The 72,089-nt window shown below is 36.3% G+C and overlaps 4 protein-coding genes, 2 long non-coding RNA genes and 1 other non-coding gene across 7 annotated transcripts; 3 read left to right on the top strand and 4 right to left on the bottom strand.

The window, feature by feature from the left end:
• Window positions 1-6,395: 6,395 nt before the first annotated feature.
• On the bottom strand, window positions 6,396-6,502 carry LOC125582667. Its single transcript, XR_007320123.1, has one exon. It is a non-coding gene; the product is annotated as a small nucleolar RNA R71 (small nucleolar RNA).
• A 6,662-nt stretch (window positions 6,503-13,164) lies between these two features.
• LOC111202687 lies at window positions 13,165-17,776 on the top strand. Its single transcript, XR_002655583.2, has 4 exons — window positions 13,165-14,248; window positions 14,366-14,464; window positions 14,548-14,630; window positions 16,142-17,776. It is a non-coding gene; the product is annotated as an uncharacterized LOC111202687 (long non-coding RNA).
• Window positions 17,777-22,950: 5,174 nt separating this feature from the next.
• On the bottom strand, window positions 22,951-24,126 carry BNAC02G47610D. Its single transcript, XM_013878976.3, has 2 exons — window positions 23,873-24,126; window positions 22,951-23,376 (listed from the first exon to the last, which is right to left on the bottom strand). The coding sequence occupies exons 1-2, from the start codon at window positions 23,990-23,992 to the stop codon at window positions 23,047-23,049; spliced, it is 450 nt and encodes a 149-aa protein (XP_013734430.1). The 5' UTR covers window positions 23,993-24,126; the 3' UTR covers window positions 22,951-23,046.
• A 14,223-nt stretch (window positions 24,127-38,349) lies between these two features.
• Window positions 38,350-41,464, top strand: LOC111202686. Its single transcript, XR_002655582.2, has 2 exons — window positions 38,350-39,191; window positions 39,380-41,464. It is a non-coding gene; the product is annotated as an uncharacterized LOC111202686 (long non-coding RNA).
• A 2,251-nt stretch (window positions 41,465-43,715) lies between these two features.
• On the bottom strand, window positions 43,716-45,079 carry LOC111202685. The gene has a single exon (XM_022695539.2). It carries the CDS (start codon window positions 44,200-44,202, stop codon window positions 43,957-43,959), a length of 246 nt encoding a protein of 81 aa, XP_022551260.1. The 5' UTR covers window positions 44,203-45,079; the 3' UTR covers window positions 43,716-43,956.
• Window positions 45,080-55,898: 10,819 nt separating this feature from the next.
• Window positions 55,899-58,010, top strand: LOC106437949 (nicotinate-nucleotide pyrophosphorylase [carboxylating], chloroplastic). The gene is made up of 8 exons (XM_048748285.1): window positions 55,899-56,039; window positions 56,115-56,260; window positions 56,358-56,491; window positions 56,556-56,702; window positions 56,904-56,987; window positions 57,070-57,222; window positions 57,307-57,483; window positions 57,547-58,010. The coding sequence occupies exons 1-8, from the start codon at window positions 55,987-55,989 to the stop codon at window positions 57,709-57,711; spliced, it is 1,059 nt and encodes a 352-aa protein (XP_048604242.1). The 5' UTR covers window positions 55,899-55,986; the 3' UTR covers window positions 57,712-58,010.
• Window positions 57,720-59,594, bottom strand: LOC125581967 (uncharacterized protein At1g66480-like). Its single transcript, XM_048748286.1, has 3 exons — window positions 59,286-59,594; window positions 58,760-59,194; window positions 57,720-58,070 (listed from the first exon to the last, which is right to left on the bottom strand). Exons 1-3 carry the CDS (start codon window positions 59,457-59,459, stop codon window positions 58,017-58,019), a joined length of 663 nt encoding a protein of 220 aa, XP_048604243.1. The 5' UTR covers window positions 59,460-59,594; the 3' UTR covers window positions 57,720-58,016.
• Between the last annotated feature and the right edge of the window lie 12,495 nt (window positions 59,595-72,089).

Raw genomic sequence — 72,089 nt, 5'->3', positions numbered from 1 at the left:
TATTGCGAGGGATTTCCGACGGACCATTAAAAAAAAAAAAAAAAAAACTAATCAGAATCTTCTGAATCTTCATCAAACTCCCCAACCTCGGCTTCCGGCTCTGAATGTACGACAGCATCATGTCCAAACACAGTCAAATTCTCAACGAGTTGAACATTTTCCAAATCTTCAACTGCCTGGGCGTTGCTGGTAGACTCTGGTTGCAATGGTTCATCATCATCAGAAGTTCCATCCACTCGTCCTCTTGGGTTGATTTGCGTTACAGTAACCCATGGATCGTCTCTGTACGTCACCCGAGGGTAACTGATGTAGCACACCTATACATATCAATTATACAAAGTATTAGTTCAATATATAACATTAATTAATTATATTGGTAAAAAATTATGAATATATTGACATACCTGATCAGCTTGCGAACCAAGAATGAAGGGATCATAATATTGAAGTTTCCGCCGCGAATGAACTGATGTAACACCAAACGCATCAATCTTCACTCCTCTATCTGGGGTGGTGTCATACCAATCACAATAGAATACTACACAACGCAATCCAACCATTCCAGGAAATTGGATTTCCAATATTTCTTTTATGTTGCCGTAGTAGACATCGTCACCAGAAGAAGATGAAACACCAGCATCATATGTTGTCTTAGAATGACCTTTCCTTGTGAATGCATATCCTCGCGTACAAAATTTAGGATATGATTTGACCACATAGTTTGGTCCCTGCACAAATTCGCGTATCCAATCATCGAACACAAGACCTCTGGCCAAACCATCATTCACCTATAAAAAAAAACATATATGATTGCAAAATTAATTAGTTTATATATATTAAATTTAAACTAATCATTTGCATAGGGTAATAGGATATATGACTCACATAACTACGAAGCCACGCAGCAAATCCGTTATCTCTAAGTTGTCGAAGCTCATCTTCTGTTGCATGCCTGTGAGTCATACGCAACTCCGCCATATATACACTATATACAAAAATATTATCAATATGAAATAAATTTATTGAATATTAATCTAACAATAAATGAATAAATATTTTTACCTCTCATATTGTAGAACATCTTCACAGTTGGTGAGCAAATATGTTTGCAAATGAGCGTTCTCAGTGTCCGTAAGTCTCCGCTTCGTGAATTTTCCACTAAGTCGTCCTATTTCCTTGAACATGCTTGGGACAGTAACATGATATGTTGCTCTCTCCCCTCTATCATCATGCCGAGCAGGTCTTCGGTGTTTTGTTTGCACTTCTGGTGGAAAATAATTTTCAGCAAAGATTGCAGTTTCTTCATTGATCACCTGTGCCACTATAGATCCTTCCACCCTGCTTTGATTTTTGACCATCTTCTTCAGATGATGCATATAACGCTCAAAAATATACATCCATCTGTACTGCACAGGACCACCAAGTTCCAATTCTCTTGCGAGATGAATAGCAAGATGTTCCATTACATCAAAGAATGATGGAGGAAATATCTTCTCAAGGTTGCACATGCTGACTGGTGCGTTTGTCTTCAAATTATTAATACCCTCTTCAGTCAATACTCTGCTGCATAAGTCACGGAAAAAAACACTAATCCCTGCAATTGCTTCATGAACATTACGTGGCAATAATGCTGAAAAGGCAAACGGAAGGAGGCGCTGCATAATTACATGACAATCATGACTCTTCAAGCCAGTAAACTTTCCTTCGCTTCTATCAACGCAGTTCCCCAAATTTGATGCATATCCGTCAGGAAATTTCACTTTCTCTGTAATCCAATCAAAGAACTCTTCTTTTCTAGCACCATCTAGCCGATAAATGGGAAAAGGGGCCGTACCGTTCTCATCAACGTGAAGTTCAGAACGATCACAAATATCGACTAAATCCAACCTTGACTTCAAATTATCCTTCGTTTTACCTTGGATGTTAAGGACTGTGTTCATCAGATTATCGAAGAAGTTCTTCTCAATATGCATGACATCTAAATTATGCCGCAATAGATGACTCTCCCAATATGGTAGATCCCAGAAAATACTCTTTTTGTGCCAGTTATGTAGCTCTCCAACCGCATTGACTCGAATGTTTTCATGTCCACCTACATCTGGCGTCCTTTCTGCATCAAAATACCTAAACTGCTTCAACAAATCTTTCCCACTAACTTCCTCAGGTGGACCATCAAACACCTGCTTGTTCTTCGTAAACGAAGTCTTACTCCTGCGGTATGGATGATCAGGTGGTAGAAATCGTCTGTGACAGTCAAACCAACACGTTTTCCTTCCGTTCTTTAGTTGGAAAGCATCTGTGTCATCTTGACAATATGGACATGATAGCTTCCCATGTGTTGTCCATCCAGATAACATACCATATGCTGGAAAGTCACTTATTGTCCACATAAGTACTGCCCGCATCTGAAAGTTTTCTTTGCGCGAAACATCGTATGTCTCAAAACCATGCGCCCATAGTTGTTGCAACTCATATATTAGTGGTTGAAGAAACACATCTAGTGATCTTTTAGGATGATCTGGCCCGGGGACTAGAATTGAGAGAAACAAAAACTCTCGTCGCATGCACAAGCTCGGCCGTAAGTTGTACGGTGTCACAATAACTGGCCATAGAGAATACTGCCTTCCATGCTTTCCAAATGGGCTGAAACCATCAGTAGATAATCCAAGATAAACATTTCTTCTCTCTTCCGCAAATTCTGGATATGTTGACTGGAAATGTTTCCAAGCCTTTGCATCTGAAGGATGTCTAATCTCACCATTTGTGGAATGCTCTGCATGCCATCTCATTGCTTTTGCTGTGCGCTCACACTGATACAACCTCTTCAATCTTTCCGTCAAAGGCAAATACCACATTCTTTTGAATGGGATCGGAACTCTTCCCCTCGTCTCCTGATAACGAGGTTTCCCACAAAATTTGCATACATTCCGTGTCTCATCCGCTCTCCAGTAGATCATGCAGTTGTCAATACATACATCTATCACTTCATACGGTAGTTGAAGACCTGCAACAAGTTTCTGAACCTCGTAGTATGAACCCGGTGCAAGGTTATCCTCAGGTAGAATACCTTTGACAAAATCAGTAATCGCATCCATACATTCTTCAGCCAAATTATAGTCTGTCTTAATACCCATTAATCTAGTTGCAGATGATAAGACTGAATGACCATCTCTACAATTTTGATACAAAGGTTGTTTTCCTGCATCCAACATGTCAAAAAATCTCCTAGACTCGGGGTTTGGTTCTTCCCCTCTATAATGATCATGTACCATCTGCTCAGTACCTACACCATAATCTATATCCGTTCTAGATTCTTCTAACCTAATATCAGGCTGAGGTTCACTAACAGGCTGAGGTTCGCTAGTACTACCATATTCATAACCAGTTTCCCCATGAAGGTACCAAACTTTATAATTACGTGAAAACCCTTTCATATACAAATGAGTCCAAACATCAAATTCTTTTATAACCTTATTATTATTGCAAGAAGAGCAGGGACATCTTAACATACCACTTTTTGCATCCGGTTGCTGTTGAACAAGCCTCATGAATTCTCCAATCCCTTGAACGTATTCTTCCGTAAGCAAATTGGTGTTCGGATCCAAATGAGGTTTATCCATCCACGAACGATAATAAACTTCTGAAGACATGATTTTCACGGAATTGTTATGACTAAAGAGAATGAAGAGAGAATGAAGTGTGAATGAGTTGAATGAGGAGGGGTTGTATTTATAGGAAATTGCTTACGGACCTCCGACGACTTTCCGACGAAATTCCGACGGATATAAAGAAGTCCGTCGGAATTCCGTCGGAATTGTCCAATCCCAAACGGCTATACAACGGTCATATGTATTTGTCGGCAACGGTCACATGGTTCGTCGAAATTCCGTCGGAAAATACCGATGGAATTCCGACGACTTTGCTGTTAATCGGAATGTCGTCGGAATTCCGTCGGAATATACCGACGAACTTCCGACGACTACAACGGTTACATTTTTTATCGGAATGTCGTCGAAAAGTCGTCGGAAAATTCCGACGAACCGTATGTCGTCGGAATTCCGTCGGAAATGGCCGACGGAATTCCGACGACTTCATTTTTTTGGATTTGGTCGGAAATTTGTCAGTATTCCGTCGCAAATGTCCGACGACCTTGGTGTCCGTCGGAAGCTCCGTCGGAATTCGGAGTGTTTTCTTGTGGTGTTTATTCATGTGCATTTTCATCATATAGATTAGGATTTAGCCATGTCTAGGTTGCATTTTGCATACATATGTCTCTATTAGGTATTGGAGTACCACATGGAGTTCCTGGAGACATTTGGGTGCATTCGGAGCTCAAAGGAGGTGATTAAAGTGATACTTGGACGAGCACTGCCTGGAGCGACCTCTCAGAGCGACCTACCAGAGCGACCAGCTTAGAGCGACTATCTCAAGTCGCTCCAGACAGAGCGACCTACTGGAGCGACGCTATGAACTCGCTCGCCATATACGCTCCGGAGCGACCTCCTAGAGCGACAAGGCAAAGTCGCTCCAGCTCCTAGAGCGACCTCACCACAGCGACACCCAGAAGTCGTTCGGATTGTGTCGATTTGAGAGCGACGAACAAGCCGGGAGCGACCTCCTAGAGCGACACCCTAAGGTCGCTCGCGTTTATGGTTTCTAAGCAAGCTGGGAGCGACGTCTTCAGAGCGACACAGCCAGGTCTCACGAGGAGACAACCCGGGAGCGATGTCTTCGGAGCGACAAAGCCAGGTCGCTCTAGGAGAAATGACCCGGGAGCGACCTCTCGCAGCGACGTGCCGAGGTCGCTCCGCGTCTATTTGTTTGGCCGAATTCATGTTTTCTGAAGGGCCTTTTGGTCATTTCATTATGCACGTTTTTACTTTTCAAAACTTATGTTTTAAGTACCTTTGGTAGCCACCGGAGACCAGATCTCTTTTTGGAGAAGAACAACTAGTAAAACTTCTTTTGATTCAGATTTCATTGCTTTGATCTTGTGTTCTTATTGATTTCTTGTCTATTTTTCTACATGATTAATCTGAAATCCAATATGGGTTTAAGAGGAATCATGGAGATTAGTGAGTAATCACTTTTTGAATTCATGGGTTAGGGAGATTAAGGGTGATTAGGTTAGTTCTAGGATGTTTTAGTGTAGATCATTCTTGTTCCTTGCTAGTAGAGTATTCATAATGCATCTTCTGAGTTGGCCACTCAAAAGTTGATCAATAGGCATTTTCCACCCAAAATGTGTTTGATGAAATGCCTGAGACAACTCTCCTAGGCTTTTAATATACTTTGCCAAAGACATTTGTTGTTAAAGGTGCTAAGATAGCTAATAGACTTGTTAGTAATGATTGCCTTCATATTATTCAACCAAAGACATTTGATGTTTGAGATATGTTAGCAAATGAGCATTCATCTAGACATAGAGCTTGCTTAGAATTGTGTCTAGGCTTTAAGGTTGATAGTTTGATTGATCATTTGTCATCCTTAGTTTGATACTTGATCACCCAAGGTCTAATCTCCATGCCCATGTGTTCTCTTTTTCCTTAGTAAGAAAGTCATTTCATTTATCATTAATCATTAGTTTAGAAACCTCTTAATTTATCGGTTGCACTTAGATTAAGTGAGTACTTGCATTCTCATTGCTTTGAAATCCCTTAGAATTGGTTCGACAATCATTTATACTACAACATTTGTCTTAGGAGCCTTGAAAACTCCTAACATCAAATTGGCGCCGTTGCCAAATTCTGAGTAGATTTGAACATTGAAATTTAGTCACTTACTTGAGACTAAGTCATTTTTATTTTCTTTTGTTACTGATTCTTCTTCTTCACCTACCTTTAACTTTCAGGTGTATGAACTTGAGGAGCAGGGGTCCATCAAACCTAGTTCCAATAGTAGCAGACATCAGAGCTTTAGAGAGGGAGTGTGTTAGAGCTAGAAGAGAAGAAGAACAACAAGCCCACTTGCAGCGATTGGATATTGATGTGGCAGATCCACCGCAAGGGGCAGAACACCAACCGCGGGCAGCTCGACCCATTGGTACTTATGACCGGCCCAACATTCATGGTCATAGACTGGGAATCCGAGCACCGGCTGTGGCAGCCAACAACTTTGAGGTCAAGTCAGGACTCCTCAACGTGATCGAGAACAACAAATATCATGGTTTGGCTTTAGAGGACCCATTCGATCACTTGGACAGGTTCGACAGCTACTGTGGGTTGTCAAAAATCAATGGTGTGTCAGAGGGTGCCTTAAAGCTGAAGTTATTCCCTTTCTCTTTGGGGGATAAGGCGCGTCGGTGGGAGAAGTCTCTACCCAGCGACTCTATCACCACTTAGGATGACTGCAAGAAAGCATTCTTGGAGAAGTTCTTCTCTACTTCAAGAACTGCTAAGCTGAGAAATGAGATTTCCATCTTTCAAAAGAAGAACTTGGAAGGCTTCAGTGAAGCCTGGGAGAGATTCAAGGGCTACCAAGCTTAATGCCCACACCATGGTTTCTCTAAGGAGAGCTTGCTGAGCACATTCTACCGTGGTGCTCTTCCTAAGTACAGGGCAGACTGGATACAACTAGCAATGGGTTCTTCTTGGGGAGAACTGAGGAAGATGCAGAGGAGCTGGTTGACAACATGGTCAAGAGTGATGCAGTCTACAGTGGAGACCACGACAGAGGCAGTCGAACAGATGATAAGCAGACGAGGAAGGAGTTGAAAGCTCTACAGGAAAAGATAGACATCCTCATTGCTGATAAAGCCACCCAAGAGCAGCTGCACTTTGTTGGTAACCCAAGCCAAGAGACACCACCTGTTGTCCATGAGGTTGAGGGTTTGGAAGGTCAGGAAGAGATGTGTTTCATCAACAACAATGGTAGCTGTTATAAAAAAGAGCCCAACTTTCAGTACAACAACTACCAACAGAAATCCTATCCCAACAACCAACAGAGTGGTTATCCGCCTCGAAACAACCAGCAAGGCAGCTATCAGCCTCAGCAAAACCCCTCGTCTGGTTCCTCTGCTCCTCAAGAGAGCAACACTGATACCTTACTAAAACAAATCTTGGAGTCTCAGACTAGAAGTGAGAAGCATGTTGGTTATGAGTTGAAGAACCTTCACTCTAAGATTGATGGGAGCTACAATGAGCTCAACAACAAATTCTCACATCTTGCTTCTACAGTCAAGAATTTAGAGAATCAGTTTGCTTCCATGAACACTAACCAGAATCGCCAGCAAGGATCTCTACCTGGAAAATCTGACCAAAACCCCAAGGAGGCCAAAGCTATCACCCTTAGGAGTGGTAAGCAGTTACCTCCTACAACCCTCACCAGGGATGCTGAAAAACTAGGTGAGGAGGTGGCCATCAACTTAGATGATGAAGTGGTGATTGTTGATGAGAAAATTAATGATGAAATCTTGGAGAAGATTGTGGAAGCCAAAGGTAAAGGAAAGGTTGGGGAAGAGAAGAAAACAATGAAAGATGGTGAAGTTGTTGCTCCAGCAAGTGAAAATTCTTTTCTTCCTCCTCCCTATGAATCCAAACTTCCATTCTCTGGTAGATTCAAGAGGCAGCTGCTAGAGAAGTACAAAGCTCTGTTTGAGAAGCAAATGAGTGAAGCTCAGGTTGCAATGCCCATCATCGATGCTTTCATGTTGATTCCTCAATACAATAGGTTCCTGAAAGATGTTGTAGCTGCAAAGAAGAAGGAGATGGAAGGCATGATGATTCTTACCCATGAGTGCAGTGCCATAATTCAGAGGCTTGATGTTCCGGAGAAGTTAGAGGATCCATGATGCTTCACACTACCTTGTGCTCTTGGACCTATGGTATTTGAGAAATGTCTCTGCGATTTGGGAGCTAGTGTCAGCTTGATGCCTTTGCCTGTTGCAAAGAAGCTTGGATTCACTCAGTACAAGAAGTGTAGACTCTCTCTGGTGTTAGCTGATCGTTCGGTGAAGTACCCTGTGGGCATCTTAGAGGACCTCCCTGTGAAGATTGGAGGGTATGAGATACCTACAGATTTTGTGGTGCTTGAGATGGGTGAGGAACCTCAAGACCCATTGATTCTAGGAAGGCCATTCTTAGCTACATCAAGAGCTATTGTTAATGTGAAGGAAGACACGATTGATCTCCATTTGGGTAAAGAGAACATCCTCCACTTTGACATCAAGGGGAAAATGAAGAAACCAACTGTGTTCGGGCAAGCCTTATACATTGAAGAGATGGGCACTCCTGCTGATGAGCACCTTGAAGAGTTACCACCTGAGGACGACGAGGAGGGAGCATCTCCCTCTACTCATTCCCCATAGAAGGTAACCCACTACTTTCCCTTGTATATACCATTTCGTTTTTGCATATTAGTTTTCTCTTTTTGGGTATCTCTCTCTCCTTGACAACACAGAGACTGTATCATTTAAGTTTGGGGGAGGTACCAAGTATTTGATCATGTTTGCTTTGATATTGTTTCATTGAGTCATGCATTGCATACCTATTTGCATAAAAAAAATCATTTAGTTTGCATCATTTGCATTTCTAGGAGAGTCTAGAGCATATAGGTTGCATTTACTTGCATTGGGAGCAATGATTTGAATGCCTTGTAAAGAACATTACCTTGCACCTGAGTAGCTTATGCACCTCTCAAAAAGACTTGTATGCTTCGAGCCTTGAAAACCCTTCCTGAAACTTGTTGATTGCTGAAACTCAACATTTGAAGCCAACTACAACCTTGTTTGAACTGAACAAACTTAATGCTTCTTACTTATGATCCCTTGTGTACTGAGTCATGGATATACACACTTGAGTTGTCACATCTTTTATGCCAATCTTTTTGACAAACTCGAGTGGTACACCATTCCCAAAGCCCTTCCCTCCTTTTAAGCCTTCATTGATTGATGAGTGAGGCGTTTTTCGGAAAGTCTTACATGCACATATTGTTGAAAGTATCGGAAACGACAATGCTTGATCTTCATTCTTGCTAGATTAGGCACATTATTGTCTAGCCATAGGATGGGGGGTGAGTGTTGTAAAGTTTGATTTGGGAGTATGAGAAAGTTGAAGGAAAAGGGTGAACTCTTGTGTTTAATTGACTAGTCTTTATGGGATAAGTAGAGAAACTTCTAGCTCAATTTGTGAAAAGTCTTGGCCAAAAAAAAAAAAAATATATATATATATATATTTAAAAAAAGAATAAAGTAAAGGGGGCTAACAAAATTAGTATGAGCTAAGAGGTGTTCAAAAAGTGTAAAAAATCCCTTGTAAAAAGAAAGTGAGTTTTATGTTGGGAAATGCTTTTGGAGTCCTTGGGTGAGAGATGTGAGTTGGGTTTGGAATGGGGAAATGAATGTATATCATATATGTTTGGGAAAATGGTAGAACAATGGGGATTGAGCATTGTATGCATGAGTTGATCTATTTCTTAGATATATTATGTGCAATGTCAAGGCTACTTGTCTTGAGAGTATACCACCTTAAATATCATATATCTTGAATCCCTTGACTCACTTGATTAAAAAGTCTCCCCTTACCCAAATGATTTGGACCAATTGACCATTTGCAAGAATTCATTTGATGCTATGCTTAATGAACTTGAGAGTTGGCTGATTTGCATGTGTGAATGCATGATGATGAGTGTAGGGATGAAAAGAGTTGAGATAGGCCTAGAGAAGCTAGAGTATAATAAGAGAGGGTGTACTAATGCTGAATTTAGATGTTGATTTGAGTGCTTGTGTGTTTCTTTTGGCTATGAGCTCCCACTTTCAAACCTATCTCCCTATGAGTTCTAGAAAGTTCACTTGAGGACAAGTAAAAGAAAAATTTTGGGGGAGTTGATATCTTGCATATTTACATTATTTTATCCATTTATTCATGTGCATTTTCATCATATAGATTAGGATTTAGCCATGTCTAGGTTGCATTTTGCATACATATGTCTCTATTAGGTATTGGAGTACCACATGGAGTCCCTGGAGACATTTGGGTGCATTTGGAGCTCAAAAGAGGTGATTATAGTGATCTTTGGACGAGTACTGCCTGGAGTGACCTCTCAGAGCGACCTACCAAGGTCACTTCCAACCAGAGCGACCAGCCCAGAGCGACTATCTCAAGTCGCTCCAGACAGAGCGACCTACTGGAGCGTCTGGAGCGACGCCATGAACTCGCTCGCCATATACGCTCCGGAGCGACCTCCTAGAGCGACAAGGCAAAGTCGCTCCAGCTCCTAGAGCGACCTCACCACAGAGACACCCAGAGGTCGCTCTAGTTGTGTCGATTTGAGAGCGACGAACAAGCCGGGAGCAACCTCCTAGAGCGACACCCTAAGGTCGCTCGCGTTTATGGTTTCTGAGCAAGCCGGGAGCAACGTCTTCAGAGCGACACAGCCAGGTCGCTCGCGAGGGGACGACCCGGGAGCGACGTCTTCGGAGCGACACAACCAGGTCGCTCTAGGAGAAACGACCCGGGAGCGACCTCTCGCAGCGACGTGCCGAGGTCGCTTCGCGTCTATTTGTTTGGCCGAATTCATGTTTTCTTAAGGGACTTTTGGTCATTTCATTATGCACGTTTTTACTTTTCAAAACCTATGTTTTAAGTACCTTTGGTAGCCACCGGAGACCAGATCTCTTTTTGGAGAAGAAAAACTAGTAAAACTTCTTTTGATTCAGATTTCATTGCTTTGATCTTGTGTTCTTGTTGATTTCTTGTCTATTTCTCTACATGATTAATCTGAAATCCAATATGAGTTTAAGAGGAATCATGGAGATTAGTGAGTAATCACTTTTTGAATTCATGGGTTAAGGAGATTAAGGGTGATTAGGTTAGTTCTAGGATGTTTTAGTGTAGATCATTCTTGTTCCTTGCTAGTAGAGTATTCATAATGCATCTTCTGAGTTGGCCACTCAAAAGTTGATCAATAGGCATTTCCCACCTAAAAGGTGTTTGATGAAATGTCTGAGACAACTCTCCTAGGCTTTTAGTATACTTTGCCAAAGACATTTGTTGTTAAAGGTGCTAATATAGCTAATAGACTTGTTAGTAATGATTGCCAAAGACATTTGATGTTTGAGATATGTTAGCAAATGAGCATTCATGTAGACATAGAGCTTGTTTAGAATTGTGTCTAGGTTTAAGGTCGATAGTTTGATTGATCATTTGCCATCCTTAGTTCGATACTTGATCACCCAAGGTCTAATCCCTATGCCCATGAGTTCTCTTTTCCCTTAGTAAGAAAGTCATTTCATTTATCATTAATCATTAGTTTAGAAACCTCTTAAATTATCGGTTGCACTTAGATTAAATGAGTACTTGCATTCTCATTGCTTTGAAATCCTTTAGAATTGGTTCGACAATCATTTATACTACAACATTTGTCTTATGAGCCTTAAAAACTCTTAACATCAAAAACCAACAAATGGTCTATCTAACGGCCTTACGATGGATCCAAATATCAAATATCAAATATCCGAACCCAAAAGAATTAAACTACAAATATCACTCTAAAATCTAAACTATATATATAATAGATATCTAGAAATGAACATCTAAACTTTTAAAAGTTGGCGTAGTATCATATACTATTGTTTAAATAACAATGCATCAGAATATTATTTGGAAAAGGAAGCAAATATTCCGAAACTAAATCAAAACTAAATAATGGAGAGTGGATATGAAGGAAATTCAATGAATGCATATCTAAGATCGACCAACATGCATTCTTCTTCCGAAAGCGACGAAGCAATTCACTTAACGACAAAAATATCCCTTTTTATTTCTTGCGACTAAACCTTTTTGGAAATGTTAAAATAATTTATTAATATGAAGCCTTTTTGCAATTAAAGCTTTTTATTTTTCTCGTTTACGTCACATACCTCGATCGATATCTTTCTTTATCTAAAAGTTCTGAACTCTTTAAACGTATATTTCAAATTTTGATGAGAAAGAACGTGTGTGAATTCTCACATCAAGATCCGAGCATCAAAATATACCAATGCTGGACCACAGTTTTACTCGCATACCGATTGTATCACTAACTAAGATCAACATTTTCGTGGAACTAATCAACAGTCAAAATGTTGAGTTTCTCATATTCCCACACATATTATCGGTAGTATCACGAAAAAGATTTTTAATCCGTTCAAAGCTAAATAAACTAAACAACTTCAGTTACGCATCCACTTGAAATTAGCATTTTTTTTGTATCTTTATCTTTGTGTTAATTCTAGAAATTACATAAATATAATTGCACTAGTAAAAAACACATTTGTTGAACCGGACATCGTAGATGAATATGATCATCATAGGTGAATGTGACCATCGTAGACGCAATGAAAATTGACTCGTTATCGAGATTTGACATTGTTGATACGGTTTGAGACTGTATAACATGGATGATTTATGAATGCAGTTACAAAAAAAAAAAAAAAAAAAAAAAAATATGGATGATAAAACTTGTAAATTGTACACACATTATCAATATACAAATTGTAGAATGAGTATTTGCTTCAGTCACAATTTTCTCTGTGTTCTTACTTTCTTCTTTGTACTTATTCACAACATTTTATCATTAATCTATTATCTATTTATAATCTCCTTTCATCTACTAATTAGTTTATAACTTTATATGTAAGAATATGTTACTAATAGATAGAAACTACTAGAGTCTCGACAAATTTATGCAAACTACAATATGGCCCTCGTAAAATCCAGTAAATGGATTTCTTGTAAAAAGACTGTATACAAGTGGTTGTTTGGTTTTAATAAAATGTACGTTTGCTTGTTTTGGAAAGGCATTTTTGTTATATGCTGTGCTCAAGTGGCCTTCAATCTAAAAGATTATTTAAATTCATGTGAAGTTTTGTTCTTGCCCTTTTCTCAAATCTTCTAGACATGATTTCTCAATTATTTTCTCTTTTATTAGACTAGCACGATGCAAAATATTGTAATTTGTTTTTATCGTGCATATAAAAAGACTAAGAGCCATATATATTGATACTGGACGATTTTCATAAACCGATGTGATCCGAATATTAAATGGATATAAAATTAATACGTGTGTGAATGTTTGAGTAAATTATGAAAGTTCAAACCTCAATAACATAATTTAGTACCTACTCCCTCTGTTCCTAAAATTAGGATTTTCTAGAGTTATTTTTTTGTTCCAAAATAATATTTTTTTCAGAATTTTAAGATATTTTTAGTAGTTAATATTGATAAATTGTATATTTTTAAGAAAAATTAATTGAAAATATTTGAATTAATTAAATACTATTGGTTGATAGTTATTGAAAAATGTATAGTGAAATAAACAATTAGTTTAATTGTAAACATTTATTATATTATTAATATACGTGCCTACTCTATAAAATCTTTTTTTTCAGGAATACTTTGTAATTCGTGGATTTTTAATTAATCTTTTTTTTTTATTTTTTAATTCATTCACTTTTATGTAATACTTAGAGCAGGTCTACCACGGGTTTTAATGATGATTCTAACCCAATAAAGGAAAAAATAAATGAAAAATGGAAAAAAGAGACAGAACTGATCCTTTATGTGAAGGCTGTAGAAGCGGTAAAAACCCCATACATGGCGGGTTCAGATTGGCTTGAGGAAAGGTGTGCTCTTCTCTTCTCTTTCGTATTCGGTTTCTTTCTCTCTTCTTCGATATCGCCGATATATCTTCTCATTTCTCTCTTCGTCGATGTCTCATCGCCGCTCGATCTTCGCCACCGGCTCGTCGCCGGTCGATCTTCGCCGCTCTCTCTGCGCCGCTCTCTCTGCGCCGCTCTCTCTTTGTCGATCTCTCTTCCTCGATCTCTCTTCGTCGATCTCTCTTCGTCGATCTCTCTTCGTCGCTTTCTCTCTTCGTCATCGTCTTCGTCCATGATTCCATCTCTCTCTGGTTCGATTCGGTCGCAATCCAATAGTCGGTTGGTGACTCTCTTCGTCTCCGTCCCTGTCGAAATCTCCAAGGGAGATGATGATTGATCCGTTTCTCTCTTCGTCGGTCTTCTCCTCCAAAGGCGTCCATCCAATCACCGTGAAGGTTATGTTTCTTCAAATTATTTGTTCCCGTGAATTTAATTCCTTCATTTAGAATCAAATATTTTGTTTCGATTATGAGTTTTGACTCTGTTTTTCTTCTCTATTTGTCTCTCTTATTACATGGAGAGAGGAAGAACAAAGGAGATATGTCCCTGATAAAAACTTCCTAATAGACGTTCTATCTACAATCAACTCAACAGACTACAACGTGAAGAAAGGTTCGTGCTTCTGTAAACACTGAAAAATGACTTTCATATATTTCATTGTTATTAAATTGTTTGGTTTTGTTACTGTGGGGTAATGCTCATGAAAGGTTTATGCGTATGTGATTGCAGATGTAAAAGCATATGGCAAAGTTGAGAAAGAAGATGGATTTTGCTCAGTCCCGGCTTGAAAAATTCACAAGATTCATTGAATACCATCAGGCGTTAAAGGTATCTCTGCCTCTTCCCCACAACCTACATTATATTAGTTTTCACTCTACTTATTATAGTGATGATCTACTTGATAATTGCAGAGAGTAGATATACTGAAGAAGCAGTAGAAAAGGTATCAAACAGCATCAAAGCGGATCAAACATCTACAAAGCTTTTAATGCGTGTAAGTATACAATCCTTTTTATGCTTGTTAGACATAGATTAGGTTGGAATTAAATGGACATAGATTAGGTTGGTTGGTTTAGTTTTAGGTAGAAACAATAACTTTATTGGTTGGTTTAGTTTTACTTACCTACATTGATTGCCATTAACATGAGTTGCTTTTAAAGCCGAGCAACTCTCCCTCTGTTATTTAATTTCTTAAAACCGAACAAGCTTTCATGTCTCCTTCTCCTCTGCAATTTCATTTCTCCTCCTTCTTCTCCTCTGTGATTTCATTTCAGTTCTCCTCCTTCTCCTTTCATATCTCCTACGCTATGGATCCATTTTCGAATGGTTGTAGCTTTCAAAACCTCTTAAATAGTCAACAACCAAACAACTCCTTCTCCTTTGTCACTCGTGAACCTAGTGTAGAGATATCTTCGTCTGATGCATTTGTCTTCGGTACACCATGGTCCGAAGACTTAAACGACGATGAACGCACCGTCTCTGACTGTAAAGCAAGACGAAAGTGGTCACCAACTGAAGACACTGTGCTCATCTCGGCTTGGTTGAACACCTCCAAAGATCCTGTGGTGGGTAATGAGCAGAAAGCAATTTCGTTTTGGAAACGCATTGCTGCCTATGTTGCATCCAGTTCGAAGCTTGTGGGAATGCAAAAGAGGGAGGCTAGTCACTGTAAACAAAGGTGGGGGAAGATCAACGAGGGTGTCTGTAAGTTTGTAGGGTGTTACGAAGCTGCAACGAAACAGAAGTTCAGTGGGCTGTCTGAGAATGATGTGTTAAAAATGGCTCATGCTATATTCTTCAACGATAACAATGACAGATTTGCACTCGAGCATGCCTGGTTGGAGCGTCGCCATGATCAGAAATGGTGTGGAGCTTCTGCTACTAAAGACAAGGTTAGCTCCAAAAGAAGAAAGTTGAATGACCAGTGTGCACAGTCGTCGACCTATGTGGCAGGAGAGGATGAAGCAAGGCCTGTTGGTGTCAAAGCTGCAAAGGCCAAAGGTGAAAGCAAGGCAACGAATTCAGAAGAGGCAGCGGAGATGCAGAGCATGTGGGAGATAAGGGAAAAAGACTTTGTGCTTAAGGAGAAGCTTAACAAGCAAAAATTGATTGATAGCCTCATTGCCAAGACATAGCCTCTCACTGACTTAGAAATCGCTTTGAAAAACAAACTAATAATTGACATGTTGTCAAGTTAGAATGGCAAGTTAGTTTGGTTTCTGTTTTATGATTAATCTCGTGTCTTTATGCTAAATGTTGGGTCTGTAGTTTGGTTATTGCTTGATGCTTGTGTCTTTATGCTTATGTATAATATTTCTTATGGTTTCTACTTAATGTCGGGTCTGTAGTTTCTGCTTAATGATCTCGTGTCTTTATCTCGTGTAGTAATAAAGCTTGATGTTTTGTCTGTTGGTGTAGTAATAAAGCTTGATGTTTTGTCACTTTGCTCGCTTTGTGTATCTCGTGTCTAATAGCCTCTTTGCTCTCTTTGTTTTTTTATTGCAGGTGGAAGACATGGGACAGAAGAGTAATGTTGTGTTTTGTACTCGTGACAGAAGAAGACAATATGTCTGATGTAATAAAAGTTGTTGTGTTTTGTATCCCGTGAACTAACAACTTGTGTGATATGTTTCACGTCTGTTTTTAAGTTGTACCGAACCTTGTTGTACCGAACCGTGAAGAGTAGTGTTGTGTTGCAACTTGTCTTTATAAACTTATGAGAAACAAATCAAACTTGTGAGAAACAACTTGTCTTTACAACTTCAGATTTTCTAGTTCATGTTTCATCTCCTTTATTATCTTTCTACTTCTAAACGACCAAAGAGAAAACAACCACAAAACAAAACAAAACAATTTGTTCTTCACATTGTTTCTTCTCCTTATTGTTTCTTATCTTTATTGTTTCTTCACATTTCTTCACATGTGAGCAAAACAAAATAATTGTCTTTAAGAAACAATTTGGTCTTCACATTTCTTCACTTATCTTTTTTAAATGGCATCTTCTTCTTCTAATAATTTCGACGAAATGGATGAAAGATTTGATCAAATTTTCGATCAGCAATTCGAAAATCTCCTCATTCATCATGAAAATCGCCAAGAAGCACCAAGGTCAAAAAAGAAACGAGCCTACATTGAAAGACAACGAGAACAAGGACACATGCAGTTATGGAACGATTATTTTAGTGAAGATGCAACATATCCTTCTCACATGTTTTGACGCCGTTTTCGAATGAACAAACCCTTGTTCATTCGTATTGTTGATCGACTCTCCGCTGAAATCTCATACTTTCAACAAAGAAGAGATGCTACGGGAAGGTTCGGTCACTCCGCGTTACAAAAGGCAACAACAACAATTTGTATGATGGCATATGGTTGCCCAGCTGACGCGGTCGACGAATACCTCCGACTTGGTGAGACCACCGCGCTGTTATGCTTGGAACATTTTGTTCAAGGAATCATAAATTTATTTGGAGATGCGTATCTAAGAAGACCCACGCCCGAAGATCTTCAACGACTACTCGATATTGGAGATATACGCGGATTTCCCGGGATGATAGGAAGCATTGATTGTATGCATTGGAAGTGGAAGAATTGTCAGACCGCATGGAAAGGTCAATATACACGTGGATCAGGAAAGCCAACAATCGTTTTAGAGGTTGTAGCTTCACAAGACCTCTGGATATGTCACGCATTTTTCGGACCTCCAGGTACATTAAACGATATCAATGTTCTTGATCGATCACCGGTTTTTGATGGTATATTACAAGGTCGAGCTCCAAAAGTTAATTACATTGTCAATGGACACGAGTACCATTTGGCTTACTATCTCACAGATGGTATTTATCCAAAATGGGCTACTTTTGTCCAATCTATTCCACTTCCGCAAGGTCCGAAAGCATCCTTATTCGCTACACATCAAGAAGTTGTACGTAAAGATGTCGAGCGTGCTTTTGGGGTCTTGCAAGCTCGATTTGCCATAGTCAAAAATTCCGCTCTTTTGTGAGATAAAATAAAAATTGGAAAGATAATGAGAGAATGTATCATTTTACATAATATGATCGTAGAAGACGAACGAGATGGATACACTCAGTTTGATGTATCAGTTTTCGCACAACCGGACTCAAACCGAAGTTCACAAGTGGATTTCACGTATTCTACAGATATGCCTTCAAATCTCGGCAATATGATGAGCATTCGGAATCGAGTTTGTGATAATACAATACATCAACAATTGAAAGATGATTTGGTTGAGCATATATGGCAAAAATTTGGAACAAATCAAGATTTCAACTAATCGACTTTTTCTCGTTCACGATTTGTATTTGTATTTTTAATATGCTTTTATGTCATTTTTATTAAAACTTTTATGTATGTTTTTATTTAAATCATTCTATTTTAAAAATAAAAATTTTAAGAATCCCTACGAGGTTCTCCCATTGGAGGTCAAAAAATTAATTAGCACTAACCAAGGTTCTTAAGCTTTTCAAATCACCTTTTTAACTCTTAAATTTATCTAAAGAACCTAAGTTTCTATGGATGGAGGTGCTCTTATATTGATTTGACTAGGGGTATAGCCTCTGCGCAAGCGCGGAGCCGGATAAGTTATTGATCGTTGTGTAGTTTTGTGTACGGGATTTTGTCGTTTAATTTTTTCCACTTTTGTTTTTCCGTGTTGTATATAATGGTGATGAACATAACATTTGAAAGTCACACAGTTTGATTAAGTTGATATAAGAATGGCCGGCGAATTCATATGCATTATTTTCGTAATGATTTGATCGACCATTAGCGTTATTAGCGCTTTCATGTTCAAAAGATAAAGTTTATGAAGTTGTTTAGTATTTACTTAGGTAGTTGTTAGTATATAAAACAAATAGTGTAAGGAACAAAATATAAAATTTGAATTCAAAAAATTTAACAATTTATCGAACAATTAATTAAATTATTTTCTTATTTTACCTAAATTAATTTCAAAATATAGAATTGTAATAGACTACTTTTTTAAAAAAAATTAATAACTCGAGAAAAATTTATAAAATTATACGGTTGCAAAATTATTTATTTTTAGGGTTTTACTTGACTTTGTTAAAAATAGTTTATGGTGGACAAAAAAAATATCAGAAATAGGTAAATAAAAAAAAATACACCACTGAAAAATCTTGTATGAGTTAGAACCCGTCGACGTTTCATTAATAATCCAAAATAGAAATAAAATCTCCGAACAGAGAAAACATGCAAGGGAAAAAATATCCAAAGTTTATGATGTAAAACAAAGATAATAGCAGTTTTTAAAAATGCATAGAAAAGACGTTGACGGGGCTGATAGGAATATAATAGATATTTCCAATCACTCACGGCAGCGCTTGCGGTTGTTCTGAGCGTCTGAAATCTCTGGAGGATCTGCTGCAGTACATTCCTCATCGACCTTGTCTCCCAAAACAGACGGGCCCGATGATGCTGCCAATCCTACGTCACCTTCACTGCTTGGAAGAATGTTCTCACTGTGCTCCTGAAATACATGAACATGATGACAAGTAAAATTAGACAACCTTGCCATGGTTCTCTATGATGGTATCTTCAGTGATGGTGGAGATAGTGAAAGTACGGTGATTGCTATTAATGGCTTCCATCAATTTGAGAGCTCTCCATGTTTTGGGCTGGATCTTGGCAAGTAGCTATGAATACATCAAACACTATGTTGCTGGCATGAGATTTGAATCGACCTAGTGAGCCTGCAACAACATAGACGGTGAGGTTCTTGAGTATATTGAGCTCCACCAAGCCAGACACACTCGTTTTCAACACCTTGTTCCCTATCTCTCTTCTAATTACTGCCATGTCCCTCGATGCAGTTCACCGCAACAGGTTTGTTAATGTCGGAGAAGAAGTTATCTGACCAATAAATTTCAAGTTTTTAAGTCTCAAGATGACACTAAGCTAAAAGACATTGTTTTAAAATCAAACCAATAACATACAAAAGAAACTCACCAGAGATTCCGATCACATCCATATCAGGGGAATCATCGCTGAGGAACTCAATAACATTATGCACACCTTTGGTTACCATGTTCATCCCCATTGGACCACACCGGTGTTACAACTGAACCATACATAGCCATTTTTTCCCTGCCAATGTACAGTGAACAGTTTGTAGCCTCGTAAATCTAATTGACATGCATCCACAAAATCATTATTTCATTAGCAAAGTTTCATTCTTGAGTCGAACCACACCACAAACATAAAAAAATTTACATCTTGGTGGTACCTGTTGAAAATGACAGCCGACGTTTCGAAGTGATCTGGATTCTCCTAGGAAGGCTTAAGTTCCATAGCACGTTTGCACGACAAAAACCGGACAATAGGCGCTCTAGTTGTACCGTCCTTCAGCTCCGCCTGAGACGTACCCAGCCTTGCAGCCTCTGTTAGTCCTAGCAACCAAATAACTTTTCGTTATAGCCCATCAGAACAGAGTTTACATCATATTAGTTAATCGGACAACTTCAAAGCGATGGATGGTAGTGATTCACACGAACTAGGATAGAACCGTGGATCTCGGAATTCTGCCCAGAGAAACATACGCTTAAAGTATTAAAACTGATAGCTTGAATATTGATTAAACAAATATGGTATATAGTATTCCATAGAAAGTCAAATCGTCAATACCTTTTTCCTGGGTACTATGTTCTAGGCGGAGAAAGGTGGCGGGGACAACGACCGATTAAGCAACAACAACACTGGAGGCTGGCATCTTCGAAGGTTGGCTAAAAGCTGCGACAGTTCAATTTAGGAGTAATTTAATAAGAGATATGAGTCTCAAGGTTTGTTTGAGGAATTATATATACTGAGACGGATCGTTTCAGAGGTGAAACGGTACCATAACTGATCGTTGGAGATATAGAGAGGTGAAGATGAAAAATTTTAGAATTTTTTTTTATAAGCTAAAAGGGTAACGCTTCGGTTTATCGGTGGAGACATAATAGTATAAAAATCCTAGATACATGCAAAAGAGATTTAGGCCATTTATAAGTTTTATTGGGCCAGAATGCGGATTTTACTAAATAAGTTGCGATGATCATAGTTACACGTGAGTATTGAAACATTACAGTTATGTGTGGGATCCACTATATGAAATCCTTCATAAATATATATTAGTTTCGGTAATCAATGTACATAGTATCCTTTAGTTTAGTGGTATAAATGTTGGTGTTTATATCACAGTAATCCGGGTTCGAGCCACAGATTTGACATTTTTCACACTTTTTAAAAGTGGGACCCACTTATCTGCTGACGTGTCGCATCAGAAGTGATGAAACTGGCTCATTATAATGTAGATTTCTCAATTTTAATATCTCAAACTCTGTTTTCTAAGTTTTAATGGAGTAAAATAAGTAATATACCCAATTTTCAAATAAGTATAAACAGTAAGTTTGTCGTAAACAGTTGATTAATTAAATTATTTTCATATCAAAAGGTAAAAAAACGAAGGGACACTAATATCCTTTCGATGAACAAAACGACATAACGTCGACCATCAAAGATAGACAGCTTAGCCATTTCTGTTACCGTTATCGTGAGTTCAGATTACACGTGTAATTTACAAGGTTAAGAATACAAATCATAAACATATCAATTGATTTTGTTGCATGTGTTCTTCTCTGTGTTGTGTTGTATGCTTTCTTGTAATGTAATATGAGTGAAACATGCTTGGAATTAAGGGACTGAATAAAGTGGAAACAAAATGAGAAAGCAGCACCACACATACAAAAACAAAAATCGAATAAAATAAGACAGTCTTAATTAATGGGGCTAGTGAGAGAGAAAGGTGATGGGCAATGTTGGAGGAACCACGAACACTGGTCCGGTTGTAGGGTCGTTCTCCTTACATTTAGATGCAACGTTCCAAACTACCTAACATGCATAAGATTCACATCTCACATATCTATCATTTCACCACTTTAACTTCTCATTGATAACGCAGCCATGCGTGTGTATACAAACAACAAGAAACCAAATACTACTAAAAGCTTAAGTGTTTTAGTGGCCAAATCATTAATGTATGGAATATTATTATGTCTGAATTTAAATTTTGATGCAATTTATCTGTTTGTAACTAGTGGATGTTGTGTCTTGAAACTTTGAAAAATATCAATCAACATTATTATTTTTGAGAAGTAAAAAAGCTGACGTGTTGCCTTTGTGTACTGATTGTCTTTTGAATCTTAATCAAACCAGTGTTAAAAATAATAAAGATTAAATTAAAATCTAACAAAAAATAACGACATATTACATTTTTATTATAATATTTGTATTTACTTATTCGTATCCATAAAATGTAGGGTTGTACATATTATTCGTTAAATTTGATTTGATCTTATTCATTTCGATTTGTAAACAACAAAACAAAGCACAAATACTATTTTCGAAAAAGTCGAATATCCGTTTTGATCTGTAAATTTATAAATATGTAATATAGTTATGCATATTTATATATTTTATAGTGTAAATTTGGTCTATTCTTCAAGTCTTATAGTTTTTTTTCAATTTTGAGCTATTGTATACCAATATGATTTTTGTGTTGACACAAATGCTTACATAAGTTTTATATTGGACTCAATAATATTGAATTATTTGATTTTTGTTTCATAATTTAAGATAAGATTTTAATTTATTAATTTAATCATATTGTTTTATTATGATGTTACGATAAGTGACATTGATTTATTTTAGCTTTCAAAAATATTTTGATGGTATGTTGCAAAGAATAATATATGTTTATTCAATTTTTAATATAAATAATTTTTATTAATATAATTAACGAATCAAACTGAATCGAGTAATTAATAAATATTTAGAAGAATTTTAGATATCCAGATTCCGGATTTTAAAAAAATTTCTGATCGAATCAAATAATAAAAACGAGCATTCGACTAGAATGGAGCATATCACAAATAGTTGGACTTCTCCGGACATCCCTTAGGTGTTCATGCTAAAGTGTTCTGGACGTTGAGACTTGCCACAGACATAGTATAGTAGTACACTGTACATAAGTCATGATATGGTATTGAAATTTTAAAATGCATCAAAGTTCTGTAGTCTTAATGTTTTGAAATATAAAAAAGGCCATATTGGCCTCCAAATCCGACACCTTGGTATAATGGGCTAATGTTTAGTTATTATATGCTAGCAGAAAAATCCATTATTTGGCCCGATAGTTATTAATATACGCGGCATTTAGCGAACATTCGGATTTTCAAGTCTTTCTTGGTTATATATTTCTTCACTTTTTGATTTGTAATAGAAGACCTAACACAGAGTGACAGAACATTATGTTGTGTCATTTCGTTGGATGATGATGATGAAATGGAATCTACTTTGATTCTCACATTGTGTAAAGTAGTAAGAGAAAGCTTTTATGGCAACAAGTTTGCTTCAACAAGAGGTCCAAGGGCTTGTGGTTGGAGAGGTGGAGGAAGAAGAGGAAATATTTCAGTGTCTAACTCTTTCTTCTTCTCATCTCCTGACTTGGGCTCAGACTCTTTCGCTTTCCCTCTCAGCTTCTCTAGAGCTTTTCTCCTGTTCTCCTTTCTCCCTACTCGAGCTTCTGCTGCTTCACCGTGGAGAAAGTTAACCCCACCAAGAACTCCAGCCGTTAGATACAGCAACGTGTTTCTCCTGGAAACATCTTTGGAATCAAGAACTTGAAGCTTCTGCGGTTCCTTAATGTTTGCTTCAAGTAAAGGCTAGCAAAAAAAAAAGGAAAGCAAAATATTCTTTAGAGCTCTGCACAAACTAAGAAAGCTAATGCTTGCAATACAGACTCAATAGAACAAATCTGATCTTGAATTCATGAACAAATGTGAGAAAGATTCATATTTCATACACTGTGGCTCACATAGTTCATGATGAACTGGTTCATCTATCCCGACTAAATTTTGATTTGCTTTAAATAATTAGTTCAAATTTTTATCTTTTAGCAATAATTAGCTCAAGACTCAATGAAAATCCCAAGTTTATCTCAAAATTTATGATAATGCTATCATATCCCGGTTACATTTTTTTTCAAGATCTGTGATAACCGGCTGAGCGTCTGGGAATCATCATCGTCCCTCCTTGATCAAACAATCGCTAATAGCTCAATCTAAACGAAACAGCCTCGGATTCATTCACATAAAGAGCACATATCTTTCTTCAGAAACAAAAATAAGTAAATAACCTAATTCGAGAAGTTGTACGAACCTGAGGATAACCTACACTTGTGGCTAAAATCACCCGTCGCCGGGAAAGTTTAGCTGAATCTCCGGTCATCGGAGAAAGTGAGATCAAAACCGGCGTCCACATTGAGCACGATCTCGCCATCTGTCTTCTCCGGCAAATCAGTGGCGTCGATGACCAACCACTAGTCAAATCTGAAATGTGAAAGTTGAATATCAAATTAATTATTATTTTTTAAATAGATGAGGTGGTGGAAGTGTTGGGCCTAAACGTTTGTAGATTAATGGGCTATTAAAGACTTTCTCTTCAACATCAACTAGAACTTGATCCGCACCCCGTGCGGGTGTTTGATTTAATTTGTTTTCAACGTAAACTCATAAATCGTTGGTTTTATTAAAAATATCTATATATATATATTTTTTTTTGTAATTTACATATATAATAAAATATATAATTTCCCCGGAACTCCCAGTAGCAGCAACAAGACTCATCTTCTCCTTCTTAGTTGGCGTGTAGATATTATTAAGCTCAAATAACCCTCGATTGGTAAATGTATTGTTGTGTTACTTGTGTATTTTGCTAATTAACTTCAAGTTTATCCATTTTGATGATCGTCTAAAAGATCCTACCTTTCTAAACTTGTGTGACTTACTGTTTTAGCCTCTGTGTGAGACCTCTAAGAAAAAATGGATGATGTGTAAAGAGAAGTGATAGAAAAAGATAGTGCGCGCCTCCGTTTCATCAAGCGCGTACACATTTGACTGATTGCTAATTGATCAAAAATATTTCATACTGATGGTCAGCCCACGCTTCGCGCAGAAATATTGTACTCATTTTGCGTGTAGTGTGTAGGATGATTTTTACCGTAGACTAAATGATCTGGTTAAAACTTCCTGATACTTGAGTAGCTGGATAGTTTTGGTCTTTAAAGTACTCATGATTTGGGTATAATTGTCGTTCTGTTTGACTAATTCACGTTTAACGATTGTTTTCAATATTTAAATATCTTATGGTGTGTTTTGTATCAATCTTTTTACTTTTTATAATTATTTGGGTTTATAGAACATTATATGTTTTTTTTTTTTGATAATCCATGGTTCCCCGCTTCGCGGGTCATTCCCTGGGTCCGGTCAGGCAGCGGACCAGCTTCACCCGGGAGAGTATTCCCTGAGCCCGAAGGTCCAGTACCCGCTTTTGGTGACAAGGATGAGCAGTTCACTTCCGGCTGACGTCGAACCCGGAAGCATGACAATTGGCCCCCAAGACTCTAACCAGTAGAGCTGTCTCATCCCGTCTAGAACATTATATGTTGTCATGACTATATTGAATCTGTGATTATTATGAGCAACAGCCCTATTTAAGTTGAAACTCAATTGCTAAATATAAACTATGGGGCATAATTATGTTTTGTGGAATGTTTTTATTAAAAAGAATCTCAATTTATTTCTGACCGTGTTTAGAAAAGATTTCTAAGCTTCTCGGCTATTTTGTCCAAAATCTTCATATATTATCATGCTTTTAATTATCGGTAATATTGTGCAATTGTATGGGATAAAAAAGACTATAAAATAGCAGATTTGCTGTCAAACTCACGTGTATTTTAAATTAGTTCAAACATTAGGCGTAATTTATACCTCACAAATATTATTTTTTTAAATTTGTTATTATAATCTTTGTGATTTTATATCTTATAAATATTTCACATGTAAAAATATTAAATTCAATTACTCTGAGTTCATAACCTACATTAAATAACAAAAGACTAATATATTTTTATAAAAATATCAATTTATTCACATACAAAACGATTTTAAAATAATTATTTTTAATAATTTGATATCTTTATATAATTTATGAATTAGTGTTCTATTTATTCTAATATAACATCAACACTGTTTGTACTACATTTTATTTATGTTTTATATTTATAAATTTAGTAATCTTCAAATAAAAATATAAAAATGGTATTTTATATTTTCTTATATTTTTTCCATTGCTACTAATTTTTTTAATTGACATAATACCGTTTTAGACGCTATTCTACCATTCCATGGTTACCAATCAAAGCATTATTCAATTTCTTATCAGTATTGAAAACTGTAATGTAAATATAACTTAAAAATTTAGATTTATGTTTTGGTATAGGAGGATAACAACCTTGGCAAAGTGGCAAACCTTAAAATAAAATTGATTTTAGAAATGATTTAAATGGAACAAACACCAAATTTAGTTATTCAATTTTACCATGTTCTCTCAAATGACTTCTTTCTATTTTCTCTATCCAAACTGAAAATAAAGTGCTTACATACTCAAAAAGGGACCCAAATTTCTCGTTTTCTTATCTTGGTTACAGTTAGCCCTGGGCAAAAAAACTAGAACCGAAAAACCGAACCGGAACCGAATCAAATTACCCGAAACCGAAACCGAACCGAAATTCTCAAATATCCGAATGGTTCCTAAATTTCTATATCCGAATAACCAGAACCGAACCGGAATCGAACCGAAACCGAACGGGTACCCAAATATCCGAAAAAACAAGTATCCACTTTCTAATATAAGGTAAAATGTCATCAACCCCACTCGAACAGGAAGAGTGAGAACATTGTTATCACCAGACCATGTTATCTTTTATGTACTCTCTTATATCATACATATATATATACGGTATTTTTATATTAAAATTCAATAAATACTTATAAAACTAGCACTTTATTGATTCGAACTCTTGTTGGATTGACAAATATGCAAGTGTGTAACCACTAGACCATTTAGATTAACATATTAACTCATATATTTTGTATATGTATATTTGATTCATTTATTAAATGGGTACCCGAAACCGAACCGAAACCGACCGAAACCGAACCAAAACCGAACCGAAATCTCATAAGTACCTGTTGGGTATAAGAATGATTTATCCGATATACCCGTAACCGAATGGTTCCTACCGGAAATCAAACCGAATACCCGAATGCCCAAGGCTAGTTTCAGTCTTTCAGTCTGTATTTGTCATTTTACAGCAAAGAAAAAAGGAATAAAAACAAGAAAAAATTACATTCAGACATACTTTTACACTTTTCATCTACACTCAGACATACTTCTACCATTTACACTCGGGAAAATGGCTTATTCATGCCCGAACTAGGGGTCACTGAGAAAATACATACCCTAACTTTTACTGCATGTCAAAACATACATTCACTAATCAAAATTTGAAATTCACACCTGAACTAGGAGTCGATAAAATATACATACCCCAACTCTTATTGCATGCCAAAACATACCTTAGGTAATCAAAAATTTGAAATTTATGCCTAGTTTTTAGAAGTCAACGCTAATCCCAATCTATACTATTATTTGCGAAGTAATTTTTCGCAGCGGAGCTCTCACGTTAAAATTAGAGTGGCTAAAGTCTATGTTACTCTTAATGAATTTTTATATATATTCTATTATATAATAAAACAAATTTTATATTAAAAATCTTATATATTTTTTTTGAAAAATAGTTATGATGATTCTTATATATTATGTCGTTATCTCATAAGTACCTATTGGGTATAAGAATGATTTATTCGATATACCCAGAACCGAATGGTTCCTACCCAAAACCGAACCGAATACCTGAATGCCCAGGGCTAGTTTCAGTCTTTCAGTCTGTATTTGTCATTTTACAGCAAAGAAAAAAGGAATAAAAACAAGAAAAATTTACATTCAGACATACTTTTACACTTTTCATCTACACTCAGACATACTTCTACCATTTACACTCAGACATACTTCTACCATGTAGAATACTTTGTCTCAAAAAAATGTCTCTTGTACCCTCCAACTAAATCAACTAAAACCACAGGTTAACTAAATTACTTTTTATTTTGTTTTTGTTACGCTTTAAAACTCAGATCCAAAAACATAATTTTTTTCTTACTTTTTTTTGATCGAAAATCACTTTACTCTTTTACAGACCCTAATCTGATAATTTGTCTCTCTTTTTTTCCATTGATTATACTCTGGCAACCAATTGCAGTTGCTGAGGCAGAGACGGAAGTGGTAATGGAGATGTTGGAGAATCATCTAATGGTGGTGGAGGTCATGGTTACAGAAATGGAACTGACAAAAGTGATAACGCAAGGTAAAGATGCATATGGAGGTGTTGCTCGAGGTGGGGGCGGTCATGGAGGAGGCAGTTTTATGGTGATGGTGCTTACGAAAGTGGCGGCGGAAAAGCTTATGAAAATGGTTATGGAAATGGTAGTGACAGAGGATGTGGATATTGTATACAATTATGCATGACCACACCACTCTTGACCACATGGACAGCGCACTTCCCCAAAGTCACACCCCTCCCCCCAACCACAAGTTCTCCATCCACACTAACATTAACCACACATCATCCAACCAAAGTACTAATCACCATCAATCACCAGACAAGTACATGTGTACTTGCTTCAATAATAGCTGTCTGATTTCTTTTATAAATTTTTAATCTAACGGTTCTAACCCAGTCCCACTATTCAATAAACCTACCAAAATAATACACCCAAAGCAAGTTAACTTTTGGCCGTTTTAAGTTTAGTCATCATCCAACCAAAACTTATCATTTTCTCTCGTCTACATGAAGGGCAATAAAGGAAGAAAAAAAATCAAAAGTAAGACACAAAGTACACCTCATGGAAAAAGTGTGTCAACATGAAAAAATATCTAATAGTGTAAACTTCTCTAAAAACAAACTCCAAATTGGGACAAATATTAAACAAAAAAAAAAGAATCTTAAATGTGAAATTATGGGACTCTAATAAACTTCTCTCTAAAGCTCACTCCTCAATCATCTCATGTCCCTAAATGTAGACGTTTCAAGTTTTGAAGCTAGAAGCAATTCCCGCAACAATACAGTTCATTAGTCATCCATCACGTTGTTTCAATCAATGTACAAATGTTGTCTTAGTTCTTACCTCTGCGTTGCTCATGTAGCCAAAACCGTGCATTCCTCCTCCACGGGACATTCCCCAATCTGAGTTGCTCATATGAACTACTCCTTCTCTTATAGATCTTAAACACATTCTGTTGCTTTTACCATACTTAATACACCCTTCACAACTGTTCTCCACTTCTCTCTTACATATTTATATCTTGATTTCTTTTTAACTTTCCTTGTTGTTTAGTTAAAATATCCATTCATTGTTCTTTCGTGCTTTAAACTTGTAATACAGAAGGAAAAAAAACAAACTGAAAGTAAACAAATTTTTAAAAAACCCTTACAAAACTAACTAAGCTTCTCTAAACACATTGTCCTGGAAACATATCTTAAACGAACACTCAAAAATCACACTTTAATGCTTGAGAAGCTTATTGGCCTCTCTGAAACCACTAAAGTAAGCACCAAGAATTGTGGAGTAATGGGTTCTACGTGTTTCTTCCCCTGCAAACACTTGAAGCTCATGAAGCTGGGCTTGATCATGATAACTGACCTGACCACTCTTCTTGTTAGCCCTTGGCAATGGCTCATCCATGGCGTTTAGGTCATCCCCAGTTGATCCAACCGCGACATATAAATTTCGCGGAATAGAGGGTTACCTCCCCTTTTATTCTTCAAGACCTTTGTGATTTTCATGACTTCATCATCGTTATCATGCACAAAGCCTTTGACCAAGGGATTTGAAGTTTTTGCGGTGCCCTTTTCATTTCCTTGCCTGTCAAGCAAGAGATAGTGGTGAAGGACCATTTATGATCTCCTCATCGGTTAGTTTCTCAAGCTCGAGAGCTTATTTGTCTGCAAACCAAGAAAGCAACATGTGATATTATAATTATTAAGAAAATCATACACATATATCAGCCTCACACCCTCTCCCTTTCCAAACATTGGATATTAAATGTTAGGTAGATGCATTTTACTGAGAATTCAAAAACTGCAACATAGTTCCTTAGAACCTTTTGTTCAACATGCTCATTGCAACATCTTAAACAACCTATAATATGTGATTAACTGGTTCGTAGAACCTTTTGCGGACTTCAAACGCAAATAAAAATAATAATTAAAAAGTATACCTTGTAGAGCTTATGCTGGCTATCCTTGAGAATAGGCAGTTGGCAGTACTTTGGTGACACCGATGGATTTGGTTTAGCATCCATACATATAGCTCCCGAGTCTGACGTTTGCATACATATTGTTGAAGTTCGCCATTTTTGTGCTGAAATTTTTTGTAACACCCGGATTTTCCGAAATAACTTAAATAAATAAAAAGTCTGAAATCTCCAGTTATTACTTCTCAAAAGTCAACTCCAAAATCGTAAATCCAGTAAATAGACATAAAACCAAATAACATAATAAATCCCGAAAATATCGATAAAAGTATAAAAACCGCAAGTCTAACAAAGAAAGGAAATAAAACTTCCAAAGCACCAGTCCGATAGCAATCACTCCTGCTCGTCAGTCTCACCTAAAAGTGAAAGGAATAGGAGGAATGAGTAATAGGGGAGTTACTCCGTGAGGTATGAGATGCTAAACACGCAAACCACTGACTTGAGTAAATAGAACTCCCACTATGGAAGTTTAGCTCTAACATGAACAAACAAGACGCCTAAAGTATCACACAAACAATGTGATGATATCATATAGCTAGTCCATACACTCCGCATCTCCTCATACGGATATATATACATACGCTGCGTCGCTAGTACAATATGTCTCTGTACCCCCGCCCACCAAAGTTGCGTTGAATGCAAACGTCTCTGCACCCACGCCCCACACAATTTGCGTTGCTAGCCTAGACGTCTTTGAGCCCCCGCCCACCAAAGTTGTGTCGCTAGTCCAGACATCTCTGGACCCCCGTCCTCGCACATAGTCCCTACTCATAACTATGTATACATACATATATATATATATCGCATCTCTTAACATCACACAATCAAATCAACGGTTGAATCCTCTAGACCCCTAGTTCCATTTTAAAACGAATAAACTAACTAACAATCAAGACTCAAACAGTCTCAATTCAAACAGATGGATCATGATTCGAAATCTAAACTAGCATAGGGAGAATTCTACACTGGTACAAGATTTATGGAATAGACCCTCACCTTAGCAATGTGGAAAAGTGATAGCTATGAACTCCAGATGCTTAAACAAACTCCAAATCTGAAATCAGGGCGAAAAATCAAATCAGAACGCCCTTCGAACGGTCCAAAACGGATAACCGGCGATCTGGTCAAAAAGTCAACCCGTTGGTCAAAAGTCAACCCAGTCAACTCTGACCCAAGCCGGTCAACCCTTGACCAAATTGAAATCGAATTGAACTGCCAGTTTTCCTTAACCGGATTCGATTTCAATTGGACCAGATTAAAATCGATTTCAAATTGGTTTAATCCAAACCAAACCAATTCCCAATAACCGATCGGTTTAAGCAATAACAAAATTAATTGACTAAACGAACCGGGTTGACTCGCTGAGTCGAATCGGCCGAGTCACCGAGTTATCGGCGAGTCGCCGGAGACCGGTCGCCGGCGGCGGCTTACCGGAAAATCACCGGCGGCGGCGGCTTCCCGGCGGTGAACAGACGGTGCCCGTCTGCGGTGACTCCGGCGAACGTCCGGCAGAGACGGTGGCGCGTGGACAACATGCACGTCGGCCCCGGTATGCTGCTGTGGCGAGTGAGATTCACGCACGGATCTTTGAGCGGCGCGTGACGGTGCATCCGGGCTTCTTGTCGGCTGAGTTTCTACCACCGGATTCATCTCGACGTCAGGAACACAGTGATGTCCTTGAAATCACAAGAAACCAAACGGTTTGAGAGATATGATTGATTTATCAACGGAAAAACATAACCCAAAGCCATGGCGGTTTTGTGTGGTTACCTTCGGCGGTTAACGGTGGTGAGATGTCCGATCTCGGCGTATGTGACGGTGGCTGTGACGGTGGCTGGGGCTGGTCGATCTCAGATCTGCTCGATGGCTTAATCTCTGCAGAGTTTCGACGCTTTAGACTTTTCTGAATAAACTATTAAGCCTAACACTGTTTAAATAGAAATTCAACTAGGGTTTCCTGCAATGGGCATGTGTCTTGCTGGGCCAAATTAATCGGAACGAATAATGGATCGTCACAATTCTCCCCCAGTAATGAAGAATTCGTCCCTGAATTCGGCTCATGAACCGACTGTCAAATACCGTCCTGAAAAAGCTCTGGATAATCAATCCTCATCTGAGTCTCGGCCTCCCAGGTTTCCTCCTGAATCTCGCCTCTCTCCCAATGAACTTTAACCAAATTTGTCATCATCCCCTGAACACCTTTCACTTGTCGATCTATAATCTCAACTGGCTGACAAGGTGCAGACAAATGTTTTTCAAGATCACTGGGTGGCTGCTGCAAAATGAGCTCTGGCTCTCTCACAACTTTCCTCAAAACTGACACATCGAACACATCGTGGAATTCCGACAACTCTGCTGATAACCGCAATTTGTAAGCCACTGCTCCAATCCGCTCCACAATAGGTTATGGTCCCATATATCTCTGTTTAAGCTTCTTTAGCTTCCGAGTCTTAGATCCTCCTTGGAATGTCCTCATTTTCAGGTTTACTAAGTCTCCTACCTGAAACTCCAAGTCCTTACGGCGCTTATCGGCATAGCTCTTCTGGCGGTCATAGGTTTCCTTAAGCCGAGTCTTAAGCATCTCTATGTGCTCTACTGTCTCCTGAACCATTGCTGGTTCTAAGTCTCACCGCTCTCTCACTTCTGTCCAACAAAGTGGTGTACGACAAGGCCTACCATAAAGCGCCTCATACGGTGCCATCTCAATACTCGAATTATAGTTATTGTTGTAGGCAAACTCTGCTAGAGGTAAATACTTTCCCCAACTTCTTACCCAATCCAGGATGCAAGCCCTAAGCATATCCTCTAATGTCTGAATAGTCCTGTATGACTGTCCATCCATCTGCGGATGATAGGCTGTACTCATATGAACTTTTGTCCCAAGCGCCTTCTGAAATGCTCTCCAAAATGTAGATGTGAACTTGGTATCCCGATCTGATACAATACTGACAGGAACTCCATGCTACCTCAAAATATCTCTAAGGTAAATCTGCGCCAACTGATCAGCTCCGTCTGTTTTCTTGATCGCTTTGAAATGAGAAGATTTGGTAAGTCTATCCACGATTACCAAAATAGCATTCCTCCCACCAAAGGTTATCGGAAATCCAGTCACAAAATCCATAGTCACCATGTCCCATTTCCACTATGGCAGCGGAAGGTTCTGCAATAACCCGCTAGGCACCTGATGCTCAGCTTTAACCATCTGACATGTCTGACAATGTCAGACACTGCGATACAAATGTAGCCACATCTTTCTTCATACCAGGCCAGTGGTAGTAGCGCTTCAAATCTCTGTACATCTTGGTATTTCCTGGGTGGATCGAAAAACGTGAATTATATGCTTGTTGTAAAATCTACTTCCTTAACATCTTATCATCTAGCACACAGACTCGGTTCTGTTACATGTACATCCCGCTCAAAGCTGTATGATACCCAATACTCTCGATCTCAATCTGCTTAACCAAAGCATCATCACTATCCTGAGCGCTGCGTATCCTCCATAATAAATATGCCTACTCCAATGCTTCAATACCAGCAGTCTCTCCCTCTGCTGTAACTGCACACAATCTGAGACTAGCAAGTGTCCCAGTCAGCTCCTAAACCTCCTTGGTTCCTGAAACATCGTTCTTGCGTCTACTAAAGGCATATGCCACCTGATTGGCCTTATCTGGATGATACGTAATATCTAAGTTGTATTTTGCTAATAACTCCATCCATCTGCGCTGTGTTAGATTTAGGTCCACCTGAGTAAAGATGTACTTTAGACCCTTGTGGTCTGTGAGGATCTGAACTTTCTCTCCATACAAATATGACCTCCAAATCTTTAGCGCAAAAACAACTGCTGCTAACTCCAAATCATCAGTAGGATAGTTGACCTCGTGAGGCCTCATCTGACGTTATGGATAAGCAATAATATGACCATCCTGTATGAATACACAACCCAAACCAGTACCTAACGCATCTGTATAAACTTCATAAGGTACCCCCGGTCTCGGTAGTACCAACATTGGTGTATCTGTCAACTTTCGTTTCAGCTCAGTAAAACTCTCCATACAAGCATCTGTCCAATCAAACTTGGTGTCTTTTCCTATTAACCGCATCATCGGTTTCGCAATACTGGCAAAATATTTCACAAACTTTCTGTAGTATCCTGCTAAACCCAGAAAACTACGAATCTCGGTAGCGCTCTTAGGTGTAGGAAACTCTGATATTTTCGTAATCTTCTCCAGATCTACTACAACTCCTGCCTCTCAAATCACGTGACCCAAAAATTCAATCTTCCTTTGCCAGAAGCTACACTTACTCAGCTTAGCAAACAGCTGATGCTCCCTGAGCTTATCCAACACAATCCGCAGATGCTCTGCATGCTCCTCTCTTCTCCGAGAAGAGATCAAGATTCGTCGATGAAAACAATCACACACTTATCCAAATGCTCGCGAAACACATCATTCATAAGTTTCATGAACGCTGCAGGTGCATTCGTGAACCCAAATGGCATCACCACAAACTCATAATGTACATAACGTGTACGGAAAACTGTCTTCCGCGCATCCTCATCAGCTATCGCAATCTGGTGGTAACACAATGCCAAGTCAATTTTTAAAAACCATGTAGCTCCCTGCAACTGATCCAATAACTCATCGATACGGGGAAGCGGATACTTATTCTTGATAATCACCTTCTTCAAACCTCTGTAGTCGATACAAAGTCTAAAACTCCCATCTTTCTTCTTCACAAACAATACCGGCGCTCCCCACGGTGAAGTACTAGGTCTGATGAAACCCTTACTCAATAACTCCTCCAACTGCATTTTCATTTCAGCCATTTCTACTGGTGTTAAACGGTATGGAGCCCGCAAAACCGGTGGTCCCTGGTTCCAACTCAATAGTGAGAACATCTCCTCTGGCTGGTGGTGGCCCCTTTAAGGCTTCAAATACATCCAGAAATTCTGTAACCACTGGAATATCATGCAGCTCAGGATGTCCATCATCCTTAACCACCAAAATAGTCGCCAGAAATCCCTCTGCACCTCTCTCCAATAAGTCCTCAGCATGCAACATGGAAATAACATAAATTCCCTGGTAAGCCTGGAGGCACTGGAATGTGATCTTTCCATCTCCTTTAGGAATATTAACTTTCGCTTGCATGCAATCTAGCACCACTCGATGCCGTGACAACCAATCCATCCCAAGTATGACATCGTAGTAATCCAACTCCATCTCTGCTAGGTCTCCTATGAAATTGACTCCTCCCAGTAGGACTGGTACATCTCGGTGAACGCCAGTGGTTCCCAATCTCTCAGTACCGGCTGTCAGAATCTGCTTAACCTTCGGCTCAAAGACACCTCAAAAAGGCCAAGACTTAGCCAAACGCGAACTCACTAAGCTGTGAGAAGCTCATGTGTCGAATAGAGTGTGAGCTGCCTCACCTCCAACAGAAACCGATCCTACACACAATTTTCTTTTCTAACTACACATGATAACCACCAAAACACAAATACTCAAAAACATACGAGCATGATAAAGATACATACCGACTATCGGCTCAGCTCCATTGGCCTCTCCTAGAGCTTAAACACGCGGAGTGATGTTTTGACGCTTGGCCCCAGGCCCCTTGGTCGGACAGAACCTAGAGATATGGCCAAACTGGCCACAAGTAAAGCAAGCTCCTGGTGCGTATGCTGCAGCTGTGGGTGCTGCTGCGCTCCATATGCTATTGGTGCTGTCTGTGTTGCTGGTGATGATGGTCCTGCCCGTGTACCCATTGGCTTACTCCGACAATTCCTACTCAAATGCCCCATCTTTCCACAATAGTAGCACTGGACGTTCGACTGGTCCCAAGTCCTCTTATGTGGCTCTGTAGTTCTTCCAGTCCTAGGTGGAGCCTTAGAGTACTTCTGCTCCTCTGCAATACATACCTCCTGCACAGCAGCCTTCTCTACCAGATCCTCCAAACAGGTATAAGTAACCATACTGCACCTGCCGCGGAGATCGACTCGCATACCATCTAAAAACCTCCTGATCAATTCCTCTGCATCAAAATTATTACCAGCAAACAAGCGGAGTTGGCAAAACTCCCGCTCGTACTCCCTGACACTCCTAGTACCTTGCCTTAGATGCTCAAAAGCATTCTTCTTCTGGTGCAACGCTTCTCTGGGAAAGTACTTCTTGTAGAACGCAATGAGGAAATCCTCATAAGTCATGTCGCCATCACACACGATTGCACTCCATCCCACCATACTAATGCATCCCCATGCATATACAACTCTGCGATGTTAAGGCAAAGGCGCAACAGACAATTGATAGTCTACAGACACGTAGCCAGCCTATGCGTCCAAATATAGGCCACTACAGGGTCTACTGTTCCCCCAAAAATCTCCAAATCTATAGTTTTCATCTGTCTCACCCGCATAAGCGTCTCATCAACCTCGGGAACTTGCCCTGGAAGGAAAGGTGGTGGTGGTGGTGGAGCCTGAAAAACCCCTGGAACATGCTGGATAGGGGGTTGCTGGTGTCCCTGAACCTGAACTGGTGGAACCGGCTGAATAGGGGGATGATGATGCCCCTGAGCCTGCACTGGCGGAACCTGCTGACCTTGCTGAGCTGCAGCCATCTGCTTAACCACATCCTGTGCCGCTACTCTAGCAGCCTCCTGGACAGCTTGCTGAACTGCCTTTTGTGCGGCCTGTCTGGCAGCATCCTGAACCATCTGACTAAGGGCATCCTGATCAATCGGTGGAACTGGTGGCGGCACAAGTTCGTCTCCACCCTCTCGGGCAACACTAGCGGCCTGAGTGCGAACAATTCTCCTACGCGGCGGCATCTGAAAGATAGACCAACTCAATTAACTTCTGTTGAAACCAAACACCAACTATTCAAGACATAATACGAAACAGAAAGGTGTTATTTACTTTTATTGAAAAATTCCTAAATCCCCAGAAATATTTTAAAAATCGTCTAAAACCGATTAAAAATCGAGTCCCCACAAATCACCATCCCGGGTCGGAGCCGGACGGAACCCGCTTTGATACCAAAATTGTAACACCCGGATTTTCCGAAATAACTTAAATAAATAAAAAGTCTGAAATCTCCATTTATTACTTATCAAAAGTCAACTCCAAAGTCGTAAATCCAATAAATGGCCATCAATCCAAATAACATAATAAATCCCGAAAATAACGAGAAAAGCATAAAAACCGCAAGTCTGAAAAAGAGAGGAAATAAAACTCCCAAAGCACCAGTCCGATAGCAATCACTCATGCTCGTCAGTCTCACCTGAAAGGGGAAGGAATAGGAGGGGTGAGTAACATGGGAGTTACTCCGTGAGGTATGGGATACTAAATACGCAAACCACTGACTTGAGTAAATAAAACTCTCACTATGGAAGTTTAGCTCTAACATGAACAAACAAGACGCCTAAAGCATTACACAAACAATGCGATGATAGCATATAGCTAATCCATACACCCCGCATCTCCTCATACGGATATATATACATACGTTGCGTCGCTAGCACAGTCTGTCTCTATACCCCCGCCCACCAAAGTTGCGTCGAATGCAAAAGTCTCTGCACCCACGCCCCACACAATCTGCGTCGCTAGCCCAGACGTCTCTGAGCCCCCGCCCGCCAAAGCTGCGTCGCTAGTCCAGACATCTCTAGACCCCCCACCCTCGCACATAGTCCCTACTCATAACTATGTATACATACATATATAAATATATATATATATATATATCGCATCTCTTAACATCACACAATCAAATCAACGGTTGAATCCTCTAGACCCCTAGTTCCAGTTTACAATGAATAACCTAACTAACAATCAAGACTCAAATAGACTCAATTCAAACAGATGGATCATGATTTGAAATCTAAACTAGCATAGGGAGAATTCTACACTGGTACGGGATTTACGGAATAGACTCTCACCTTAGCAATGTGGAAAAGTGATAGATATGGACTCCAGCTGCTCAAACAAACTCCAAATATGTAATCAGGGCGAAAAATCGAGTCAGAACGCCTTTGGAACAGTCCAAAACGGATAACTGGCAGTCTGGTCAAAAAGTCAACCCGCTGGTCAAAATTCAACCCGATCAACTCTGACCCAAGCCGGTCAACCCTTGACCAAATTAAAATCAAATTGAACTGTCGGGTTTCCTTAACCGGATTCGATTTCAATTGGACCAGATTAAAATCGATTTCAATTCGGTTTAATCCAAACCAAAACAATTCCCAATAACCGATCGGTTTAATCAATAACAAAATCAATTGATTAACCAAACCGGCATGACTCGCTGAGTCGACTCGGCCGAGTCACCGAGTTACCGGCGAGTCGACCGGCGAGTCACCGAGTTACCGGCGAGTCGACCGGCGAGTCGCCGTAAACCAGTCGCCGGCGGCGGCCAACGACAGAGGCTGCTTACCGAAAAATCAACGGCGGCGATGCGGCGGTGGCTTCCCGGCAGCGGACGGACGGTGGCCGGCTGCGGTGGCTCCGGCGAACGTCCGTCGAAGACGGTGGTGCATGGACAACACGCGTGTCGGCCCCGGCATGCTGCGGTGGCGAGTGAGATTCACGCGCGGATCTTCGAGTGGCGCGTGACGGTGCGTCTGGGCTTCTCGTTGGCTGAGGTTCTACCACCGGATTCGTCTCGACGTCAGGAACGCAGTGATGTCCTTAAAATCGCGAGAAACCAAACTGTTTGAAAGATATTATCGATTTATCAACGGAAAAACATAACCCAAAGCCATGGCAGTTTTGTGTGGTTACCTTCAGCTGTTAACGGTGGTGAGATGTCCGATCTCGGCGTATACGACGGTGGCTGGGGCTGGCCGATCTCAGATCTACTCGACGGCTCAATCTCGGGAAAAAGGCTAATTCATGCTTGCACCAATAGTTTTTGGAAGATTCATACCTATACTTTATCAGCGTGCTAAAACAAACCTATACTCCTAAACAATTTGAAATACGTACCTGAAGAACAGAGTCAATGGTTAATTCATGCTTTGACTAAACGGTGTCTAAATCCCCATTAACGGATCTGAGTCAACTGCAGAGTCATTACCGTTCTGTCCAAAAATTGAAATTGGTCATGTTAAAAAAAAGGGTCCGACTTCGTTCTTTCTTTTTCTGCAAATTCTCTTCTTCTTCGTTTCGACTATTCTTCCTCTTAGTTCATCTCTTCTCTCTGGTCTCTACAAAATCAAGTGCTTGGTTTGTGGTGAAACATAAGATTGGGTCCTTCATTTCCAATCAAAACATGAGGTAAGTAATCTGAGTTCATCGGTGTTTAGGGTTCTTAAAAAAGTGAGTTCTTCAATTTAGTTTCAGTAACAATTCGAATTTTAGGATTTTCTTAGTTAATCATTGAAGTCGGTCTTATCTAATTCGAATTTCGGGGGTTTTTGTTGTGAGTCGATGATTAATACGTTGAAAACTTTGTTGAATTTCAGTGACATAGATGAGGCAATGAATAAAGATCATAGTCATGGTGGTCAAAATGATGGTGTTGTATACGGTGCTGGTGATACAGACGGAGGTCAGAATGAGCTAGTGTGAAGGAGGTCTGAGTGATGGTGAGAATGAGTGCAAAGAAGATGGAAGAGTGGAAGCAGTGGTGGGTGTGTTTGGTGATGATGAAGAGAATAAAAATTATAGGGATACACCACCATGTTCTGACTCTGAAGAAGATCAACAACCAATGCCTTATGATAGGTGGAAGAGAGGCAAGTCCTTGAGAGTGTGAAAGAGTTCAGAGAAACGGTATTAGAGTATGCTTTGAAAGGCGGGTGGAATATCCAGCTCACTAGATGGGAAGGAGTGAAATTTGAGGCAAAGTGTGGAGTTGAAGTAGATGAAGGTGAAATCCTATGAAGAATTTTTTTGCTGGTTTCTAATAGCTTTATTGCTTGGCATTAGGGATTACTTATAGCCGTTGATGAAGTGTTACCCCCTGTAGATTACCGATTGTGTGCTAGGCATATCTAGGGGAACTTGAGGAAGCTGTATCCCAACAAACCTGAAATGAAGAAGCTGTTTTGGAGTGTGGTAGAGAGCCATAATGAAGCTGATTATGAAGCAAATTTGAAAGCTTTGAAGTTGTATGATGTTGACGTGTACGAAGCTTTGATGTTTAGAAGACCAGAAACTTGTACTAATGTATTGCTTTTGTGTTATTTCCTTGTTTCTTAAAACATCTATGTTTTGCTGCTGAAGTAGTTATGTTTTGTTCCTTTACGTACTCGTTGGTGTTCTTTGATACTCTTAGTATGTTATCTGAAAAGGTTTCGGTTATTCTTACTTTTATATGATTCTTTTTGCTTTTTTTTTTTGGTAGAACATGATTCTTTATGCTTTTAAACTCATCAAAGTGACCTATATAAATCAACAAAGAAGATAATTGCAGAGAAAAAGAAAAGAATTGCAGAGAAAAATAGAAATTGCAGAGAAAAAGAAAAGAAGTGCAGAGAAAAAGAAGAGAATTGCAGAGACCAGAGAGAAGAGATGAAGTAAGAAGAAAAGAAGAAGATAATTGCAGGAAAAAAGATAATGACGAAGCCCTTTTTCAAAAATAAAAGAAAAGAGAGAACGACGTCAGATTTTTTTAACAGGTCCGTTTCAATTTTTGGACAGAACGATGATGACTCAGATCCGTTAACGGAGAGTTAGACATCGTTTAGGTCAAAGCATGAATTAGCCATTGACATTGTTCTTCAGGTACGTATTTCAAATTGCTTAGGAATGAAGGCTTGTTTTAGCACGATAATAAAGTATAGGTATGAATCTTCCAAGAACTATTGGTGCAGGCATGAATTAACCGTTTTTCCGTTCAATCTCTGCAGAGTTTCGACACTTTAGACTTTTCTAAATAAACTATTAAGCCTACCACTGTTTAAATAGAAAATTATCTAGGGTTTTCTGCGATGGGCATGTGTCTTGCTGGGTCAAATTAATCGGACCGAATAATGGGTCGTTACATTTTTAGAAAGCTTAGGATTGAGAAGCTCGAACTGACGAAGTTCACATGATATAATATACCTTTTCATAGTAGGAGATCCACATCAAGGAATTAATGTGAGATGTGTTCAATGATAAGTCGTGGTAGGAGTGGAGAGCTATAGTAAATGCTTGCGTTAATACGACACTTGGACTCAGCCTGAGTCCGATACGGCTCAAGAATTTCTTTCGCCGGTGAGCTAAACAGACGAAGAACAGCGACGATGCTAAGTGTTGATGAGAGTGGCGGAATCTGTAGTGTAGATTATCTAAAGACATATGGCCATTTTTGGTTTCAATAGAAACCCATACAAATTAAATCGACAGCTAAATTTGGAGCCAAGGAAAGTGACGACCAGAAATAGAATTAGCTTTTAATTTTTCAGATACCACATGTCCTCTTTTGCCCCTATGTAAAGAAAAAACTCAACTTTATAGTATAGATGTTTTATCATGTAAGATGTTATGCATAAATCATAAAGACTAGTACAATTAATTTCTGTAAAAATTATCATTAAAAATATAATTTTGTTTTTTGATGATCCGTGTATCCAGACACCATACGGGGCCTGACTAGCCGCAAATAACACCTCCGTATGCGATCCAAAAGAGCTGGCAATTCCCTCATGTAAATCCACCAGTGACCATATGCGAGGCTAATAATCTCGAGCTAGAGGGAAGTCGATCCATGATCGAATCAATAGAGCAAATCCTCTTCTACTGGATACCACTAGACCACCACGATGTGGTTTATAAATTAAAACTGATTCACCATTCACTAAAATGTCTGTTAAAGTATAATTGATTCAACAATATATTTCTTTTTCAATACTTTCAAAAGGGAATCTATTCCAAACATATATATCATGATTCTTTATTTCGACAGGGTAAGCTTTCGATTAACTATTTCATTTATGAATTCCATAGTAATGAAAATACATGTCATATCGAAACATAATTTGTAACTTACTATCCTATAATCTTGCCTAGCATGCAAAGATTCACTTCGCGAAAAAAATGATTCATTCGAATCAGCATGAAAGCCCAACTACATTACATTGCTAGAATTCATAACATCTTATATTTTGAAACACATAAAATCTTCTAAAGTATCATATATTATAAAATGGAAGGAATGTTTTTTTAACAAACTCAACGGTTAGTATAATAGATTTAGAAAAGTCTTATGCGGATCAGTTTGGGTATGTGTTTGTTACCAAGTAAATGATTGCAGAAAAGAGAAGAAATAGAACAAAACTTAGATTCACTCCAAACCTTTAAAGTTACCACATTTCTTATCACCAATCAAATGTCACATAGATTAATAATACAAATATTAAACTTTTTTAAGAAAATTTAAAATAATAAAAAAATGACACTAATTTTAATGACGTTAACACTATTAACAAATCCTAAACCCTATATCTAAACCCTGATCCCTAAACCCAAATTCTAGACCCTAAACCCAAACCGTAAACCCTAAACCCTAAACCCTAAACCCAAACCCTAGACTCTAAACCAAAACCTTAAAAACTAAAGGAACAACATCAACATTAACCCAAACCTTTAGGGTATAGGGTTTACTATTTGAGTTTAGAATCTAGGGTTTGGATTTAGAGTATAGTGTTTGGTTTTAGAGTCATGGGTTTGGGTTTAGGATTTAGAATCTAGGGTTTGAGTTTAGGGTTTAGATTTAGGTTTTAGGATTTAAATTTAGGGTTTAGAGTTTATGATTTAGAGTTTAGGGTTTAGCGCGATGTTAACGTCGTTAAAATTGTCATCATTATTATTATTATTTTTTTAGATTTTTTATTAAAAAACAATTTTTTTTATTAAAAAACAATGTTTTTATTATTATCTAGATGGTAATTTGATTGGTGATAAGAGGTGCGGTGAACGTAAGTTTTTGTTCTAAGAAATGTGTCTTAAAAGAACAAAAATTAACATGCACTCACTGGAGAAACTGCTGCAGGCACCCTCATCAATGTTGCACCTAGACATTGTTAACATTGTCACTTTTTGTGTGTGTATACACGATAATAATAATAATGCAGTCGTCCAAACAAAGCAAGTTTTTAACGCACAATAACTAAGGCAGTACTCAATTAGTCAAACACCTTACCTAGTTACCTTTGAATTTCATCCGCTTCTTTTTATTACTTTCCCACTGTTTTTGTTTTATTTTTCATGCTGAAAATAAGTTCTTTGTGTTGCGGTCAGGTGAGAGTGATGTATCATTTCAACAAAACACTCAAATTTTAAGGAATTTTTTTTTTTTTTTGCTAAAAAAGTTTTAAGGAAAGTTTTCAGCGTACATATTGATGAGACTCGATAAGTCGTCATTTTAACGGAGTTTAGTAAAGTGCATGTAACATAACGTACGTTTTCACACCTATTTGGAAGTCATACGTACGTTTTCACACTTTGTTGATACTAATATTTATGGTTGATGTGTATAACAAAAATCCGTTGCCAAATTAAAAATGAAAACATTAAAAATTTCCATTATATATAATAAACAATGAAAAATAATGATTAGATTGACGCAATAAACAAGAATACAATGAGATGATTAGATTAGCAACATGGATAGACTATTCTTTTTTGCAATTTCATCACATTAGATTTTTACGTCAATTATACTTTCATCATTAACGGTAGAATATTCTGACGCACATAGTGTCATATAACGACCAAATATCTATAGTCTCCAAGCGCATGAACATAATATATATATATATATATATATATCCTCACAATTACTATTTAAAAGTTTCTAATGTTGAATTCTTTCATTTTCAATGCCACGTTATCGTATGAGGCCAAAACAGAGATTACATTTTAGATTGCATCTCTATTAATTAGTTAGTCGTCAATGATCAAGTCGATAATTCTACAACACAAAATTGATCATGTCCAAAACATATTTTATATACGACTCTTTCGATTTTGAAAGAGTCGGATCAAATTTATACGGATACAAACGAAAGATAGAAAGAATAAAAGTATGGCTGATCGTGGTCAATGAAAGAGGTCAAGGACATGTAACATATTGTGGATAATAAACCTCCGAACGAGAAAGAGGGCTGAGTCTATGGTGGCATTGGGAAGGTTGTGAAGGAGGAACTGGACCTCGTTGGAGCTTGTTTCGCAAAGCAAACCCTCTTCCCACATCTTCTTTATCCATCATCCATATCGCCAACCTCGCCGCAGAGCTTCCTCTTGATCCGACTAAAGCAATAAAACACATCACCATAATGAACTTCCACATGATCCTCATGATGATACAAAACCTCGGTCTTGTGGCTCAGATATATAGAAACGTGGAATAATAAATCTAAATAGAATGGTTGGGTTGGTGGTTGGTTATAGGAACGTTGAGTTAGCTAATAGGTATTTTGAGTTAAGAGGAAAATTATGGAAATGATAGAATATAGCTATGATGGAACAACATATACATATCTATATATATAAAAAACATTCGGAGAGGGGGGGAGACAACGGTTTAATTTGAATGTTGCTTGATATTATTGATTTTTTTCTTTTCAAATGAAACGAAGTAGAGAGGTTGCTTCTTTAACGGTTGACTTATTCCTTACTTGTTAGTTGTTTCATGCCTTATGTTTCATGTTGAAGTTTGGTGTATTTTCTTCACTTTAGCAGCCTATGTAGAACAACTTATTTTATTTAAAATCTGAGCACACACACAATTTATATACACATATATACCCAGGCTAGTATTTTATGTCATGCCATCAATATTTTTTTTTTCAATTTTGACTCCATAAATTGTGTTTCTCTAGTTTTCAATTTTGCAGATATTATATAATATGAATCTACTAGCATTCAATTGAAAAGTAATGCAACAATAAGAAATGTAGAAATTACATGAAATACTTAGGTGGAAATATATTAACTTGAATTATAAAAGAGGCATATCTATTATTAAAAAAAACGTGGCTACTTGGTATTTGCATGTACAAGAATTAAGTTGGTCGGTCTGGACATATCTAATTTATTGACTGTTCAGAAAACTCTTAAGAGATAGATTATTGAGTTACGTTCATATCATATATATAGACTTTAGGCAAGAAAAATATGTTGAACCAAAAATAACAAGTTTAGGATAAAGCTCGATCTTCATGTAGTCGCCCTACAAGAAAACACATGCTTAACGACGAAAATTAACGAGGAAAAACAATCCTCGTAAATTTGCGTCGAGTTTACGACGATTTTACGTGAAAAACTAAAGTCATCGTTATTTCCTCGTAACGTAACGACAAAACTGTTTCGTCGTAAAGTGGATGTAATGTTACGAGTATTTTACGAGGAAAAACTATTTTCTCGTAAATACGACGTAAACTTTGCGTGGTATTTACGAGGGAATAGTTTACGTGTATTTAGCGAGGAAAATTTTGAATCCACCAACTTTATAGGTGTTACACGTTTTTTTTGCCCACCTAATTAATTTTCGTCGTAAATTCATAGCAAAATTACAACTATCAGATTCGAATTTTCCTATAAATATGGATGTTTGAACATCATTTTAAACACACCAACAACAAAAAACGTGAAAGAAGAAAAATGGCTGGCTCCGGGACTATTTACGAGTTGCGGAAGTGGATGTATATGCATAGAGATGCTAACGGGAGAGTGACGAAAGAATACCTTGCGGGTCTGGAGACATTTATGCATCAAGCAGATTCAACACTGCTCGCCCAAGAAAGTGGTAAGATGTTCTGTCCTTGTCGGAAATGCAACAATTCGAAACTGGCAAATCGTGAAAATGTTTGGAAGCATTTAATAAATAGAGGTTTCACGGCAAATTACTATATCTGGTTTCAACATGCAGAAGGTTTTAATTATGATCAGAATGAAGCTAGTAGTAGTAATAGCAATTTTCAGGAAAAAGAACCGGTTGATCATCATTTGCATAATGAACATAGTTACCATCAGGAGGAGATGGTAGATTATGATAGGGTTCATGATATGGTAGCTGATGCATTCGTAGCTCATGATGAAGATGAAGAACCTAATATAGATGCAAAAAAGTTTTATGAAATGTTAAACGCGGCGAATCAACCACTTTACAGTGGTTGTAGAGAAGGTCTCTCTAAATTGTCGTTAGCTGCTAGAATGATGAATATTAAAACTGATCACAATCTACCTGAAAGTTGCATGAACGAATGGGCGGACTTGTTTAAAGAGTATTTGCCGGAAGACAATGTGTCTGCTGATTCTTATTATGAGATTCAGAAACTGGTTTATAGTCTTGGGTTGCCTTCGGAGATGATAGATGTTTGCATCGACAACTGCATGATCTATTGGGGAGATGATGAGAAGCTAGAAGAATGTCGATTCTGCAAGAAGCCACGATTCAAGCCGCAAGGACGGGGACGTAATAGGGTACCGTACCAAAGGATGTGGTACCTACCAATTACAGACAGATTGAAAAGATTGTATCAATCAGAGCAGACTGCTGGAAAGATGAGATGGCATGCCGAGCATACTCAGACGGATGGTGAGATGACTCATCCATCAGATGCAAGAGCCTGGAAACATTTCAACAAAGTACATCCAGATTTCGCTAGCAATATCCGGAATGTGTATCTCAGATTATGCACAAATGGATTTAGTCCGTTCGGAATGTCAGGGAGACAATATTCATTGTGGCCAGTCTTTCTTACTCCATACAACCTGCCACCGGAGATGTGCATGCAACGGGAGTTACTATTCTTGACCATATTAATACCTGGTCCGAACCATCCAAAAAGGTCCCTGGATGTTTTCCTACAACCACTGATAAAAGAGTTGAAGGATTTGTGGTCAACAGGGGTGAGGACGTATGACTGTTCAACGAAGACGAATTTTACGATGCGAGCGATGCTTTTGTGGACCATAAGTGATTTCCCTGCCTATGGGATGTTGTCTGGATGGACTACACATGGGAGATTAGCTTGTCCATATTGTAATGGAACGACAGATGCGTTTCAACTGAAGAATGGTAGGAAGACAAGTTGGTTTGATTGTCACCGTCGATTTATTCCCATTGGCCATCCTTACCGAAGAAACAAGAATTTGTTTAGGCACAAAAGGGTTGTGAGAGACACTCCTCCTCCATATCTATCTGGAGAACAAATTGAAGCGCAAATCGACTACTACGGAGCTAACGAAACAGTTCGTTGGGGTGGTAATTGGCATGTCCCTCGTAATATGCCAGATTCTTACGGTGTTCATCACAACTGGCACAAGAAGAGTATATTTTGGGAGTTGCCATATTGGAAGGATCTTCTTCTGCGCCACAACCTCGATGTGATGCATATAGAGAAGAATTTCTTTGAGAACATCATGAATACAATATTGAATGTCCCAGGGAAGACAAAAGACAACATAAAATCGAGGTTGGACTTGCCGGATATTTGCTCAAGAAGCGAGTTACATATTAAAAGCAATGGACAAGTTCCCGTTCCGATATTCAGATTATCTTCAGAAAAAAAGTCGGTGTTGTTCAACTGGGTGGCATCAGAAGTGAAGTTCCCCGATGGGTATGTTTCGAATCTCTCTAGATGTGTTGAAAAGGGTCAAAAGTTCTCCGGGATGAAGAGTCATGATTGTCATGTATTTATGCAACGACTACTGCCCTTTGCATTTGTGGAGCTACTTCCAACAAACGTACATGAAGCACTTGCAGGTACGTAGTGTATTATATCACAATAATTTACAAAATAATATATAACTAACAATGTGTTTAATTTTTTTTTGAATATAAAAGGCATTGGAGCATTTTTCAGGGATCTGAGCACACGCACTCTTAAAGAAGAAGTTGTGGAACAGCTTCAGGAGAACATTCTCATCTTATTGTGCAACTTGGAGAAGATATTTCCTCCCGGATTTTTTGACGTCATGGAGCATCTAGTTGTCCACCTCCCATACGAGGCATTGCTTCGTGGACCTGTACATTACGGATGGATGTATCAGTATGAGCGAGCCATGAAATATTTGAAGGGAAAAGCAAAGAACCTCGCCAAAGTTGAAGGTTCTATAATTGCTGGAAGTTTGACGGAAGAAGTTTCTCTCTTCACATCGTACTACTTTGCGTCAAAAGTACGTACACGGAGAAGAGCTCCAAGAAGATATGATGATGGTGGTGTTGCGCCAACATATGAAGTTGCTGGTGTTCCAGACATCTTTAGCCGCCGATATTCATCCTGATCTGATGGTGCCTCCGAGTGCTCCTTACTCGCAGTACACTGTAGAGGACATTCTCAGTCTGCCAGGCAGAGAAGGTTTACCAGTCATCGATCCAGACCGACCGGACGGAACATTGTGGTATGTTGCATTAATTTTTTTTTAATTCGTTTAAATTTCTTTTATAACATTAAAAAATAATTTATATTTTAAATTTGTATTTTTCAGGTGGGGGGTTGACGGATTTCTTGCATCGGACGTAACCGACACGATCAAGGGTTACTTCTCCATGGCACATCCAAACTGGAGTAAGACGCCTCACTACGTCAGAAAGACGTGGTTCAAAATTTACGCTGTAAGTTTCTATTAATTAATTATATATATTTTAATTTTTTCATGATTTATATATATACTTTCTAAAAAACTAATTGTTAATTTATTTTTTCCAACAGCAAAAATATAATTGGGCCTTGGGGATCACTGAGAGGGTGAGGAAGAAGTTTAACGCGAAAGCGAAAGTTCGCTTGTTGGACACGGTCTCCAACTGGAAGGGTGACTGGATCGTGAAGGGGTATGAGCGTGGCAAACCCGCTGAGCTCACCACGGATGTGTGGGATGGCCTCATCCGTTATTGGCGCCTTCCTGATTCCATTAGAATCGCCCAGGCTTGCTCTAACTCCCGTAACACGGTCGATGAGCACGGGAACGGGCCGATGCTTCACACTACGGGCCAAAAACCCCACGCCGGTGTCCGTTTGGAAATGGTAATTAAATATTTTATTAAATAATTTTTTTAATACATATATTAATTTATTCTAACTTTCTTAACTGTTTTTTAGACCAAAGAGACGGGACATCTCCCGTCTCTTATGGAACTTTACGAGAGGACCCACAAGAACAAGGCGGGCGTATTTGTAGATGGCAAGTCCGAGCAAATCTACAACGACGTAGTTGCTCGGGTTGAAGACCGCCAGACTCAGCTGACCCAGCAGTCTACCGACGGATTACCCGTCACCTTATCCACACTTGAAGTGGATAAGATTTACGAGGAGGTAAATTTTCAAAAAAATTAATTTTTAATTATTCATTTAATTTAACTTTAAATTTTTACTTACAATATTTATTTTTTGTTTTTAAGGTTGTCCCTAAAAAAAGGGACGGACGTTGGGTATTGGTTCTGTCAACGATGTTCCGAGAGCGACATCGTCTTATGGTCAGCGACGGGATGATGAAGTCACGGAGCTGCGTAGAGAGTCCGCTCAGCTGCGTAACGAGTTGACCGCGATAAAATCTCGTATGGGTGGAGTCGAGGGCTTCTTGGACGTTATTGCGGCCACAAATCCGGAATGGGAGTCCATGTTGAGGAACATGCGACAACAACATCCCATTCAAGGCGAGTCATCCGACGTACATAACGAGGCGGATGTTACGAGGAGGAGTGATGAATTCTACCGGGCGATGAACGACCCTTAGTTTTTTTTTTTGGTTGTTGTATTATATAAATTCAAAACTTATTTATATATAAAATATTTTCATATTGATTTATTTTTATTTTGAATTTTAATTTATTATTAAATTAAATAATTTTAATTATTTTTTAATTATATTTTTAAATTCTGTAAAATAATAAAAACGAAGTAAATTCGTAGCCAATGTACGACCTCTTTACGTGGAAACCTTACGAGGAAATGACGAGAAACATTTAACGAGTATTTTACGAGGAACCATTTACGAGGAAATAACGAGGAAAAGTTTACGACCATTTTACGAGGAAATCATTTCGTGGTTGTTACGTGTATTTTGCGAGGAAACTCTTTCAAGGTATTTACGTGTAGATTACGAAGAACTATTTTCGAGGTATTTACGAGGAATTATAGCGACGTCCTTACGTGGAATATTGACGTGGTCTTTACGACGAATCGCCCTACTTCGTCTTTCCGACGAAATATATTCCTCGCTAAGTTACGACGAATTAGCGAGGAAATATGTGTTACGACAGACGTGTAACGAGCAAACGCGTTTCCTCGCTAATTCGTCGTAAAGCCTCTTTTACGACGAAATAACGAGAAAAACCGCCCTCGTTAAGATTATGTTTTCTTGTAGTGTCGGCTGCTGGATTGGTGGTGTGCAGCGGTTCTTGGACTCTCCGTCTGGTACGGGTGTTATTGGTCTCGGACCTTGCTGTTTGTGCATGTTGGAAGCGGATTAGGAGGTCATACGCAAGCTGTTCTTGGTTGGACCTTATCACAAAGAGCTGTTCATCGGGTACGCCAATTTCTACTGGGCTCAGACTCTCGTATTCACTGTGGTCCCTCTTTTTGCGGCAAGCGTGTTGTGCTGATTTTGTTGCGTCCTCTGTACGGCTGTAATGTCTGTTGTATCTGTCCATGTATAGCTTAGTTAGAATTCTGTTTAGTTGCATTTCAATTCTCTGCTTTTTGTCTCCTATGTAATTCTGTCAAAATTTTTTAAAATTGGTAATGAATCTTACATTTTTATCAAAAAAAAAACAAGTTTAGGATAAGAGCCAAATCTGATCTAACTTCGTTTTCGGTTTTCTTTTCTTTTTCTTTTTTTTTCTTTTATTTTTTTTATCTACAAGAGATTGGTTTACCTTAAGACTGTAATAAATCACATCATAGGAGACATTACATATTTTTTCCCTATCTTCATGATTTAGTTTGCTGAGAGGACCTCTTTTCTTTAATATATACTATACACTAGGAGTTAATCCGGGGCTATTTTGATTTTCAAATGTTAACTATATAGTTTTTTTTTTCATTGTATTACGAAGAACAACAAAATTCTGAATTGTATGTTTGTGTGAATATATATTTCCTTAGGAAAAAACTGAAAACTATACATTTTTCAGATAGATATTTAATATAGTTTTTCATTTCTTATATCGTATATTTACTTATTATTTAGTTTTTTTTATATTGTAGGACATCTCTCTCAATTTATTTTTTTAAGTTTTTGTCACAAAAATAACATTGAATAAGTAAAATGACCAAAATAGCCACTTTTTATTTTGAAAATTTTAATTTTTTTTTTTAATTTGAAATTTTATCCTCAAAACCCCACCCTTAAATCTAAACCCTAAATCTAAATTAGTTAACCCTACGGTGTAAAAGTATTTTTACTCTTTAATAAAACTTATTTTGGTCATTTTTCTTATTAAGGCTATATTGGGACAAAAACTTAAACTGACCATCTTAAGGAATTTCTCTGTATTGTATATTTATTTATTCTAATTTTTTTGCTTTTATATCAAATGGTAAAATTACAATAGATATTTAATAAAATATTTCTATGTCTTATATTGTATATTTGCTTATTATTTATTTAACTATACATTTTCCATTTAACTATACATTTTTGAGATAGATGTATAATTTTTTTTATATTGTATATTTACTTACTATTTATCATTTATTATTTTGTATATTTACTTTTTCTAAATTTCTTGCTTTTATATCAATGATAATATTATGATATATATTTAATGTAATATTTTTATTTTTATATACTATATTTACTAATTATTATTTTTTCTTATATTTTTACTTATTATAATATGTAACATTTCTATCTCTTATATTGCATATTTGCTTACTATTTATTTCTTCATATATTGTATATATATTTACTTATTTTTATATACTATATTTACTTATTATTTATTTTATAATATATTTTTCAGATAGGTGTTTAATATATTTTTTGTATTTATTATATTGTATATTTACTTATTATTTTTTTATGTTTTATACTTACTTATTGTAATATTATAATAAATGTTTAGTGCAATATTTTTATATTGTATATTCACTTATTATTTATTTAACTATATTTTTTCATATATATGTTTAATTTACTTTTTTCATTTTATATATTGTATATTTACTTATTCTAATTTTCTTGCTTTTATATCAAATGATAATATTATGATATATGTTTAATGCAATATTTCTATTTATTATATTGTATATTTACTTATTATTTATTTTTCCTTATATTGTATATTTAATTATTATTGTTTAATGTAATGTTTCTATTTCTTATATTGTTTATTTACTTATTATTTATTTTCTATTTTTTAAATAATAATGTCTCGTCTCATGGGAGAAGTTTTTTTCACTGATGTGAACCCTATATGGAACCTCAAAATGTTTCTTTTATTAGTATATATTTCTACTCATGTATATTTACTTATTGTGTATTGTTTCTTATATTGTATATTTACTTATTCTAATATTATGATAGATGTTTAATAAAATATTTCTATTTTTTAAAATTGTATATTTACTTATTATTTATTTTTCTGAACATTTTTTTCACACAAATGTTTAATTTAGTTTTTAATTTCTTAATTGTATTTTACCTATTGTTTATTTTTTTTATATCGTATATTTACTTATTTTAATTTTCTTGCTTTTATATCAAATGATAATATTATGATAGAGGTTTGAAGTAATATTTATATTTCTTATATTGTATGCTTGTTTGACTTATATTTTATATTTACTTATAAAATATCTGGAAATAATAAAAATGTAAAACTATGCATTTTTTAGATAGATGTTTAATGTAGTTTTTTCATTTCTTATATTGTATATTTTTTTTTATTGTATATTTACTTATCTAAATGTTTTGCTTTTATATCAAATTGTAATATTACGATAGATGTTTGATGCAATATTTCTATTACTTATATTGTATATTTACTTATCTAACTTTTTATTATAATATACTTTTCAGATAGATGTTTAATGTATTTTTTGTATTTTTTATATTGTATATTTACTTATTCTTTATTTTTCTTATGTTTTATATTTACTTATTGTAATATTATAATTAATTTTTAATGTAATATTTTTATATTGTATATTTACTTATTATTTATTTAACTATACATTTTTCAGATATATGTTTAATTTAGTTTTTTTCATTTTTTATATAGTATATTTACTTAATGTTTATCTTTTCTTATTTTGTATATTTGTTTATTCTAAATTTCTTGCTTTTATATCACTGATAATATTACGATATATATCTAATGTAATATTTTTATTTCTTATATACTATATTTACTTATTATTTATTTTTTCTTACATTTTATACCTATTTATTCTAATATTACGATAAATATTTAATATAATATTTCTATTTCTTATATTGTGTATTTAGTTATTATTTATTCTACTATACATTTTTCATATATATGTTTAATTTAGTTTTTTATTTTTTAATTGTATATTTACTTATAATTTATTTTCCTTATATTGTATATTTACTTATTAGTTTAATGCAATGTTTCTGTTTATTTATTTATATATTATTTATTTTTTCTTATATTGCAAATTTACTTATTATTTATTTTCTATTTTTTAAATAATAATGCCACGTGTCATCTTTCGGGAGAATTTTTTCGCTGATGTGAACACTCTATGGAGCCTCAAAAGATTCTTTTTATTAGTATAGATTATTTATTTTTCTTATATTTTATATCTATTTATTCTAATATTACGATAAATATTTAATATAATATTTCTATTTCTTATATTGTGTATTTAGTTATTATTTATTCTACTATACATTTTTCATATATATGTTTAATTTAGTTTTTTATTTTTTAATTGTATATTTACTTATAATTTATTTTCCTTATATTGTATATTTACTTATTAGTTTAATGCAATGTTTCTGTTTATTTATTTACATATTATTTATTTTTCCTTATATTGCAAGTTTACTTATTATTTATTTTCTATTTTTTAAATAATAATGCCACGTGCCATCTTTCGGAAAAAAATTTTCCGCTGATGTGGACACTCTATGGAGCCTCAAAAGGTTCATTTTATTAGTATAGATTATTTATTTTTTTCTTATATTTTATATCTATTTATTCTAATATTACGATAAATATTTAATATAATATTTCTATTTCTTATATTGTGTATTTAGTTATTATTTATTCTACTATACATTTTTCCTATATATGTTTAATTTAGTTTTTTATTTTTTAATCGTATATTTACTTATAATTTATTTTCCTTATATTGTATATTTACTTATTAGTTTAATGCAATGTTTCTGTTTATTTATTTACATATTATTTATTTTTTCTTATATTGTAAATTTACTTATTATTTATTTTCTATTTTTTAAATAATAATGCCACGTGTCATCTTTCGGGAGAATTTTTTTCGCTGATGTGAACACTCTATGGAACCTCAAACGGTTCCTTTTATTAGTATAGATTTTAAAAAAAAAATCATACAGTTTCATAAATATTAACAAATGTTGTTTGCAAAAGAGAAACATGAACAAATGTTTGCAAACTTTAAAATATTATCATTACAGTAATAATTTGAGAAAAAGATAAAAATATCACTAAATCAAGTTTTTGTTCGGACAAATCTCCAAAATAGCACATTTCTAAGTTTATATCACAAAAATAGCACTCAAAAACTAAAATGACCAAAATAGCACCTTTCTAAGTTTATCCTTTGAAAATATTAACTTTTTTATTATTCAAAATTTGAAATCTTATCCCCAAAACCTCATTTCTAAACTCTAAACTCTAAACCCTAAACTCTAAACTCTAAACCCTAAACCATAAACCCTAAACCCTAAATTCTAAACCCTAAACCCTAAACCCTAAACCCTAAACCCTAAACCCTAAACCCTAAACCCTAAAATCTAAAATCTAAACCCTAAACCCTAAACTCTAAACCCTAAACCCTAAACCCTAAATCTTAAACTCCACCCTTTAACTCTAAACCATAAGTTTGTGACTTTTGATAAAACATTAAGTGCTATTTTTGTGATTTTTGACCTTGAGTGCTAGTTTGGGAACAAAAACTTGATGTAGTGCTATTTTTGTCTTTTTCTCTTTTTGTTCCCAAACTAGCACTCAAGGTCAAAAGTCACAAAAATAGCACTTAATGTTTTATCAAAAGTCACAAACTTAGGGTTTAGAGTTAAAGGGTGGAGTTTAGGATTTAGGGTTTAGGGTTTAGGGTTTAGGGTTTAGGGTTTAGAGTTTAGGGTTTAGGGTTTAGGGTTTAGGGTTTAGAGTTTAGGGTTTAGGGTTTAGGGTTTAGGGTTTAGGGTTTAGAGTTGAGAAATGAGGTTTTGGGGATAAGATTTCAAATTTTGAAAAATAAAAAAAATAAAATTTTCAAATGATAAAAGAGAAAAAGACAAAAATAGCACTAAATCAAGTTTTTGTTCCCAAACTAGCACTCAAGGTCAAAAGTCACAAAAATATCACTTAATGTTTTATCAAAAGTCACAAACTTAGGGTTTAGAGTTAAAGGGTGGGGTTTAGGATTTAGGATTTAGGGTTTAGGGTTTAGAGTTCAGAGTTTAGGGTTTAGGGTTTAGAGTTTAGGGTTTAGGGTTTAGGGTTTAGGGTTTAGGGTTTAGGGTTTAGAGTTTAGGGTTTAGGGTTTAGGGTTTAGAGTTAAAAAATGAGGTTTTGGGGATAAGATTTCAAATTTTGAAAAATAAAAAAATTAAAATTTTCAAAGAATAAACTTAGAAAGGTGCTATTTTGGTCATTTTAGTTTTTGAGTGCTATTTTTGTGATATAAACTTAGAAATGTGCTATTTTGGAGATTTGTCCATGATAAAATGCTATTGTAATCATTTTAATTTTTGAGTGCTATTTTTGTGATATAAATGTTATTTTGGATATTTTCCCTAATAATTTCCTTCAAAATATTTCAGCGTAATTAAAATGGGCTTGGCCTGACTACGATAAAAGCCCAACTATTTTCTGTTCAACCAATATTCTTCTTGATACCGATTGTATTAACAGAATTGCCACCAGGAAGGACCAAGAAACAGACTTGAGAGAGTCATTACAATGATCTCTGTCTCCCGGTTGCTGTCGCCTCGATTCTACGCTATTCAACAAAGGTTTAATCCGACAAAACCCAGTCTCAGTCTGTTTCCTTCGGTTTAAATCTCAATTCTCGTCAACCGTTGTTTCAGGAGCGTCGTGAAAATGTCTGCTTCTGCGACTCAAACGGCCGGAGGAGTCTCTCACGGGTCAATGGCGATAAAGCCTCCTTCACATCCTACTTACGATTTGAAAGCAGTTATCGAACTAGCTCTAGCTGAAGATGCTGGTGACACAGGTTCTCTCATATCACACTTCTTATCAGAAAAAAAGTTTCGATTTTTATTTGATTAGGTCTATGGGTTTCTATAATTTGAGATTTATTTTGAGTGTAGGAGATGTGACGTGTATGGCTACGATACCGTTTGATATGGAGGTGGAAGCTTATTTCTTGGCGAAAGAAGATGGGATTGTTGCTGGAATTGCTCTTGCTGAGATGATCTTTGAGCAAGTTGATCCTTCTTTGAAGGTTTGGATCTGTTTGTGTTGGTTCGGTTGAGTGATGTTTAGTGATATGTTGAATCATCTCTCAGGTGGAGTGGATGCGGAAGGATGGAGATTATGTTCATAAAGGGTTAAAGTTTGGGAAAGTAACAGGGAATGCTCATAAGATTGTTGTTGCTGAACGAGTTGTGCTCAACTTTATGCAGAGGATGAGCGGCATCGCCACCCTTACCAAGGTTTCTTGATTTTCACCACTGTAGTTTCTCAAGTATTGTCAAGTGATTGTTGTGGTCACGTTCACATAGACTTAGTGATAATCAGTAAGAAGATTCTATGGTTCATCTTATCGGTTATATAGTCTGTTTGATTCTTTGTAAACTCTGGGGAGGTTGGTGATGAGCTTGTAGAGAGAGAGTTGATGAGTTTGTTTCTTGCAGTTAATGGCGGATGCAGCATACCCTGCACGTATACTGGAGACAAGAAAAACTGCTCCTGGTTTGCGATTGGTAGACAAATGGGCGGTACGTTCTACACTTAAAATGGACACATTTGCCGTAAATCTTAATCTCTTTTTTTTTTTTTTATGATTCTGACTTAGCTTAGGTGCTGATTGGTGGAGGCAAGAATCATAGGATGGGACTATTTGACATGGTGATGATAAAAGACAACCATATCTCAGCTGCAGGAGGTATAATAAATGCTATTAAATCTGTGGACGAGTATCTAACGCTAAAGAATCTCGATATGGATGTGGAGGTGAATCTTAATACCTTTCAGTGTCTTAGCGCCTGCAAGTTAGAGGTGAAACAAACTATATCTATATATATTATCTTTTTGAAGGTGGAGACACGGACGCTTGAGGAAGTGAGGGAAGTGTTAGAGTATGTGAGTGGGTCCAAGACTAGGGTGTCGAGAATAATGCTGGACAATATGGTAGTACCGTTAGAGAATGGAGACGTTGATGTCACCATGCTTAAAGATGCGGTGGAGCTAATCAGTGGGAGAGTCGAGACAGAGGTATAAAGACATTTTTCTTTAGAGCAACTCTCTGAAAAAAATACTCAAAAACTCATCATGCAGGCTTCAGGAAACGTTACGATTGAGACAGTACACAAGATTGGACAAAGTGGAGTTACATTCATTAGCAGTGGAGCTCTGACTCATTCGGTTAAAGCGTTGGATATCTCACTGAAGATTGATACAGAGTTGGCTCTTGAGGTCGGAAGAAGGACTAAACGAGCCTAGAAGTGTTATAGAGAAAAAGAGTATCTTTACTTTTATCTTCCCAAGAAACAGAGAATCAATAAATCATAAGAGAGACAGTGATGAATCTGACTACAAATTAGGCTACTACAAATACTAAACCGTTTGTCCTTTTTTTTTTGTAATAAATAATACTATAAACTCCTACCAGCTACATAGCGGAGACATGGATGATTACTCACTAGCTCTCTCTAAAAACTCTCTGCTCTTTATGTACAACGAAATGCAGAAACGTTGAGAAGCAGTCTATGCATCTATACATATATGGTTTTAGTGGTTCATCAACTTCAAGCAACGGTGATCTCGTTTCCTCCTCTTTCCGCCATGAAACTCACTCGTTTCTGCATATCAAAATGTTTTTAACGTTATTAAGCAATGTTTTTTTTTTTGTTTAGTAAGAATAAAAATTCATGTTTTGAAACTTTTGTTCTCGAGTGTTGACTGTAAATATTATGCAAATACTAAATACCAGAGTATAATAACATTTCTAAGTGGAAAAGCGGCATGCAAAGTTTGACTCCAACAAAGTTATCTCAATCTACTCCGATTTGTCCGATAAAAAGTGAATTATTTTCAACACATTTTATTATTATTCAAAACTGTTTACCAAAGACAAAAATAGCGCTAAATCAAATTTTTGTTCCCAAACTAGCATTCAAGATCAAAAGTCACAAAAATAGCACTTAATGTTTTATCAAAAGTCACAAACTTAGGGTTTAGAGTTAAATGGTGGGGTTTATGATTTAGGGTTTAGGGTTTAGAGTTTAGGATTTAGAGTTTAGGATCTAGGGTTTAGAGTTGAGAAATGAAGTTTTGGGGATAAGATTTCAAATTTTGAAAAATAAAAAAATTAAAATTTTCAAAGGATAAACTTAGAAATGTGCTATTTTGGTCATTTTAGTTTTAGAATGCTATTTTTGTGATATAAATTTAGAAAGGTGCTATTTTGGAGATTTGCACTGACGATTTAAATTAACAGTATATTTTTGACTATTTTACTACGTACAAAAAAAGAAACAATATTACTCACCGGACGAGATTTGACTCCTCTCGTGGCGGCGGTTGTGGCTGTGTCTATGGCGGCGGTAGGCTCGTCTCCTCCATCCTCACGACGTTGTAGCGTGTTCTGAGTTGCTTCGCTGCGGCTGTGTTTAGCCATATAGAGAGCAGCAATCTTCTGAGTGGCCTCAGCCTCTGTGGCACCTTCCTTAACGAGTCTTTCCAGCTCAGCCCTTGGAATCCTCAGCTTCACCCTCACCGCTCCTCCTTCTTTCTCCTCCGTCTTCGACCATTCTCCTGCCGGTTTGAGTATGGAGAGATCGGAAGATGATCTCCTTGCAAGCATGAGGTTCTCAAGCCTCTCCTTGGCACTCATGTGTATTCCCGATCTTACCCTTCTCGGTGGACATTCCTTCACCGGCTCCACCACGAAGTACAGCCGCTTTGCCTCCAACATCTGCTTCATCTGCACACCGACAAAACTCAAATGCCTCAGTTTTTGTATGATATTTCGATTATATCCATCAAAACTTAGTCATTTGAAGAAAATTAATTACCTCAAGTGGTTTGGCTCGAGCACCGTAGTGCTTGACGGACTCCGACTCTAACAAAACGTGGCCGGGAAAGTCTTTCAAGACTTCCTCCGCCGTCACTGGAGTTTTCAGTTTAAAAGTCTCGCCGTCTATTTTCATGACTTTGGTCGTTTTCTTCCCGCCTAGACTGTTACCCATCTTTGATTATTACTTCTTTTCTCTGGCAACGAAAAAAAAGAAGAAGATTGGATCTTTTAAATTATATTTTTGTTTCAGTTGATGGCGGTGAGTAGAGGGTGGTGTCGTTGGGGTTATAAATGACATGGGGTTGCCAAGACATGTGCTCATGTGAAGATTGTAGATACGTGTACAAGGAGTCCAGTTTTTTAATTGCAATAATACAGTTTACATGTGGACAAAGCCTCTGACTATATCTATAGAATTTTAGGTTTTGTTGTTTAAATCACGTTAGCTTATTATTTCTGATTGAAATATTCAGTTCTGTTAAATTTGTTCAACTATTTAACTAAATAATTGTATTATTATATTCTACTGGTGTGAAACGCCTGTAACTACCAGAGATTATAGTACCATAACTCGTGAAATACATGTTTATATCAAAGAGAGAGGGCATTTTCTTACTCGATTTTGTATACATAAGTTGACGTTGATGAAATCCTCTGGAAACTAACAACATCTCCATTGCAGATTGTAAATATTTTAGTATCATTAAGTTATACAATTAAAATTTAATACTAAAAATCAAAATAACATTAAAATGATATAGTTTTCATAATATTTCATATTTTATGAATCTTCGTTTAAAATCCATTCGTATACTATTTTTATTTATTAATATTTTATCATTTTATATATATTGAGATTTCTTTAGAAAATAATGAAACTACTCTCTGTAATCAATTTAGGGGATGTATTCAGCTGAGAGTTTCGGGTGATTTGTATTAAAATGACAAATTCATTGTTATTGAAACATGAATTTTAAAAACTCATTTAAAATCTACTGTTATTAAATTTGACATTTCTTAAAGTACTGTGAAATCTACTGTTATTGAAAATATTTTAAGTTGTGGAGTTTTAAAGTTTTCAGTTGATTTTAGGGTGTTTGTGTGGGATTTCTTAGTTAAAAATATTTAAACTCAAATCTCATAGTTTTAGGTGATATTCTAGAGTAGTTTAACAAAAATCACTTAAATCTCTCCAACTTATTGAAATCATCTAAAACCCCATTAAAAATCAAATCACATCAAATGTTAAATTGAATACATCCCCCTTAGAGTTAGCCAGAGAAAATAGTACATGAATCAAATAAAACATTATAAAAAGAACTAAATTGCTAACCTAAACTTATTATTTTTGGTTCAACATGTCCAAGTATACAGAAGTATACAGAGATCATAAGAGCACCTCCGATAGAGAATTCTACCCATTAGAGTTTTAAACATGTGTACATGTATATGTATATATTATATATGTATATGTAATTGTGGGGTCCATAATTTTATGAAAACCCCAATCCAAAGTTTCTAAACCCAAATGTTTTTTAGAAACTTTGGGTTAGAGTTTCCATAAAATTATGGATCCCACAATTGCATATGCAAATATAATATATATCTATACGCATGTTTAGAATTTTAATGGGTAAAACTCTCCATTGGAGATGCTCTAAGACGTTGAAGTATACATATATCTCAAAAAACATGAAACAAAATATATATTAGATATTTTTTCCCAAACAAGAAAAATGTAAATTACTAATTAAGGTTTTATATTTAAGTAATAATATGTTCATGGGATAATATTTTTCTACGAGTGCAGACGTTTCAAAAAAATAATATTCTTTCTATTTTTTTAATAGATGACGTACTGAATTTTTTTTCAAATTACATCTTTTTTTTATTTTCAATGTAAAATTATTAGTTTTATGTAATATAAATTTTTATATTCAACAGATTATTTTTTTAGTTGAAATGTGATTTGTTATATAGTTAATTATTTTGTCTATAAAACGTAAAAAAATAATTTTCTTATTAAACTGTATATCCAACTCCAAAACGTCATATAATAAAAAAAATTAAGAGTATTTTTTAATGTTTTTACACATATTAAAAATTTATTTAATTTTTGATTATACATTATTTTTTGTGATTAACTATTTTCACAATTTTTTACCAATCAAGATTCAATAAACACAGTTAGTTTTTCGAAGTTTATAATTTACGATTATTACCAAATAGAAATATACTACTACCTCCGTTTTATTTTATTTGTCGTTTTAGGTCTATGCACAGATTAAGAAAACATTTAATTTTGCATATTTTCAACATAAAAACATCATTACCGATACACCTAACCAAATTTTAACCAATATAAAAATAAATAGGAGAATATTGTTAATAAATTTTGTATTGAAAACATAAAACGAAACTTAAAATGAAACAAAATTTTAACTCTAAGACGACAACTAATACGAAACGGAGTAAAATGTTTAAAATATATCTTTCTCAAATAGCTTTTTCTAAAAGATAAATTATTTTGAAAAAAAAGAAAGAATAAAATTATTCGTCCGAGTGTTTAACTTTTGGGGAAATGGATTTTTAGGTTGAAAAAAACAGGACTTTGTAGACAATTTTGAACTTGACTACATTATGCGGTCCAACTCTTCAACTCTTGTGGACCACATATATATTGATGATTTGATTTGGTTGATGTACACATGCATATGGGTTAGTAAGGTTAAGGGTTGGTAATTAGAAATAATCATTGTATTTTGCTCTTAATTATTTACTCGATTGATACTTTACGTTGATCACGGAAGCAAAAGGTGTATGATTAAGGGAATAACCTATCCCCGCCTTCGTCTTCCATTGTAGCCGTACATCTTTAAACACACTTATACTAGGGTCACTCCTGTCTAATTTCTTAACTACGGCCCACTAACAAAGTAGCTAAAAGATGAAAACTATATAAATGCAGTGGACCTAATTGCAAGTTATCGACTAATGTGGGAAAAGTCCAAGTTGGTCTGCTTCGCAATACGGAAAACTCATTTTTATGACGTAACAGCTGACACAATATATATCTACAAATCATTAATCACGATTAAATCAAATTGCCAACCCCTACATTACTATGCTAAAAGCCTAAAACAAAAAAAGTCAGCCGGCAACATGGATCTTGAAACTTTATTTCTAAAGTTTATAGGCTCCACTTTAGCAAAACTAACAGATTACCCTGAGCTTGGGGTTACACATATATATAGTAATGATACACGTGTTTGCTATTTAATTAAATGTTGTTTACATGTTTACAAGTTTACAAGTCAAGAGATAAGAGATGTTCAAAGAACGTTGTGAGACGGACCATGCAGGTAAGTTAGCAAGTACGTAACGTAATCATCTTTTTTTTTCGGATGAATGTTAAATTTATTCATCAAAAAAGCCATATCATATAGAATGCATACTGTTTGTTTATGAAAATCTCAAAAAAATCCCCACCCTTTTACTATCTATTTTGGAACCAAAATTGTGATAGCTGCGTGCAATCAAGTATGTGCCTTTTATATTTTGTAAGTTACAAACGCATTGCATTTCATGCGAAGTTATAGCCCGATAACATATTCAACCACGGATTAAGCACTTATAACGAATACATAATCGAATGTTGCTGCGGGTCAATATAGGTCCAGAGCCTATACAAAGAAAATGAAACAGCCTCCCCCACACACATTTTTTCATCAACATTTGGGGCCCCATGTATTCAAACACAGTAATTACATGTAGTTGAATTTAAACATCATAATATTGCATTTTAGTTTGGTACTTCTTAATAGATTCCTTTTTAATAGACATATTTAGTGTATTTACAATTTCAATTATTTATATAATTTTTTTGTGAAAAAACATGTTTTTGAAAATTAGCCTAATTAGGCCTCCAAAAGTGTAGGCACGGCACTGTATAGGTCATAGGTATATATAATTTATGAGTTATTTTTGGGTTCACCCCCTAGGACCAACCAATAGAAAATTATCATTTTAAATCTAGTATCTTTTAATTAAGGAAACCAAATAACTTGGCAAATTATATTATTTTTTCAAAATAAAATTTAAAAATAAATAAAAAATAATATATAAAAAACGAATTCAAAAAAAAAAAATGTTGTCAACAAAACACTAAACCCTAAACTCTAATACTAAACCCTAAACTCAAATCCTAAACCCTAAATCCTTGGGTAAACCCTAAATCCTTGGGTAAACCCCTAAACCCTTGGAAAAACACTAAACATGTTGTCAACAAAACACTAAACCCTAAACTCTAATCATAAACCCTAAACCCTTAGAAAAACCTTAAACCCTTGGGTAAACCCTAAACCCTTGGGTAAACCCTAAACCCTTAGGTAAACCCTAAACCCTTGGAAAAACACTAAACATTTGGATAAATTCTAAATTATAAATCTTAAACACTAAACTCTAAATCTTAAAAATAAATATTTTTTTTAAATAATCTTTTTTTAGAACTATTGTTATTTTTATTTATTTAATTTTTTATTTTTTTATTTTAAAAGCATAATATAATTTGGCAAGTTATTTTGTTTCTTTAATTAAAAGGTAATAGATCTAAAATGACAAATTTATATTGGTTGGTTCACCATAGGGGGTGAACCCAAAAAAAAGTCATAATTTATTCGTACGAAACTTACTGACTTAGATATCATTTATAAATACAGTATTGCGCACAATTTATTAATTAGTTATTGGCTTCTAGATCACATAAAACGTACGCCGTGATTCAAATTAAGCAGCTAGAATAAGCTTGGGAGGACACATTATAAATTACATGCTCTACTGATTAATAAAAACCAAATCTGTTTGAAAGTATTCCACTATTGTTATCATGTGACTACGGAGATAGAAATTTATTATTTACAATACATTTGAATATTTTCAAAACAAGTTTATTTGTGAATTACATCTCTTTTGAGATTAGTCTAAATCTTTCTATAGATCCAGAAAGTTACTAGGTTAACAAAAACAAAATTTCGTAGCTGGAAAGTTCAATAATATTCAATTTTTAAGTCCGGTTGCCAATTTTATAATATCTAAAGAAATATCTAAACAAGAAAATTCTTCATCCTCGTATCCCTACTTTTCTCTTCCCGAGAAACAAAAGTCAATAAATGAGAAGAGAGACAGTGATGAATCCGACTACAAATAACAAGCCGTTTTTTCTTTCTTTTCTACTCCATTCATTCCGAAAAAATCCATGTCCTAGAGAAAATTGTTTCAAAATGAAACTTTTTTTTTTACATTTTCAACAAATAATTAATGATAAGTTGTAAAATTCAAAATTATAATTATATATTAAAATTTATTGATTAAAAGTTATGAAAATGACTAGTTACAAAAAACGAATGCACTGGTGATCAAAATTTCGTATGTTTTTTTTTAATATGTGTAAAATATCTTATTAAAACAATAGGAATAATAAATAATATAAACTCTAGCAAAACAGTGATGAATATATTCACGAACTCTCTCTCAAAATTATTTGCTCTTTATGTACAACGAAATGCAGAAACGTTGGGAAGACATGGATGAAACAGTCTATGCATGTATACATATATGTTTTTAATGGTTCAACTTCAAGCAACGGTGATCTCGTTTCCCCATGAAACTCACTCGCTTCTGCAAATGATCAATTTTTTTCAACATTATTAATGTTTTTTGTTTAGGTAAGAATATAAATTTATGTTTTAAAAATAATGTTCTTGAGAGTTGGGTGTAAATATTATGTAAATACCATAGTATATAAGAATAAAAGCAGCATGCAAAGTTTGATCCCAGTAAAAATATCTCAATCTACTCTGATTTTTCCGATAGAAATGAATTATTTTCAACACATTTTATTATTATTCAAAACTGTATGATCTTCCGATTATAGTCATTATTATACCCATCAAAACTTGGTCATTAAAGAAAAGTTACTTCATGTGGTTTAGCTCAACCACCGTTGTGCTTAACATATTCGGGGTCTAACAAAACGCGGCTGAGAAAGTCTTTCAGGACTAAAAATGTACATTTATGAAGTGTTCTATATCAGTTTGCAAAATACTATAGGAGCTAGTACATATCTGTGTCATATAGATAAAGTTAAATGTGAGTTCATGTTTTGTAATATGGTTGAGCTTAGTGAGTTTGGAAAAGGAAAAAAAAATTTAAAAGACAAACGGCGCAAAAAAAAAATGTTTGAAAAATAATTTTCTTTTAAAGAAAAAGAAAATTTTCTTAAAATTTTAAGGAAGAATTTAGGAGAAAGTTTAAGTTTGTTATACATGGAGGACGTGTCTCTGTGAAGAAATTGCCTCTGAAAAAAAAAACAAAAGATATTTGTTTGGTGCTTGTATAATCAAGCTTTTGGTGTCACTGTTTTGTGTTAGGTGTTTACGTAGTTGTTGACGTACTTTCAGAGATTCGGAAGTTTGATGTTTAGATTCAGAGAAAATTTAGCTCATGGATGGTTAATCTTGATAAATTGAAGTGTAGATTCTAAGGTGAATTTTAGCTTACGATTGAGTTATCCTACATAATTCTTATAATAGAAAAAGACAGTATTTCAGGAGGTTGTACATGTTGTATGCTAATTGGTGTATTTGTTTTCTTGCCTAGTGAATTTAGAAAGGAAAATTTGTATTTTTTACTTTATGCACTTTATACTCTGACACCATCCTCACTTACATTTGATATCAAAGCAGATCAACTAAGTCACTGATGAGATCCTAAAAGGCGAGGACATAAAATGGTTAAAGTAGAAGAATATAGTTTTTGAATCGGAATTGATGCATGCATATCAAAAGAGAACATCTATGACAAGACCATCACATCTTGATTCATACAATTATGGATATTGGAAGGTTCATATGCAAGCATTTATCAGTGATCTTTATGATGACTATTGGAGTTCTATTGTATCTTGGTGGGAGTCATATGGTGATGATTGATGATAAGAAGGTTGAAGTTCTTAAACCAATAGATCAATAGACTGCTACAGGGAAGAAGATTTCAAATTAAAATTCTAAGGCCTAAACTGTAATTTGTAATGCGATTGATGCAAACTACTTCAAGTTAATTTCTCAATGTAAATCAGTTCTAAAGGAATGAAAAACATTGGAAAATATGTTTGAAGGTTCTACAAGTGTCTACCTAAACAAAATAGATATGTTAGCATCTAAATTTTAGAATTTAAGTATGGATGAAGAGGAAACCGTAGCTCGGCTTTGTGCTAAGTTGTGTGACATATCTAATATATTTTTTTTGCATTTGGAAAGTAGTACAAAAATAATAAGCTAATGAAGAAGCTGAAGAGATCGTTTCCAGCAAAGTTTGAGTTAAAGATTTCCGCTGTTGAAGAAGCTCATAAACTGGATAAGATGACTTTTGATGAGTTTGTTGGGATTTTTCAAGCTTTTTTGTTGAGCAAATCGTATGGAGATATGGATAAGACAAAAGAAGATCTATATAGAATTGTTTTAAACAGTTCATATTCAGAAGATCTTATGTCGATGCTCTCAAGAAACTTTGCTGAGTATTTGAAGCAAAAAGTAGGCAGGAAAGAAAATGGAAGAAGAAGTGACTTCGGTAATTCATCATCCAAGATACAATGAAATGGATTTGGACATGTTCGCTATGAATGTGCGAATTTTCAGAAGTAAAACAAGAACATAAAGGTTAAGTATGGTTCTTGAAATAATTCAGAAGGTGGTGAGCAGCTAAAGAACTTTGTGTCATTCACAACTTTGAAGTCGAGTTCTCTAAAAAATTTGTGCCAAGATCTACATCAACGTCAGAACGTGTATCTGAATGTGATAGTGATGATGCTGGGAGTATTGAAAATCTTGATCTTGCTAAGAGCTATTAAAATCTATATGAGAATTGACTCAAGCTCGTTGAGAAAAATTTAGTGTTGCCTAAGGAGAAAGTCAAGTTAGAAGCTCAAGTTGATAAGAACTTAAGTAAGCATCTGAGAAAGAAGAAGCACAACATGCTACTGTTCAACTTCAAGAAACACAAAAGGATTTGAGGATGCTGGATAATGGATAATGGGACAAAGTAACCAGATCATCTTTTCAATATTAGAAAAAAATTGATCGGTACGTAGGAGAATATTCAAAAGTTGAAGATTTTTTTTGCCAGCAGAAAAACCGAGAATGTAGTTGCATATTTTGAAAAGCCAATCGTTAAATTTGTTGTAGGAACTGCAACATCAACTGATGTAAAGAATACAACTGCTATGAGTACTGCTATATCGGCTGCTTCAGGTAAAGTTTCCAACCTTAAAAGTGCATCTCAACGAAAGTTTCAGAATGTTTGTCATCATTGTGGAGTTTTTGGACATATTAGGCCAAGGTGTTTCAAGCTGTCGAGAGAAGAATCAGATGAAGCAAGCTTGTGATATGAGATTTCATGATCCACTATGTTATTCTTTTGGAGTTCAAGGACATGTTCGACGTGATTGTTTCAAGTTTATTCAAGAAGTTAATCATAGAAGGATAAGGCTCATGAGATTTGATCACTATGAAGATGATGCAATGAGATTTCATCTTTAGTTTGGAGGACGTCGATCTTCATATATATTTTTTACCATGATGTGACTCATAGACGAAAATTGAAGATGTGATTTTCTATCTAGAGGTGATTAGTTCACATACTTAGTCAAAAAGAAGGAGATTAAGATGTGTATTTATAAAATTTTCTATATCAGTTCGCGAAGTACTATATGAAGTAATACTTGTGTGTGTTATTAAGATGGAGATATATGGTAGTTTGTGTTTTGTGATGTGGTTGAGCTTGTTAAGTTTGAAAAAATACAGAAGATATGTTCTTGAAGAAAAAGAAAGAAGATATGTTGTTGAAGAAAAATAGACATTTTTCATTAAGCAAAAAAAAAGTTTGCTAAAAGAGTAAGTTTTCCACTAAAGAAAAGGAAAATTGTTTGAAGTGTTCTGGAAGAACTTGGGAAACAGACTTAGGTTTGTTCTATAAGGAGGACGTACCTCTATCAAGAAAGTTATCTCTGAAAAATAAAATAAAAACCAAGATTTTTTTGTTTGATGTTTCTATGGTCAAGCTTTTAATGTCATTGTTTTGCGTTAGATATTGATGTATTTGTTAAAATACTTTCAGATGTATGGAAGATAAAAGTTTAGATCCAAAAGGAATTTAGCTGAGGGTTAAGTGATCCTGATAAATTGAAATGTAGATTTTAGGATGAATTTTAATTTAAGATTAGGTTATCTTAAAAATTATCATAATAGAAAATGATTGTATTATATTAAAGGTTATGCATCTATTTGTTAGATGTGTTCGTAAATTGATGTATTTGTTTTTTTATTCTAATATTTTTTTTTGAAATTTTGTTTTTTTTTTTACTTTTTACATTTTGTACTAATTTCATCGGCACCAACTTATAAAGATTTTTTCCGCTGTCATTGCAGTTCTCAGTTTAAATGCCTCGTCGTCTATTTTCATGACCTTGGTCGTTTTCTTGCCGCCTAAACTGTTACCCATCTTTGATTGTTTTCTCTGACAAGGAAAAATAAGATTGGATCCTTAGATCATATTTTTGTTTCACTTTATGGCGGTGAAGGTGGTGTGTTGGGGATTTAAATCATATTTTTGATGTGCTCATACCTGGCTTGTGATGCTGAATCGATGCCATACAAAGGACATGATGATAGGTTGGGACTGCAAGCTAACCCACTTTGTCTCCTCTGCAACTCTCATGATGAATATCACAACCACCTCTTCTTTGAATGTGGTTACAACTTCGATCTCTGGTCACTAGTTTCCTCTCGCTGCAGAGTGAGACCCTCAGATCATGGGACCAAACCTCCTCTCTAATGGAAACACTCACTGATGATAAAGCATCTAGACTCCTCACTCTCCTCTCCTGGCAAGCGACACTGTACTGGATCTGGAATGAAAATAATGGTCGACTTCATGCAAGTAATTTCCGATCAGCCGTGTCCTCTTCTCTCTTCTGGATCTTCATATTCGAAACAGGATCCAAAGCTTCAAAGACATAAGTCCAACCTTATCATCGAAAATGATTCAACGGTGGTATGCCACACACTACAAGAAAACACGCATGTTGCAAGGGAAATTTGTGGTGGAAAAAATTCCTCGCAAATTTGCAACGGATCTGCAAGCGCATTGCGACGAAAACAATTTTCCTCACAAAACACTCGCAAATTTGCGTCAAAATATTTTCCTCGCAAAATTGCAACCAATTTGCGAGACTTTTCCGTAAACTCACGCAAAACCATCGCAAATTTGCGATAGAAGTTTTCGTCGTCGCAAATTTGCGATAGAAGTTTTCGTCGCAAATCCGTGACAAATTTGCAAGGGATTTGCGTGTCAATTGCAATATCATATACGTTCGTTGCAATTCCGCCACAAAAAAAAACAGATAGGTTGGTGATACACGTTTTTTGTTTTGTGTAACTAATTTATGAAAGGCATTTAATATCGCAAATTCGGTTGGAAAAAATGGATAGGTTGGTGATACACGTTTTTCCAAAGTGTAACTAATATTTGCAAGGGACAAATCTCTCTCGCTAATCCCTTGCAAAGGGGAGGCATCGCAATTCCGTTGCAATATCTGTCGCAATTCCCTTGCAAGTGCCTTGCAAATATTTTTCAGGTGTCTATATATAGCAGCTGTGAGAAGTGAGCGAACATTGGAAAAAAAAAAACGAAAAAAAATTAAAAAGTTGAGAGAAAAATGGCATCCGGACATGAAATATACGCGTTACGGGTGAAGTGACGAAAGAGTATCGGGCTGGACTACGAGGATTCTTACAACAGGCAACTAACCAACCATTCGCAAGGGAAAATGGTAAAATCTTTTGTCCCTGTAGAAAATACAAGAACTACCCATATTTAGAAATAGATTCTGTGAAGAGGCATCTATATAACAGAGGATTTAGACTAAACTACTACATATGGTTTTTGCATGGGGAAGGTGCATCAAGTAGTAGTACGGGTCAGGGATTTGAACTGCCAAATTATAATACAAATTATTATGATCCTCGTGAGCCAAATATGTTTGGAAATAATGCGGGTGATGGGTATGAGCAAAATATGCTTGGAAATAATGCGGGGGATGGGTATGAGCAAAATATGTTTGGAGGATGGGTATGAGCAACAGGGAAATAGGTATCATGATATGGTTACAGATGCATTGCATGAAGCTGCTATTCCTGATAGTAGTAGGGAATAACCTAACATAGACGCACAACGGTTTTATAATATGTTAGACGCTGCCAATGAACCCATCTACGAAGGATAGTGACCCTTAACAGTGATCATAATCTAAATGACAAGTGCATGGATTCGTGGGCTCAACTCATTAATGAGTATTTACCATAAGGTAATCTTGCTGCTGATAATTTCTATGAAATTCAGAAGCTAGTTGCGGGTCTTGGTCTACCATCTGAAATGATTGTTGTATGCGTTGACAACTGCATGATTTACTGGAAAGATGATGAAAAACTGACGGAATGTCGATTTTTTCAAAAACCAAGATATCAAGAAACCACAGGAAGGAATCATGTGCCGTACAAACGTATGTGGTACTTATCGATCACAGATAGATTGAAGCGTTTATACCACTCAGAAAGGACTGTCGCGTCGATGAGATGGCATGCCCAACATTCGGCGAAAGATGGCGAGATTACACATCCCTCAAATGCGAAGGCATGGAAACACTTTCAAACCGTATATTCCGACTTTGCGAGTGAGTTTAGAAACGTTTATCTTGGCTTATGCACGGATGGATTTAGTCCATTTGGTATGTCTGGAAGGCAATACTCTTTATGGCATGTCATCTTGACGCCATACAATCTCCCTCCGGAGATGTGCATGCAAAGAGAATTTTTGTTCTTGAGTATTCTAGTGTCTGGTTCAAAACATCCAAAGCGAGCACTTGCTGTTTTTTTGCAACCTTTGATCCATGAGCTGAAACTGTTGTGGCATTATGGCGTGCAGACATGAGATTACTCGCAGCAACAGAACTTTAATATGCGTGCAGTGCTTATGTGGACCATTAGTGATTTCCCCGCATATGGAATGTTATCGGGTTGGACCACACATGGAAGATTATCTTGTCCATATTGTATGGATAGGACATATGCTTTTCAACTGAAAAATGGGAGGAAGTCATGTTGGTTTGATTGTCACCGTAGGTTTCTTCCGCCGCATCATACATATCGTAAGAACAAGAAATTGTTTAGGAAAAAAAAGGTAGTGCATGTTCCTCCCCCAGTAATGCAATCAGGAGCATCTTTGTTAGAGCAGATTGATTATTACGGTGCTAAGGAGACATGTAAAGTTGGGGGAAATTGGCACACTCCACCGAACATGCCAGACAGGTATACATCTTCTCATAATTGGCATAAGAAGAGCATATTTTGGGAACTTCCATATTGGAATGATCATCTCTTAAGGCACAACCTTGATGTGATGCACATAGAGAAGAATGTTTTTGAGAATATCATGAACACTCTTTTGGATGTGAAGGGAAATAGTAAAGATAATTTGAAATCGAGGTTGGATTTGCCAGAGTTATGTGCAAGACCAGAGCTGCATGTGACAAGAGAATGAAATTTTGAAGCCGAACGCTGTTGTTCGTTATCTCGCTAGCAAAGACTCTACCGTGGCCGACATTCTTCAGTCTGAAGACGTGTCTCATGGTTCTGGTTCTGGTTCTGGAGATGATGATGAATCTGATGCTATTTAGTTTGTTTTCTATCTT

The sequence above is a fragment of the Brassica napus genome, chromosome C2 (genome assembly GCF_020379485.1).
Source record: "Brassica napus cultivar Da-Ae chromosome C2, Da-Ae, whole genome shotgun sequence".
NCBI classification, from domain to species: domain Eukaryota; kingdom Viridiplantae; phylum Streptophyta; class Magnoliopsida; order Brassicales; family Brassicaceae; genus Brassica; species Brassica napus.
This window is presented reverse-complemented; position numbering and strand designations above follow the sequence as displayed.

Excerpts from the sequence above, each read along its gene's own strand:
- LOC111202685 (XM_022695539.2), bottom strand. The coding sequence starts at position 44,202 with ATGAGGATCATGTGGAAGTTCATTATGGTGATGTGTTTTATTGCTTTA.
- LOC106437949 (XM_048748285.1), top strand. The coding sequence starts at position 55,987 with ATGATCTCTGTCTCCCGGTTGCTGTCGCCTCGATTCTACGCTATTCAA. Across the intron at positions 57,223-57,306 it reads ATCTCGATATGGATGTGGAG|GTGGAGACACGGACGCTTGA; the intron begins GTGAATCTTAAT and ends ATCTTTTTGAAG. Across the intron at positions 57,484-57,546 it reads GTGGGAGAGTCGAGACAGAG|GCTTCAGGAAACGTTACGAT; the intron begins GTATAAAGACAT and ends CTCATCATGCAG.
- LOC125581967 (XM_048748286.1), bottom strand. The coding sequence starts at position 59,459 with ATGGGTAACAGTCTAGGCGGGAAGAAAACGACCAAAGTCATGAAAATA. Across the intron at positions 59,195-59,285 it reads CTCGAGCCAAACCACTTGAG|ATGAAGCAGATGTTGGAGGC; the intron begins GTAATTAATTTT and ends GTCGGTGTGCAG. Across the intron at positions 58,071-58,759 it reads GAGGAGTCAAATCTCGTCCG|AAACGAGTGAGTTTCATGGC; the intron begins GTGAGTAATATT and ends TTTGATATGCAG.
- BNAC02G47610D (XM_013878976.3), bottom strand. The coding sequence starts at position 23,992 with ATGGCGAGATCGTGCTCAATGTGGACGCCGGTTTTGATCTCACTTTCT. Across the intron at positions 23,377-23,872 it reads CAAGTGTAGGTTATCCTCAG|CCTTTACTTGAAGCAAACAT; the intron begins GTTCGTACAACT and ends TTTTTTTGCTAG.